General features: G+C 42.6%; 1 protein-coding gene across 1 annotated transcript; it reads left to right on the top strand.

Moving 5' to 3' along the window:
* The first annotated feature begins 20,706 nt into the window (after positions 1-20,706).
* Positions 20,707-64,259, top strand: DUSP22 (dual specificity phosphatase 22). Its single transcript, XM_054815737.1, has 7 exons — positions 20,707-21,014; positions 27,082-27,115; positions 35,130-35,212; positions 50,451-50,500; positions 55,857-55,931; positions 57,426-57,597; positions 60,458-64,259. The coding sequence occupies exons 1-7, from the start codon at positions 20,994-20,996 to the stop codon at positions 60,641-60,643; spliced, it is 621 nt and encodes a 206-aa protein (XP_054671712.1). The 5' UTR covers positions 20,707-20,993; the 3' UTR covers positions 60,644-64,259.
* The last annotated feature ends 7,605 nt before the right edge of the window (positions 64,260-71,864 follow it).

Raw genomic sequence — 71,864 nt, 5'->3', positions numbered from 1 at the left:
GAGTGAAGCTCATTTGCAGTGGGCTTTGTGCAACACTTTGCCATTGTAGTAGAGTCTTTACGGTATACTCATTTTACTTGACTCTGGTGGCATAAGGGAGCCACTGATGCATCTAATCTAGTAAATGAGTATGATTAAACAGTATAATTCGGTATAGATTCGTCTGAGTTATGCAAGCATTTAAAAGCCTTAGCCAGGATATTTTAGAAGCAAATTTTATTTGGAAATTGTGTAATTTACAGAAGTGTTACAGTGGTTAGGAATACTGTAGAGTACCATAGCGTTAATACAAGGACAACATTATTATTTATTAATTTGTTTATTAATTTGCATATATTTCTATTAAAATTAGAATTTTTACTCAGGTACTGTAAAACCCATTGCTATCAAGGTCATTCTCTCCTCTTAGAGCTTATAATCTAAGAGTAACTCAAAAAGGTAACAGAGGAACACAGCCTGGTAAGGAGGAAGGAACTGGAATTGATCTCACTATAGCATAATTTTTTAGGACTTGCAACAAAGGAGCATTTTAAAGGGAAATGTGAAGGTGTGCATCAGTAGGTGTGGTGGGTTGACCCTGGCTGGAGGCCAGGTGCCCACCAGAGCCGCTCTCTCACTCCCCTCATTCACTAAACAGGGGAGAAAAGGTATAACGAAATGCTTGTGGGTCGAGATAAGGACAGGGAGAGATCACTCACTGATTATCGTCACGAGCAAAACAGACCGAACTTAGAGAGGGAATTCATCTAATTTATTACTAGGCAAAACAGAGTAGAGGAATGAGAAAATAAAATCAACTCTTAAAACACTTCCCCCCACCCCTCCCATCTTCCCGGGCTCAACTTCACTCCCGGCTTCAACCTTCCCCCCGCTCAGTGGCACAGGGGGACGGGGAGTGGGGGTTACAGTCAGTTCATCTCACGGTGTTTCTGCCGCTTCTTCATCCTCAGGGGGAGGACTCCTCTCATCGTTCCCCTGCTCCAGCATGGAGTCCCTCTCACGGGGTGCAGACCTTCAGGAGCCAACTGCTCCAGCGTGGGGTCCCCCACGGGGTCACAAGTCCTGCCAGCAAACCTGCCCTGGCGTGGGCTCCCCTCTTCATGGGTCCACCGGTCCGGCCTGGAACTTGCTCCAGCGTGGGCTTCCCACGGGCCACAGCCTCCTTCAGGTGCCTCCACCTGCTCCGGCGTGGGGTCCTCCACGGGCTGCAGGTGGAATCTCTACACCCCCTCATCCTTCCTCCATGGGCTGCAGGGGGACAGCCTGCTTCACCATGGCCTTCACCACGGGCTGCAGGGGGATCTCTGCTCCGGCGCCTGGAGCTCCTCCTCCCCCTCCATCTGCACTGACCTTGGTGTCTGCAGAGTTTCTTACATCTTCTCACTCCTCTCTCCGGCTGCAAAAGCTCTCTCTCTCTAAGTGTTTTTCTTCTTCTTAAATATGTTATCACAGAGGCGCTGATTGGCTTGGCCTTGGCCAGCGGCGGGCCCGTCTTGGAGCCGGCTGGCATTGGCTCTATCAGACACAGGGGGAGCTTCTAGCAGCTTCTCACAGAAGCCACCCCTGTAGCCCCTCGCTACCAAAACCTTGCCACACAAACCCAACACAGTAGGATAGAAGAAAATACAAGGGTGTAGATCTCAAAATTTGATAGATGGCTGTATCACAAGTTATTTGGAAGGACCCTCTCATACTCCGCTTTTCAACAGCAAACAACACAGTAAGTAGATTCAACTTAATCTAGACTATGACAGGTCCTACAAACAGAAGGCTAATGGGGTAACAATATGATAGAAAAGCAAGAATAAGAGGAGAGACATCTCAAGAAAGGAGAATAAATCAAAATATCAAGGTAGAAAATTCATCTTTGCTGAAATGTTTGCATGGTGCAAGACTGTGTTGCCCAAGCTAGGAAAAGAAACTACTGGGGGAGAATGATTAACCGCATTAAGCTTACACTGATAATTACACATCCACAGTGAGTTGTCAGAAAGACAGGCTGAGTTGTTAGCTTGGCTAAAATGATTCATGCCTAGAGTGGAAATGTGGATTTGTAAGCGCTGAGCATGAAGTTGTTAAGCGCAATGGGGGAGTGATTATTCAGTGATAAGGGGCAGAAGAAGAGAAGGGAAACCAAAACCAGAGGTTGACAGAACACCCCGTCCCCCTTGGAGTGCCGGAGAGGAATGAAGATGCCTCCAAACGGCTTTGTGAGCTGTTATAGAGAGTGGAGGAGAATTAGGAGAGAATGGAGACCCTGAAACCAATGAGTGTCAAATTTTCAGAAATTACATTGCAGTTGTGTCAAGAACAACTAGCAAACCAACAACAGGAAGCCTGCGGTGCTAGAATTGTAAGCTGCAGTTAAGAAGTCACTAGAGTCCATGGTGAAAATAGTTTAATTGAATTCAATTGCCAGGAACTGAACTGGAGGAGGCCTAAGATGTAATTAAAAAACCAACTCTAGACAGCGCTTATAGGTGTCATGTTCAACAAACTTGGAGTATCTGAAATCATTAGTTTGGTTTACTTGCTAAGTGAGACCACATAGCTATATAATTCTAAAGGAAAGAGCTCTTCCATGTTGGAAATATAAAGCCCCTCAGGAAACAGCTGTATCTAGTTAAGGGAGAAGACTGGTAGTATAGGATGAATTAGTTAAAAGACATAAAAATGAATGTACAGAATAAAAACTGAGTAGCTGGTTTGGTAAAAAAAAAACCCAACCCAAACAAAAAACCTCACCAATGCAATACAAACTAGTCAACAAAAACTCAAACCAATACAGGTAAATGATTAAAAGGGAAATAACACAGATATTGGAAATTAACAACTAGAAATAATTGATAGAGTTCAGAAAAATATGTTTTAAAATCAACAGGAAGAGCTATGTCAACATTGCACTGATTTTGAAGAGACGAATTTGCTGCTCATATTTATTGTATGTAAACATTGCCCATCACTTTAGGCATTTTGCCTCATTAAGAAAAAGTATATTTACCTGCTCCCTAATGAATCTTACTTCAACAGAGATGAGAGAGAAAAAAAGCTGTAGAAGTATCAGACTTCTGAATAAAATCTAATCAAGGTTATTTGTGTTGGGAGGAGAAACAGACAGACAGGAAAAAAGGTTAAGAAAAAGGGATAGGGAGTGATGCAAGGAAGTGCAAAATAGACCAGAAGTTGGAATAGGGAAGAATCACGATGGCAAGAGAAGATGTTAAATGAGGAGAGCAGATAAAAACTTCTACTTGTGAGGTGGGAAGGAGGAAAAAGCTAAAGAAAAGGCATGAGCAACTGAAAGCAAGCTAAAATGAGGAGGAAAATCACAGCATATTTAATCAGTTAGCACTTGAAAGAAATTGATGGCTTCTGGTATGATTTAGCACATATTCCGTAACTTCCTCAAAGTTCTCAACCAGAAAGGAGTCCCATTCTGTTAGACACTAGATAGCTGTAAGGTCTCATCTGAACTCTTTTGCCCCACTGGGCTTTTTTGAGTGAAATTAACCTCTTCCACAAGTATCTTCTTTCTGATCATAAATTCTAGCTCTAAGTTTACATTTTCCTTTTATGAAGATTATTTCTTTTCATCTGAGGAAGATGGTTAAAAGAGTTTACTTTGTTCTGGATTATTTGTTCACTCTCCAACTCTCGCTTTATGGACCCACCCTCTTATATTAGAAAGAAGTTCTGCTGATCATTACTGGCATGAGTGATCTTTCTGCACAGAAACATAGTGAAGCTATCTTTTATCTTTTCTTTCTAAAATGGTATCAAGAAACTGCTGTCAGTATGGGTTCAGTCTGCTTCAGTCCTGTAAAATTCATCTCCATTGCCTATGGTGGAAGATCAATTTTTTCTTCCTCATTTAGACTAAAAGTCTTTTGGAAATCACCAGAAGATTTGTTTGAATGTGGTCTGTCTCACATACAGAGGTAACATTTTAGAGCTAACTTCACGACAGCAGAGTAAAGGAATAGATCTGAATGATGAAATGAAACTTGGAAGTACTTGGAACACTGCAAGACAACAAACCAAAATCAAATATTGTCAGTTCTAATTGGAATGCACCCAAAACTAGCAAAATGTTTCAGTCAGGAGCAAAGGGTGAGAAAGGCTTTGGGAAGTTCCAGCAAAAGCTGAGATTTGATTAAGGCTAATCTTGAAGTTCCCCCACCCACATATGTCACCTGACATTCAAAAATACGCACAGAAAACAGAAACTGTATGGAAGATTTTAGTTTCAGCTGCATTTCCAGGCCTTACTTGCAGGACCAAGATGAAACGACAAAAGTTAATGTCACTGGTTCTCTTAGAAAGTAGGAATCTCTTCTGAAAGGCTGCAGCATAAAGATGCATTTCTTAAAAGACTGCCCTTTAAAAGGTGAAACAGTAAAACCTGTTAGTGTTTTTCTTAATTTCTGCTTAAAACCCTACAATCATTCAAAAGAGTGGATGTGTGGTTGTGCTTTGCAAACATCTAATAAAATATGTTCTTGGCTGCAAAGATCTTAAGATCAGCATAAGCAGATGAAGAAGGTAAGAGGGAGAAAAGAGCATCATGCCCATTTTCCTGATGTGCAATTTTTAGCATAGCCTTTGGATATGTTTACCCTTTCGACTTCAATACATAAAGAGACACCAAGCATAGCTTTAAATAAAGAATCCTACTTTTCACAATGTAAATTAGACATTTCAAAGTCTTCATGTACTCCAGCTGAACTACTGTTGTCTCTGAACAAATTCATACAAAGCTCTGCACTGTAGACGCACTGAAATGCAGGAAATAACCCCAAGTTTTCTGAATCTCAAATCCAGTCCCTTTGCTACCACCTTTCCTGTCATCCCATTATAAAGATGGGACATGAGAACTGGGAGGAGAGCTAGGATCATGGAATTAATCTTCATTTTTAGCTTACAGAAATTATTTTTTTTAATTAACTGAGGAGATGAAGTCTTTTAACAAAAGAAAAAATAATGGAAAAAAAAAAATCTGTGATACTCTAGAATACCTTAAGCAAGTCATCGAAGACTGCAGAAAAATACACAAAATTATGTATATAAGTATATATAATACCAGGTATAAAACTCAGATCTCTGGATCCCTATCTTAGATCCCTGATGACTGAAAGGAAGGGATGAATTTAAGAGATCTGATGTACAAAGAAATTGCAATGTTTAGATACAGCTTGAGTACGTAGGTTTACAGAGCCGGATAAGTAAAAGATGGCGCAAAACAGTGAGACTGAGCTGCAGATGTTTGTGTTGTCATGATGACTGAGATTATGGAGAAGGTTTTTGGGAGAAGGGCTTAAAGTTCTGTCTGTGTTGTCTTTAACGCTGATGTCTAGGCACCATGAGAAAATACCGAAACAGGGTATTCATTAGGATGACAGAGGAAAGGTCCAGGGAAAAAACTGTGAAAGGCTAAGGCTAGCAGGGGAGAGCTACAACAGCTGCATTTTGATGTGAGATCCCTCCGCAGTAAGTGATATAAGGAAAAACGAAGCAGAACCATTGAGTCCGAGACTAACTGAGGTTGGAAGAGATCTCTCGAGGTCACTTAGTCCAAGCTCCTGCTCAAAACAGGGAGCATGTCACAGCCGGATCAGGTTGCTCAGGCCTTGCCCAGTTGGGTTTTGTTACACACGGTCTCTCTGGGCACCTGTTCGAGTGCTTAACCACCCTCCCTGTGACCAGGCGTGAAACTCTAGAGGACTGTGTTGGATGTTGGAGAATGGTACAATCATTTAATTTTAAAAGGATGATTTCAGCACTAGGATAAAGTGCCAGAAGTTGTCAGTGAGTGAGGTTTCAGGACTGGCAGGTCAAAAGCAATTTTGTATAAGCCCTTGAAGCATGGCACAGAAAGAGTCGAGACTTTTATAAAAAACTCCTACAAGCTCTAGCGATAAGAAAACTTAAATTTTATTCACATTGGTTAATTGACAGTTAATTCTTATGTGATTCTGCAGACGTTATCTCTTTCAATGGCTGGCCTGCCCGTATTTCTAACCCAGGTTTATGTCCCCATCTGTCTGAAATGTTCATGATCAGATACCTTTCCTAACGTTTAAAGTATTCTGGGGAATGAGAGCCAGAATTAAAAAGGATTTAATTTAGCCAGAATGCCTTCAACAGTGGGTCTTCTGTTGAGAGGTTCTTTTTGGCTTTCAAAATACAAGATGAAATCCCTCATAGTGTGCAACCATCACCTAAACCAAAGTCAATAAAAATGCTGTTGATTTTGGTGGAAGCAGAGTTAGGCTGACACTTTGCGGTTTTGAAAATTCTACCCATAGATGACAATTGAAACTACTCAGAATATTAACTGTGATGGAAAAAATGCATAAGTAATAATATTTGAGACCGGGAGTTACATCTCACAATCTAGTAATGTCGTGTACTTGTGTAGGTGCCAGACCAGCTCAGTTTTCTCACCTCTATGCCACACACGCCCGGCCCGAGGCAAGGCAGAACTACTTTATTATCAAAGGTGGTCTCAGAGGACCACAAAATAATGAAACTATAGCTTGACTGTCACAAGCACACAACAAGCACGCAAAGCACGTAGCAGACTTCCAGCTAAACAGCAAGCTGGTCGTTTATTCAGCCGGGAAGTAAAATTCATAGTAGATATAGTACACTTCAGGTTCTAGGGAGAAACTTGCACCTTGTGGAAGTTCTGGATTACCTGCTGGAGTGTGCTGCAGTTCCTTGCAGGTTTGTGCATCTAGGCTTCACCGCTGAGGTGAAATAAGAGTAGTTGTGAGGTCAAACTCCAGCCAAGCTGGTGTTAGGATGTAGCTAAGGTGGGTACCTGGTCTCAGGAACTGGATAGTTTTCTTCTGTTTCTTAATCTAGAGGTAACTTCAAGGCCTGTCTTTCTTTTCCAAGAAGTGTCGTGCTTCTGACTTTGCTGCTGTCCACATAACTGTCACCATTTCTCCTGCTTTTTTGCCACCGAACTAACATCACAATAGGGTCACTGAAGGTTCACTAAAAAGAGATCTGTGTCTTAAAGCCAAGAAGACCCAAAGGCCTGTTTAAACATGGCTCTATTCTGAAGTCACCATGGAAGAATTCCACTTTCTGTAGGAACAGCTGACATCATCACTTGCATTGGTGACCAGAAAAGGGGTTTTCCCTCTATCCATCTTGTAGTCGTGACCAGCTAAAGGAGGTGATACTTGATTCAGCGTGAAAAAGTTCAGTCTTTTGCAGCAAGGATTTCCACAGCTTGACTCAATGTATACAAGAGCACTTCCTTTGTTTCACATTATATTTTAGTCACCCTGAAAGCAGTGACTGTGCACAGAAAATATTGAGGGACATAATATGGTATTCTGGAGAAAAATTTCAAGAAGGAAAGAAGCCATTGTGAGCTCTAGAGATCAGGCTGGATTTACACTATCGTGTTATACATGAAAATAAGGACATTTATGATGGGAAATACTGAAGAAAACAAACGTGAAGCCCCGTAACTGGAAGCACTTTATAGAGTAGAACTGCCCTTGAGATGTTAAGTCTGGCTGAATTCATAAAGATGAACAATACCTTTGGTGAGCTCAAGGAGCAGTAGCTACTGCTGTGTATAAAAGATCCTTATTTTTAGTTAAAGTTGAAGAATAAAAGAACAGTTGTGCCCAGTCAGACCGAATGTCCTTTTAGTCCTTTTCCAATGGTGGCTGACAGCAGATGCCTAGGAGGGAATTAAAAGGTCAGGTAAGGATATAATGAAACTTTTCTAGAATATTCTTCTGGCCTTCTGTAACGTGTAGCTGATGGACTTCCATTGCCAAAGGCTTTCCTATTCAGTGATCCTTTACAGGTTTTTCCAGTTGCTTACTGAGCCCATACAGCACCTTTGTACACACAGGCTTTTGCAGCAAGGATTTCCACAGTTTACCTCAACGCATAAAGGACCACTTCCTTTGTTCCAGCCTGCTCTGTGCAAGTTTTATCTGATGCCCCTTAGCTCTTGTATTGGAGAAGAGCCCAGGGACAGCCATCACCTATTCACTTTCCCTATGGCACCTACTATAATAGATGTCTAAACACATCCTTTGTCAGCCACCTCTTTTCCAGGATGGAGTCTTCTGAGTCTGTATCTTACACAAAAGCATGTTCCACACTCATGTAGGTAATATATGTACCTGTGAATATTCTCAAGCTCCAAAGCTTCCAGATGAACAGGTAGTTTGGAGGGAAGGCTTACTGACTTAAGATGTGTTTTCCCCATAAAATTTCAATTAATTTTAAATAATTTATTATTTTCATGGAAAATTATTAATTTGGTGGTAAAAGCATTAAAGTTTTAACAATACTTATTCTCATCTCTCTTCATCCCATTTCTTCCCATAAGCTGGTTTAGAAAGTAGATATTTTGGTTTACTTGAAAGTCCAACTTTACTTCTATAATAGAAATCATTTTAGCCAAAAAAATTCAGCCACTCCTCTGGAAAAAAAGTCCCAAATCAAATTCCTCTCCATGGTTGCTTCCATTTTCAGTGGCTGAAGCCCAGATTCTTGGAGGGCAGAAATGAAGGTAAAAGGCAGACTTTCATAAGAAGGGAAGCAAGCAGTCATTTGTAACTAGTTTGACCCATTTACCCTTCATGTTTTATTCTTCTGCAGTTTGGTCTGTAGAGAATGAAAGCTAGTAAGGCTTGAAGCTGTGATTTGGGAGCAAGAAGGGGACTGGGAGGAATGGTGAGATGAGTGAGGGACAAAGAGCAAGGGGAAGAATAAAAGGGGAGTTGGATAAACGTACTGCAGAAACAGGGTAATGTTGCTTCCACATTCGCAGAAAACCTGTGTTTTGGCTGTTGGATTGAGTAATGATTCACCACTACAACAGAATAAAGAAAAAAATTATATTTTCTTCCTCATTCTGGCTTTGCCACATGGGCAGAGGAAAACAGCTTCTTGATTTTAAGATTTCGCATCAAAGTTTTCAGCAGAGAAACAAGTATGCATTGAAGGTGCCACATTAATAGCACAGAGACCGAAATCTTCTGTGTAACCACAGAAAGGCTCGCAGAGGCAGCAGCAATGTAGAGTTCCCAAACATCAACATATAGCAATCTTATTCTGAGGGAATCACTCCTTCCTTCCTTCCTTCCTTCCTTCCTTCCTTCCTTCAATCCATCCATCCATCCATCCATCCATGCGCAGTACTAGAAATGGTTGAGTGACCTCTTCTGTGTCAACAACCTGTCAGAAAACTTTCAGCCTTAGGGGCAAGGGATACAGCTCTATTGATTTCAGTGAATGTTGCACTTGGTGGGCTGGAGCTGGCTGGCTGTCACCTTTTAGTTTCCAATAGAACATAAACTACGTTGGGAGTTTTTGAAGACACAGACATACAGTAGTTTGATTTGACTCAGCAAAATCAACCCCTTTTACGAAAGCTCTATTTCAAATGTTTTTAGGGGCAGAGAGGCACCGAATGTGCAGCACGGACAGGGTGTCATAGCTCCTGTTCTTCGAGAGTCGGTGCTTTGCCTTGTTCTGTTTCCTGATGAACTGCAGAAAACATTATTTCCTGTCACTTGTGTTCTAAAATAATCTCCACTGTCAGAGTGAATAAACCAGAAGAAGTCTGCGTGTTTCAGACAGCATTCTGCTGCTACATAGATTGTTCACTAAAACATCAAATGGAAATACTTTTCTTCTGTGTGATCACTCCTATGGGTGTCAGTTATGTATAAGTGGAGGAGGCTGCAGCACGGAGAGGACAGAAGAGCCAGTGGAACAGCTGCGATCTCTTTGTTTCCTGTATGAACTTTCTTCCCCTTGAGCTTCTTGGGATTGGTATTTCAACCGGCATAAGCTATTGCCACCTGGACTAGCACCAGCTCTGCTGCTCAGCTGTGAGTCGTAGCGACACACAGAGCAGAAATATGCCTTGGGAAAGTCACAGCAGCAACTAGCCACCCCAGGGGACGTGTATCCCAATACCTGCAACTTCCACTAGCCCTCCTCCCTCCTACATCATTCCTACTGAAGACTCTTCTTTCTGAAAAGACAATACACAAATGTTAATTTGCTCATCTCTTTATGTTGCTTCTCTGTTTCCTGTACTGAAGGAGCCAACATATTTGATTAATATAGATGTTAGCCTTTTGGAAATACATCTGTCATCCTGCTGACCCCAAGATGTGGAATGAAGGTGAATCTGGTGAAGGTGTTTATATTCATGCATTGGGTTCATGCAGTTCTTCAGGTCTAGCAAATCTGAAGTTGTTTTTTAGCTCTGGCTTTTCAGGCATGTTTTCGGGGCACTGAATCTCTGGAACCACCTCCAGGAAAAAGGATCTTGTGGTCCAGCTGCCCCAGCTCATTTTTGAAAGCAGTTTTGTTCTAGTAGCTTTTGTCTTTGTTATCTCTTTCCTACTGTGATATTTTATGTCAGCCCTGCAGACAACCTTGTGCCATTAAGCCACAGCCATCCTATTGTTCTGTGGTGCTTCCAATTTGCATGGAAAATTATTCATGTTAATAACTCTCCATTGTTCATGTCTTATCTTCCTAAGTCATGTCAGAGAGCTACGCAATACAAGCCCTGCTGTCAAAAGGCTTCTGTACACTTTAAGGCATGAAGTGATTTGCGTTCAGTGAATTCAAATGAATTCAAGGCTTTTAGAGACTCATGTAAAATCAGCCAGAATTCTTCAGATTTTCTTAATTTCCCCTTAGGTCACGTTGTCCACCTTTGCCTCTGACAGCAGTCTTTGACCCAAATACTTCTGCTACTGCTGAGCCTTGTGTTTCAGAGGGAGACTGCTTGTCGTCCTGCGTGGTGATGGAAGGAGTTCAGCTCGCAGTGCAAGGGAAGGGTACTTTCTCAGCTGGGTCGAGTTAAGATATTGAGTACAGGTATCACCTGAATTCAGCAAACAATATTTGGCCTACCCTTGCATTCGCTGCAAAGGGGTTGCCTGTTCCTACAAACTGACAGGATAATTACTGGTCATGTGAAGATACCGAGGCTTTTAGGTTCATTGCCATTTTTCCCCATTTGTATACATAAGACAATGCTCTGGAAAAAAAAGAATGGTTTTTAACAGTTAGGATCATGAACGTGTTTTCCTAATCTTCAAAAACTGCTGACATGCTCATGTTACAAGAAAAAAGGTAATGTTTGATGGGTATAATCCAAACTCCAGAAGTAACACTAATATAAGATGCAATGTCTTGTACATAACTGCAGAAAACTGTAATGTGTTTTTAGAGTATAAGGGAGTGCTTTAAAAAACATCAAAGCATCTTTTCAGTTGCTGTTTAAAACCACTCTTGTTTCTCAGTTTTTAGGCACTATCACTCAGCACTGGTTTTGCTTCCTAATGTTGATTTGCTTTCAGATGAGCTTTTGTTTCACAAACTTTGTGAAACACACCTGCTTAAACACTTTGGCAATATGGAGCAAATCTGAAAATGGCTCAGTATCTATTATTTCATAACTGAAACCCAGTCAGGTTTCTTTTGTATTTTAGTATTATATTGTAAGCCACACAGGAAACCTACCTTCATTTCTATAGTGACTTATTCTAGAATATTTGGTCAGATATTATCAACTATATAATATATTAAAATTACTCAGTGTTGGCACCACTCCTAAATACAAGCCTGTCTACATGCATTATAGCTCTGTTCGGATATTAAAAGAGTATAAAATGAGTTTCATTTTCTGCCAGACGACAAATAAAGTAACCATCAAAGGAGGTGAAATAATAATCGAATGAAAAAAAGACACTGTGAAATTTCCTGAAATGTCTTCTTTCTTTATTTACAAAAAGATTAGGTCAAGTGAATCTTTTATGACAAATGGTGTTCCTGTTCCTGCTGAAATCAATGACAAAGCTGCATTGGCTTCACTGGCAGCATAAGCTGTTCCTGTTAGGCAGTAAAAATACAAACCCTGACTCTGTCTTCGTTGACTTCGGTGTAAATCTGCATTAACCCTACTAAAGTCTAACTAGAGTTTGACTACTGCATTCCCTCCAGGTGGGTTTGACTCTTTCTGAACAAAGTGCAGTTGTTCACAATGCAGAGATCCAGTATTCTCGCGTACAGAACCAGGTTCAAAGACATCAGTTAATGAAACAAAACTTAGTAAGTCTGCTGATGAGCAGAACAGTCAGCCTGTGTCATCAGCATTGCCAGATGGATTTCAGTGGAAATACACTGCTTTTTCACAAGTAGCGCTCTGGCAGACTACACAATTTTCTCAGGTTAAGGGGAAGCTTAGACATAAGGAAGACTAAAAACTTTCTGGTCTCAGAGACAAATACATCTCCCTGCTCCCCACCCTCCTCCCCATTCCAATTTCCCCCAGCATTTGTATAATGGTATTTTTCAGAGATCTTTTCACAGGATTCGCAAACCCCAAAAGGCTCATTAAAAAGCCTTAGTTTGAAGGACGGTCCTTTTGTGGGTTAGTAGCTGGTTAGAGGATGAAAAGCAAAGGTGGGAGCTACTGATCTTTTTTCACAATTAAAGGAAGTTGCAAGAGGAAGGCAGTGGAAGGAGACCGTGCCAGGCCCTGCATTGTCCAACACATTCACAAATGGGCTGGAAGAGATGGTGGACAGCCAAGGTGGCTGATGATACACAGTTGTTTCCAACAGTCAAAACCAAAAGCTGCCTGAGAACATAGTACAGGGATCTCATATTATCAACTGACTGGGTAGTAAAATGGCAGAGAAAATACAATGCTGATAAATACAAAACAGTGCATATGGGAAAAATACAGCCCTAATAAATGCAAACAGTTCTGAATGAGCAGTTGTCACTCAAGAAAGAGATCTTGGAGTCACTGTAATCGTTAACATAAAAACACCAGCTTAACATTCAGATCAGGGACTGGGTGTGCCCTTGGCTCAAAAAACTGACCCGCTGGTTGCCAGAAACTGGAAGATAAAAAAGGGGAAGGAACCCTCTGTACTCACCCTGTTTCTCATAGGTGTCCGCTCCTTGCCACTGTTGAGAGAAGATGTGGAGCTATATGGATCTTTGCTATGACCTGGAACAGCTGCTCTTATATCTTTATGTAAAATGAACTGTTCGAGAGAGTAGATCTAACCTGGAGTCACAAGGGAAAGTGAAACTACAGAGAAGTATACAACCTGAGAACCAATGTCTCAAGTTGTGCATGTAATCACGTCCCAGACAAAAGACCAAAGGACCAGAACAAACAAAACAGCCTCAGAAGAGACCACGAGGAGACCCTGAATTAACCCTCCACAGGTTAGAAGCTTGCTGGGCGTTGCTGTTGCTTTAGCACAGGGGATGACCGAGACTCCAAAATACCACAATAAAACATCACAGAGGCACTTGAAGAGCTGAGAAACAGATGTGAGCAATACATCCTGGAACTGCAAGGTGCAGAAAGAGACAGGCATCAGCTTGTATACTGAACAGAGCATATACAGGGAAAACAGCATAAGCAGTTCCAGCAGTTCTTCCCTTGGACAGAGACACTGGTTGGAAAGAAGATCAGTGAGCCATCAACCTGAAAGCAAAAGGGACCCATCCCAGACTAGCAGTTATCTTCTGTGACATAACTTTACTGATGACTGTGCCTGTTGTGCTGGACAAGGCATAGGGGATATTTTAATGTCCGAAAATGTCTTTAGTTTAATGACCCTGAATTTACACCATGTGTAGTGGAGTACAGGTTTACATATCAACATCAGATATTAATCTGTATTTAACTGGGCCATATCAGAGGAACACAGCTTGTCAGCAGTTGATACTTTGCTCAGCAGACACCACAGTGCTCAGCAGGAGGTGATGTTAGAAGAACATAGGATTTGCAGAAGTACAGGGAGACCAATATAGAGGCAGACCAATATAGAGGCAAACGATAGAATTTGAAGTCCTGGCATTGTTACTGCTTCCTGAGCTTGACATAATTCACATCCCCAAAGGTACTAAACAGTTGCTGAGAGTAATTGCAATCATATTGATCCAGAGTGTTAGCAAGTTGTGTCTCAGGTGGCTATATACTTAGGGAGAAAACATATTTTTTAATAATTTGCAGAAGGTGGGCAGCCAAGGGGTGCTGAGTCTGCTGCTTAACCTGAGAACATCTTTGTAGTTTACACTTATACACCCGGAGAGTTTCTTGGCTGTAAGCATGCTCTGTGCTCTACTTCCCACTCATCTCCTGTTCTCAGCTGCCCCGCAGACCACTCACAGACCGGCCAGTGAAGTGCTCTGGACACACAGAATCCCACATGCACTGCAGACATACTGCCAGACTTTCTAGGTAACCAGGTAGCTTGGAGGCAGCTTTGGAGGGAGTCTCTTGTCACAGTCAGATAGGTAACTACAGCAGGCCAAAATAAGCAAACCAAGGGACAACTCTGCATGGAAAATCAAATAACTAACTCCGGGTGATGACAGCATTGTATCAAGAGCAAGCCACCACTACAAGCAACAGTGCAAGGACCTCAAGAGTAACTGAATGTTCTTGGAAAATGTACTGAATATATTGGAAATGTAAATACTTGGATTTGTTTTTTTTTAAAAAGTGGTATTTAAGGGCTACTTAGATTTTGGCTGAGAAAACAAAATATGGAATAGAGAACTGTATCTTTCACTGGTTTCCATTTTCCAAACACAGGAAATCTTAAGACATATCCCATTAAGCAGAACCTATTGAGAAAATATCAAAATAAAGATCGCTGCCCAGTGTTTTGGCGGGAGGCAGGCCGCGATTACTGAATACCACAGTCTACGCTGAGTATCACGTGATGGTGGAGGGATGGGGGACGACCTCCTGGCACCGACCTCAGCTGCTTCTGCGGCCGATTCAAAGATTTCTGATGACTTTGGCGGGTCACACCCTAATGGCTCTCAACTGATGGCTGAACATCTCAGTGATGTTCACTGACTTTCAACGGGAACTTCAAAACTGACCTCTTTCTACTCTGAAGAGTTTTCATGGACTCTATAAACAAGTCCAATGGATATTATGGCCTACTGGCTTCCTACAGAGAGGTGTTGTGAAGGCTGTGTTCTCCTAGGACTACATGCATACTAACAGGAAGCAGAGGTTAGGTTATTATAACATTATTTTTCCATTTGAGGACACTTTTGACGTGTGCTTAGAGAAACAAATACATACCTATCTTATCAAGGGAACGCGTTTGGATATTTTCATTCACACTCAGCAATAGACTATTCTTAGTAACTAATAATATACATGTGCCTCGCAGTATGCTTTTTGATAGCTTTGTTTCTATTCTTTAGGGATCTAATATTTTACTATATTTCCAAAGAATCCTGGATTAAAAGAAAATATTTTACTCTTTTTATAACATGGCAGTTTCTCACAGTAAAAAATAAGTAGAGCTGCCACTAGGACTGATTTCTTTCTTATATATGCATTGGAGGTAAAGGTGTCAGATTGACCTGGTAAATATGCGCAAGTCAAAGCAGCATAAATTAAGGGTTAGAACTGACTGCCGTAAATGTTAAAGAAATTATGCGTTTTTAGCCATTTAGTAAAACCAGAATTTTTAAGGCCTATTATATTTTCTGTCTCTATTATCTAAATGTTTAAACCAAGCACTCCACAGCAATTGTAGTATCTGCACTTCATTTGCAATCCGTCATGAGTTTGAAGGTGAATTTATTTTTTTTTAAAGCCTGAAGTACATACAAACAAAAGTATCTGCTGGCAGGTTTAGAGACATGGAAGTGCAGTAATTTGGTACATGGTTGCCATGGCAGCTAACCTACATCTAAATTATCCTGTATGCTTTTCTCAGCTATTCCCTAGCATTGTTCCTCCTGGCTGACCTGTCATTTCCTTGGGTTTTTTTTTTTTTTTTTTTTGGGACCTGCCTTTTGCAAAGCCTTCCTTGTGCCACTTTGGCCTCATCTGCTGGCTCAGCCCTTTCTTCCTGGCATAGTCCATACTCCGTTGTTGTTATCCGTTAATGGAAGGGGAAGCGAGAGGAGTACGAGGCAGAAGGAGACGGTCTTCCAGCTACTCTGCCTGTTGAGAGCAGCTTCTCGAAAGCTCATTTTTGCTGAAGTAAACCACAGTGGTAACTCCCTTCAGTTTCAGGACTTAAAGCCTGCTGCAACATCATCGTTTTTGATGAAGTTACTGCAGATTCACAGTGACATAATAAAAGTCAAATTTGGCCTTGAGACAGTGACTTTATCAAATGATGAATGAATTCTGCTCTGTGGATACATGGCAGTAAATCAGGGTGGTCTCTCTTCTACCCAGAAAACAGGCCTTGAAATTCTTTAGAAATGTTTATTACCAAGTAGAAATATTAAAAGAAAAGGCAATGAGTCCTCCAAGCTCTTTCATTTCCATGGACCTCCCTCTCACTACAGTTAGAAAACAAGCCTAGTGCTATTTATGAATTTTAAAGTTTCATTATTTATTTCTAGTGAAGCAGTTCCTTTCTATCAAATTGCTCTATTTCAGAGGAAAACCATTCCACTGGCTATTTCTGACCAATCATCCTTTTTATCTCCCTTCTTGCCACCTCTGAGAACTAAGTTGTGACGCTGCTTCAGGGGAACCCAGCCCGGGTCTTATCAGTTCCTGACAGATCATGGATAGCTGACATGCTTTCTGCCTATGGCTGAATGTGAGCTCAGGGTTTACAGAAAGTGAGATCAGCAGATAAGAAGTAGAGAGTATTTACTTACTTATTTTTAACATGGTAAGCTTAACGTACTGTCAAAGCAGAAGTTTTGCCTAATTTTTTTAAGAAGGTTCAGTTTCGGTATCAGTTTGGCTGTTTGTTAGTTTTCAGGCAATTGCCTAGAAGACGATCGCTGCTGCTCAAGACCTGGCATCGCCAGATACATTTGCGTGTAAAGTCAAGAAGCAAGGATTACTCAATTTATCATCCTCGTATCACAAAGAAGTAGAAAAATCCCTGGATTTGTAGGATTACAGGCCATGCTAAAGTGATATCTCTTTTCAGGGACACTGAAAGCTATGAGATTCAGCAAGAGTTTTTTGCTCTTATTTTCTGAGTTCATTTATTCAGTCCAGTCATCTCAGGATAGCTTGCTTTTTAAAATGGACTTTCAAAATATATAAAACAGTGTGGATACCAAGCACAAGGAGCAAGATCCTGAGAGGTGACAATGAATAAACACTTTATAGCGATTTAGGCTTGCTGAAGACCTGCCCCCCATAAATGCATTATGTGGTAGTTTATTAAACAACAGCTGAAGAACTAAAATAATCAGGCTTTGGAATAACTGTCAAGAGAGACAGGTCTGGCAACAGTATCAGGATTCCCCTTCCAGACCTGTGGAGAGGAAAAGGAGATACTATACATCATGGTAAATGTTTAAGAGAGAAATGGATTTCCTCCCACTGCTTTTTAATCTTGGCATGTTACAACCTCCCACTCTAATTTTTACTCTTTCGCTGTAGAAAGCTGCATGCATGCAATAAAATTCTAATAAGGGAAAGCACTGCAGGCTGAAGTAGGCATCCTGAAGGGAGTCACGAAACTTGAAAATAAAACAGAGAATCACACTTCCCATTCAGAAAAATGGGAATGCGTGACACGTCCCATTCAGAAAAATGTCAGATACTAAGTTAGATATATTGTATTCCACCTGTATTGCTTAATAGAACAATTTCACATGAATTGTCCATGCACAGTACTTTTCAGGGCTCTTTTCAAAGGTCAGAAATATTGATATTTGCATTTTACAGGTGGAGAAACTGAGTTCTGGGGAAGTGACTTTGAGCATATTGACCGCAAGGCCTTCCAGTTATCATGGACCTCTAGCACAACACAGATCCCTGCAGTTATCAGGGATATTATTTATTGTTTATCCTTTTGTCTCACAAAAAGAAACTACTTGCCAGAGTTGCTGACAAGGAATTCTTTCATTTTGAGGGCACAATGTGTTTAGTAGTTATTATGGCAAGCTGTGATTCGTACCATTTGGACCTCAGTTGTATTTTGCATGGCATGAGAATAAAGTAAATTACATTCTGGAGAGCTTTGCCAATGAAATATTAAAGCCAGTATCTGTGATAAAGCTCACTGCTATGCTTTTCAGCAGTATTGAGGGGGAAGGGAGAAGTGCAGTACATTAAGTTGGGTGGCTATCCTTTGTGGCCTTACAGAGAGACCGCTCTGATGGTTTTGAGGCCGATGATGACATGATACAGGCCCCAAACTCTGTGGAGCCTCAGGGAGGGAGATGATCAGGAAGGGTTCGAAAGCTGAATCAGTGTCTCCCTGGTGTTCCCCTGTTCTGCTGTGAGCTGAGGCAGGGCCAGGGCTGGGGCAGTCATGAGGTAAAGCCAAGGTCCTGATCCCAAGTGATCCAGGTTGAAGCATGCGTGGGTTCCTGCTGCCCTGCTGGCACAGTTCCATGAGGGAGATCCAGGGATGCAGAAAGCAGCGGGGGCTGGCTCACTCCGAGCACCCCCTAACCTAGGTTGAGGTGTAGCTCGGCATGGCTCCCAGGGCCACCCAATTCAGAGCAGAAGTGGCCTAGTTTCAGCAGCCCCTGCTGCTTGCTTTCTTCTTACAGCCCCAGGATAAGATTATGCAGCAAAGCTCTTGCTAGCACCCTGCCTCCTCGCCAGTCACTCCATGCACCACTGCCACGGAAGCTGGTGCTACGCTGCCCACCAGCTGCAGACCCCTCCAGAGCCAGTCCTGCCTCAGCTGCCCTGGGCTGTGCTCCTTCCCCTGCAATTTAAGCATCTGTGGTGACGATGTGGCTGTTTCAAGGCAAGTTTTCCAGCTTCTTAGGCAGTTAAACTGATGGCTTAACTTCTGTTGGCATTCAAGCGTGTCATCGGCTTCTGTGGGAGCAGCACTAGTTTTTGAAGACACGGCAATCCAATGACAAGCCGCTGCAGGGGCAGGTGGTCCTGCTCCCTGTCTCTGTGTGCACTGGTCTGACCCCACAGGGAGCTGGCTGTCACCCCCCAGCTTTTTGTGGGGTTAGTTCTCTGAATGAGTCTGGTGTTGGGTCAGGCAAGTGTCAGGGTTGCTTAGGAAAGGGTCACAGCTGTACTGTTGAGTGTAGCGTGGAGGATGTGCAATTGCCTCTCTGGCAACAGCTGGCATTTGATTGCAACTGGAGGCTGTGAAATCATCCTTGTAGAGTATGCTCATACTGGCAACCCAAAACTCATCTACCCATCATTTCAGAGTTCATCCATCAGTTATTTGATTCCTGGCCTTGCTGCCTGTCAGCTTTACCCTGTTCTCCACCTTTCACCTTTCCACTGCCTACCTCAGGCTACAGATGCCCCTGGCCTGCTCAGTCCTACCGCAGCGTGCCCAACAGATGACATCTAGACATGACAGAGCTTCGAGTCACAGGTGACACATGAATACCCATGTAGTTATGTTTTGTTGACTTTTGTGGGTTTTTTCAGTATAGTATTTGTTTATGTAACAACAACTGCTGAGAATAAAGATACAATTGTCTACAGTAGGGTATTTCAAGTATTTCAGTGTTTCACACTGATGCATGTATAAATGCATAGGGAACCTGAAGGTGGCTACAGAGCAGCATCCGTCTTGCCTTTGTTTTGCATTTGAGCCACTAAGGATTTAACAGTTTTGGGGGTGTTATTGGGCTGGTTAATAGGAGAGATCTTAGATAGTAATGTCCTATCCCCATGTATTTAAACTGTGTGCGTCCCTTAAGTCCTTGCCTGCACTCCCTATTATATTAACTCTTTGGAGTAAATTTCCTTCACTAATGACTAAATCCCCAATCACTACACTTCCCAAAACACATCCCTGTGGCTAGCAGGATATGGCTGTATCATGTCATGTTTACCCACGCATTAGGGAGCAAAAGCATGAATCTGGAAGGACCAAGCATGGCCTTGCAGCCACGCTTGCCAAGACTGCGACGAGCATCTTTCCCTGCCCGAGGGCAGCCGGGCCAGGTGGCCTCCAGCAGTCCCTTCCCACCTCAGCCAGTCTGATTCGGCAATGTTTGCTTCAAACTATTTGCTTTCTGCTCTCTGTTCGTCTCAGTTAAGGACACGCACGTTCTTCGTGTACTTGCCAGCCTACCGTGCCTGCAACGTGGCCGGGATCAAAGACCAGGAGCCCAGGGCACAGGTCGCTTTGGGAGGCCCTGCTCTCCGTGCAGCCCGGGCCTCACGCCTGTGCCACGCGCCTCTCCTCGGCCCAACACCTGGCCGCCGGCACGGTGGAGAGCTACGGGCTGGCAGGTGGGAGGCTGCTGCGGCGGCAGCCCCGGCGCCCAAGGCCTGGTGCCCACTGCGCCTGCCATGACCCGTTTGAGGTCGAAACAAACCCGGTTTCAGTACCGCAGAGGCAGGCAGGCAGGCAGCACCTGCCCGTCCCAGTGCCGCAGCCCTGCCTTCCCCGGGCGCACCGGCAGCGGGCCGTTCGTGCCGGGGGAGCCGCGGCGCGGGTCTGCGGGGCTGCGCCCACGGGAGACGATCCTGACCCCGCCACCGGCGCTTACTCATCCCCTCAGGAATGGGGCGAGGCCGGGCCGCTCTGAGCGCCCGCTGGGTGCCGCCGGCCGCTACAGGTGGGGCAGGTCGGCGGCGCGGGGGACGCTGGGAGTTGTAGTTACGGCGGGCGGGTGGCGGCAGGGCGGCGCGGCGGCGGGGACTACAAGCCCCAGGGCGGCCTGCGGCCGGCGCGCCGGGGCTTTAACCGCACGTGGGGGCGGTGGCGGGAGGCAGTTCCTGGTGGTACGGCCCTACGGCTCGCCGCTCCCGGGGGTGGCCGAGCGGAAACCCGCCTCCAGCCGCCCGGCAGCTAGGAGAAAGCCCCGGCCAGGGCGGGGGGAGATGCGCCTCACCCTTGCCAACAACGGCAAGCCGCGGCCATCCTTAATTACCAATTAGCTCGTCCCCAGTCATCCCCGGCAAGCACTGTCCCATGCACGCTGACCCGCCGCCGGCAGCTCGCTAGCCGGCAGCCGACGGCTCTTCCCGCGGTGCTGGCGTGCGGGTCGCTTAAGCCATGGGGAATGGGATGAACAAGGTAACGCCGCTCGTCGTTGTTCCTGTGCGTGAGTGCATGTGCGCGGGCGAGGCGAGGCGAGGCGCAGCGGTGGCCGGGGGTGGCGGTCCCTCGCCGCGGCGCCCCCTCCTTTGTCTCGCCCCGGGCGGCGGGCGCCGCCGGGGCAGTCTGCGGGCGCCCGCTTAAAAAGACGAAAGCCAGCGCAGGAGAGGCTTTTCCCTTCAACTTTGGGGGTCCCCCACCCCGGGGCGAGGGGGGGAGGGAAAAAGACCGTGGCTGCGCCGCTCCCTCGGGGCGCGCCTCCTTCCCAGCCGCAGCGCGGGCAGGGAGGAGGCGGGCAGGCAGGAGGGGGGCCCTGGTTTCGGTGATGTTCGCCCGGGCTTCCCCTCCCCGGGCGAAGCGAGCCCCCGGGGCTGGGGGCGGTCCCGCGCCCCCAACGGTCGCTAACCGCCGCCGTGCCCCCCGGCGCTGGCTTCAGTCAGCCGCAGCGCCGGGCCCTTCCCCGCCGCGGGTCGGGGCCGGCTCCCGCCTCGCCCGTGCCCCCCGCTGGGGTGGGCTGACTTGCGGCAGGACCTGGAGTCCCGGGCTGTCAGTCCGGCGAGGGCAGCGAGTGCGGGATCAAACCATTTGATTTCTCCATCCCTTGCTCCCCTCCTCCCTCAAACAGGATTTTGGGCGCTGGCCCGCGCCCCCTCGGGGGTCTGCCCGCGCTCTGAGGGCGCAGAGCGGCCGGCGGATATAGGCTGTGGCTGGAGGGCTGGCCCCGGTGCTGGTGGGACAGGAAAGCGCTTGGCCCCAGTGGAGATCGCAGCGAGGAAGGAAGATGGATCTGTTTTGCAAAGGGTGTTGGCTTTTTGGCAGTGGGGGCTTATTGTAAGTGCCGATTCCCCTGGCATGTCCTGGTGGTTATCAAGGGACAACTGTGATTTTTCTCAGTATCTCCACCTCTCTTTTAAACCCAGGTTTGAAAGTGTGGTAGTACCTAGCCTTTTATATATAGCTTACTATGAGGAACACAGTTGAGTCATCTCTTCTGTCTTAACATCCTGCTTTGAGTACTTTGGGAGTAGCTTTGCTGTGAGCGTGGCCTCTTACAAAGCAGAGGAGAAGAGCTAGGGATAGCCGCTCACAAGTTACTCAAGTCTGACATCCTCGCCTCTGGAAGTCAGACTGGTGAACATCCAGAGTGCTTAGCGTGCTGCCTGGGATATCCTATGGATAGAGATGTCGCAATAGAAACTTTAGGCAGGGGGAGGATCTGGCTGGTAGCCCAACCGAGTTAGTGGGTAGGAGGTAGAGCCTCCCTTGGTCCTTCCTTCCATTTTTGGTTTCAGAGTCTGGGGATAATGTTATGATATGTAGCTACTCCTTGGAGGTAACTTCCAGGAGTGGCCAGTTAGGAAGAAACACAGCTGGAGATACTTCTTTTAGACTTCTGGTATGTTTGTAGTATTTTTTCTGGGAATGTTTTAAATTATCCAAACATTTAGAGTGACAGGATATGGGATGCTAAAGTTGCAATCTAGGGCAGGGGGGAAAGGACAATTCTCAACCCTTTGAAGCTTAGCATTCTCTGCGTTACATCTTGCGATGGTACAGCATGGGCAGGAATTGGCAATCTGTGACCCCAGGCAATTCGGTCATTTTAATTCTGTAAAGTGTTGCCCTAACATGTACCAACTGGAGCTTTTGGGCCAAGCATATCACTAATTTAATTTTTTTTTCCTCCCTTCCTATGGCTGTATCCAAGAGGATGAAAAGTTCAGCAGTCCAGGAGGAGCCGGCTCCTTTAAGGAGGCTACAACCGTGCTGGGTACTGGCCATCAGGGTTTATTTTTGTAGGGGTCCCACGTGTAGGTCTGGTACTTGCCACCTTCAGAATGTGCCCCTGGATCATCTGTTCCTTTTGATCTTGTGAGTCAGCGAACACTGGAGGGGCAAGAGGAGGCGTGGAGTCATTGGCGACAATGTTGGGGGGAATTTGCTTGACTCAGTGTAGTCTACCAATACAAATTGCCTTAGTTTCCAACTGAAGTGTGGTTTTTTTTGTGGTAGACAGTAGGAGAAGATAAGCAGCTTATCCGATGGTGGATTATTTCATTTAGGGAATCTCTTTGTACTGATGCCAGGGGAAGAGGATTAGTGGTGACCTGTAATGGGTATAGTAAGGAAAAGCTCAAGAGATTGCTACAGCTGCTGTTGCTGCTCTTGTATGCTGAGCCTTTCTCAGTGGCATGGTCTCCTCCTGTTTTTCTGTCACATGATATTGATGTATTTTGCGGCAAACAGCAATGGCACCTGACTTTGTGGCCATTAGTGCTGATCAAGGGCTGGAGGCCTGGTATTCTTTTTAGGTGGGGTTTGTCTTTTGTTTCTAGTTTTCTCTGTAAAATTAACTGTGCTTAGTTTTTTTCCTTAAGCCCACTCAAACCTCCTGACTTTTCCCAAATGAAACTGAAAGCATCGGTTCATAAATACCCTTCTTATCTTGCTCTGAGAAGGAGAATTGGCTAGTGAGTGTGCATTGACTTGGCTACTATTAATTCTTTTAAGTACAGGATGAGTAATGGGGTCTGACTTAGGAAATTGTCTGGGTGGCCTGATTTGTCTTCATGCTTAATGTCTGACTTGTATTCAAAGTTCAAGTTGAAGTCTGCGGTTGAAAATTACAACGATGTTTTCCAGGAGCTCAAGTCTAGCAGCTGAGATGGTGACAAGAGATTGTAGTACTTAGATTTGATTATCTGTGAACAGGATATGCTTAGTGAAGAGGTTTTTCCTGGGTTTTAGTTCTTGTTAGTCCTGTTACAGTTAACTGTCCGTTATTCATGCAGACTCTTCTGAAGTGGCGAGTTGAGTGTTATCTCTACAAAGAGAGTTGCTTTGTAAGAAATGTAAATCAGTGTGGATAGTTACAGCCGATGCAACCAGTTCTATGGAAGCCAGCGAAGCTGTGCCAGTTCACGTCAGCGGTGAATCCCTCTCCCTGACCCGTGCCACTCTCCGGTACTGCTGGACAAGGTGGGCTTGTCGGCTACTTCTGCAGCGCCTGGTCGTCTCACAGAAAGCCCCACGAGCATCTCCAGAGTGCCCATTGATACTAGTCCATCTAGAGGCAGTGTCAGGCAAGGAGTTAGATGCTTTATTGTAAGCGTTTGTCTATGTAGGAAACAGCAGCAAAGTAGCCCTTTAAGCCATTTTCCAGAGCGGTGTATTTTCAGAGAGGACTGATGAGAAGCATTAGCAACTGGAGCAACTATAGTCCGTTGCAGGGCTCTGCCTCTGTGCAAGGTAAAGAACGTGAGCTGTTTTCATGCGAGGTATGAACGAAGACAGATGTTGGTATCCTTGTTGCTTGGTTGTGCAGTCCTCTACATCTGTTATTTAGTCCGTGGTCATTATCTCAATGTTTCGGATGATATAAAGAGGCTACTGTTTTTATTCATAAAGCAGTGGTTGAAAAGTTCACAAAAACAACCACTTATTTTTCATCTCTTCTGCCTCCCACCCCTTCTCTCTCACACACCCCTAGCAGCCATCGGCCTTCATTTTGCGCGGCCTGGAGTTGCAGTTACTGAAGGCAGTGTGAGATGACACAGCTGAAAGTTCCCAGCCATAGTCTAGTGCCGAAGTATTAGTCAGCACGGCATGAAGATTCACTTCTTTCCAGGTAGCTTTCACCCATAGTAATGTTTCTTGCTTCTAGAATGACTAGGACAACAGGGGTAACATCTGTCCTTGGTTGCGCTGTGTCCTAATTTCCTATCTAGCATACAACGTTGCTTCATGATGCACAAATGCAAACTTCTGGATTTTTCCTCCTTTGCCAGCACCACTTTAGGAAGCCTCATTTTTGCAACCCTCCAGTGTTTCTTGGTATCTTTAATTTATAATGTCTAGCCTTAATGATTGTGACTGGAATTTAAGCTTTTATCCTCTCTTGAGAGCACGTATTTGATGCAGGAATAATGTCCTGGAGTCTAAAAATGCCATAGTCTACAGTAGTGGTGGTATGATTTGAGATTTGTGTTGCAGATAGGAAGTACCAGACAGCTATTTAGAAAGATCAGAAAGGCTTTTTTCATTTTTTTTAACTTTTTTAAGCTTGAGGGAGCTGACTGGAGTGATATGGTTGGTGAAATTCATTCATAACTTGACACTCTTTTGCATTAGAGCATGTTTTTTGTTTGCAGAATTTGGCCCTTAGCAATGACCCTTGGGTACTCTGCTCTCTGGAGCAGCTACTGCCTTCTGATTCCTAGCCTGGTACAGCGGCCTTTGAGCTGCACTTTTAGCAGAATCATCAAGCGTGCTTAAAATCATGAATCAGTCTGAAACCATGAGTCTTGTGCATGTGGAAGGGACAGCAGAAAGTTGCGACAGTGCTTTTCCCTACCTAATAACCTGGCATTGGAAACTGTCCTGCTGTTTTTTGGGGTTTTTGTTGCCCTTATATGAATGTTGAATTTGTACGAATGAAAAATGAAGAGGCAATGAAAGGGGAGAAACCTGTCTGAGCTTATCTGTGCAAAGCTTACAGGTGTCTGTTTGTACCAGACCGAAGAAACATTTTCTTGTCTGACTGGTGTTGTCATGCAGCCCTTAATTTGTAAGCAGTTCAGGTTACAGCAAGGGTCCCAGAGAAGTGGGCTTGCCATATTGGTGGCAGAGTTGAGCCCAGTGGGTAGAGCTGGTATGACACAGCCGAGAGAGAGAGAGCACCCGGCAAAGCTGAGAGGGAGGAATGTTTGCACGAACCAAAGCTGCAGGGAGTGTGAAAAGTGCTGCAGCCCTTCTGTTTTCTGCAAGGCTAGATAAATAAGACTGGACCTGACATTTTTATCAGATGAAAGCCCTGGAGTTAAGGCAGATCAGAAGCTATTTTGCAGGCCCTTCTGCCAGCCCGCTAACCTTTGCGTGGAAAGCTGGGTCACCTTTCAGCAGGAAGGTTGCAGTGAAGTGGAGGCTGGGGTGATAATCCCTGATGAAAAGTCCTTCATGACTTTTGGAACTTCGCGGCTGCTGGACCGAGCAAAATGGGTGGAGTTTTCCCTTTAAATAGCTGTGCCCGAGTGACTGTTGCCGCTGTTGTGGTGACACCTGGGTGTTGCTAAGGCTTTAGGAAGTCAGCGCTGACATATCTGTATTGGTGGTATGCTCTGCATGCACTGAGGAAAAATGGATCGTATGGTCTCACCACCACAGTTCTGGTTTCTTCAAAGGATGTGGGTCAGAGACTTCAGGTGGCAGAGAATGAAATTCTTGGCCAGAAAGTGTGTGTTTGGTGTGCTTAGGGGTTTTTCATGTCCTTATTGCCGTTCCCAAGTTGGGAGGGTTATGAGAGGGTGAGAGGGGTAGCACTGCAGTGTCACCCGCCTCTCTGTATGTGTGCATGCACGTGTCCTCAGGCTGAACAGGCTAGTCCTCAAGCTGACCTTGAAAGTCCCCAGTAAAGGAAGTCCTGTAACTGAGACCTGTGCAGGCTTCTGGGAGTGTTGGGGTGAGTGGGCAGATCTGGGAGAGAAATGTGCAACTCAAGGACTTTCATCAATTCTCTTTCTATGTGAATACACAACTCGCTGTTTGCAGTGATTTCCTCTATCAAAGAGCCCCGACTTCCATGGCATTGCACTTCAAAAGACTTGAAGGATGTTGTTCTGCAGTGCTTTGTCCAGTTTGCTTAGCAACTTTAGGCAAATCACCTTTTCTGTATGAAGTTTCATCATTAGTTAAATGAGGGTGACTCTTATCCTGCTGGGGGTGGGGGGGGGGAAGGAGAAGGGGGGTGTTGTGAGGCCCACTCTGTATTTGTAAACCGCTTTTGCTATCCTCAGAGAGCCTCCATTATGTGAGAGTCTGCATGATTAACAACCTCCGGCTGTCAATGAACACTCTCAAAGCATGGCGTACCTAAAGCTATGTAGTTCGAGAAGGTTGCAATAAGGCACAAAATGTTGTCAGCGCTTTTTAGACTGCATTTCACAATAGTCTGCTAAAGTAGTATGTTCCATCCTGTATGCAAATTGAACTTTGTCAAATTGTCTTACCACAAGATATCTATATTTGATACTATATTTCTTTCTCACAGATTCTGCCTGGCTTGTTCATTGGCAACTTTAAAGGTAAGATTAGTTTTATCATTATCTCTAGGATTACTTAGCAGGGGTCTTAAGGTGTTGTTTCGGAGGCCTACAGAATTCTCTGACATCTCTGCAGTTTCTTTAACCCCATCTTGCTTCATTTCTGGATTCACCTGGTAGCACTTAAAGAAGAACTTGTTTGCTCTCTCATCCGTGCGCTGTGCTGCAAGTACTTTAAGAAAAGAAAAATGAACACCATCTCCTCGGAGCATGCTTCAGCTGGAATTCCTAAACATTGGCTTGCCTTAAATGATTCCTGTGCTTGGCAGGCAAGCCTGCGAGCCGGGCAGATTCTTTGTAAGGCTTATTTCAAGTCCTCCTTATAAGTAAAGGCTTAGTATGTCTCCTGCTCGTTGCTTTCATTATTTTGGTTATATATAACAACTGCTAAAGAGCTCTGTTATCACTGCTTGCGAGACCAATAGGTCTGCAGATTTCTGTCTGACCACTGATACTCATGCCGTCAGTGTTGCGGATGTAATATTCACTGGATTTTTTTCCTTTTTGCATGAGGTTCATTTTTTGTGTACAGAAAGACAGAACCATATTTAGAAGACACAGGAAATTCTATGTAGACATCCAAATAAATGACCTATTCTCAAAGCACTCTGTTAGCAGCAGTTCCAGCTGACCGTTTCTACTCAGAAGTAAACCAGTTGTGCCCGTACAGTCGTTTTAATACATGTAGACCCTGTATTTCCTATGCTCGGGTACAACAGCAAAGCAGGACTCACGGGGGCAACTGAGATACCTTGCCCTTCCTGCTCTGTCTGATATCACAGCTGGTCTGTTAAGACTGGACAATGTCTGAATTGGATTTAGATGGTGTCATACCTCTGCTCTGCCTTATGCCCACCCTTCCTCCCCATCCCAAAATCTGTGAGTTCAGTGGGTTTTGCCCGATCATCTTGAGAGGCAGCCCAGAGGTACGTGTGAAGTTAAAAGCTGCCTTTTGCCACACTGGGATACAAACACAACAGCTAGTGTGTGAGAGGGACTTAATCATGCTGTGGTAAGGAAAATGAGAGGATAGAGGCAAGTTTATACTGATGGAAGTAGGTAATGAAAGGAGAAAGAAAAAAGGAAAATAAGGGCAAGAAGATCGTTTTGAAAACACTTTGGACAGAACACTGCATGGGCCAGTGACAAAACTAGCTACCTTGGTCACAGCCATGTTGCTTCCTCTTTTTGTTTTCTTTTTTGTCTTTTTCTTTCCTGTCAAGTACTTTGGGAGAGGGGTGGGATGGGAGGATGTTTGATAGTAGAGTCCTTTAGGTTTCAAACTGTCTGGCAGGATGGGCCCCAGGGAACATGGCTCTCGGTCAGTCCCTCTGTGCTGGTAACCCCTTGCCAGCCTGCCCAGGGGAGCAAAACTCAGCTGGAGCATCTGCTTCTTGGTGCAGTTCTGTTTTCAGCTGATGAACAGTTTGACCAGCCGAGGGGAGTTGGCCAAGGTTATGGAGTGAGTCAGCATCTCTGCTGATGTCAGGACCTGCAACCCTCTTGCTCATGCTGCTCTGGCCACTCAGCTGTGCGCCTTGCAGATGGTCCTTAAATGGCATGTCGGGTCACTTCAATGCCTAGAGTAGAGGCGTGCATATGAAGGTGGCGTGAGTGGGCAGTGTTTCTGGGAGTCTGGCTGAAAAAAGCAGAGGCTGAAATGCTTCAGCTACCTCCGTAAAAGAGAATAAGGGTGGGTTGGCTTTAATCTCAGTGATTGTATTATGGAGTCTGTTTTTTAAATTGCTTAACACAAACAAAATGTTGGTTTATTGCTATGACCTTTGCTCATACTGCATTTAATCATTATGTTCTACTGTTATGAGTATCTGTTGTTACAATATCAAATTAGCTACTGTACCTGCAGAGGAAGAGAGAAGATTGGTGTTACAGTACTTCACTAATAAAAAACCAAACTTTTATAATTTCACCTCTTCTGCATCCCGTGCCCTTCAACACCCCGTTTGCCTCGCTGCTTAAGAGCAATTGCAATGAGCTGTCTGTGCAGTGAAGTCATCCCATTTAGGAACAGGCTGTTGGTTAATCACCAGTGTATTTTTCTGGAGGAGTTAGATTACCATGTTCTTTGGGCATGTTCTGATTTGTGGCACTTTTTCAAAAAGTGACTAATGAATTTTGAGATTGCCATAAAGGGGATCATTGACTGAGAAATACTCAGCAGCATATACAGTTGGGATTGGTTTGAGTATCCTGAGTTGGGCAGCTGAAATGACTAGATACTTTGAAAGACATGGGTTTACAAAATTATTTCCTGTAACATACTTTTGAGCAGTCTCCTACTTCTTCAGCTTGAGGCTGATAGCTTGAATTGAATAAGTCTGGTCAGTACGAGTAACACTGAACCCCTGGTGTTGTGCATCTCGCCCCGACACAGGGCTGAAGCATCATGGCACCCTCCAGGTCTCTGTGGAGGGAGCTTCTCCAGGAGGTGAGTCAGGGGACTCTCTCTGAATCGCTCTGATCTGCCCTCTGGAGGATAGTCTCCCCTCCTTTCTCTAGTGACTCTTCAGGGAGCCCGAGCAGGCAGGGTTTCCATGGCTAGGAGGCAGAAATACCCTTCTATGCATGCTCCTCTCCCTGCTGTATGGGAGACCTCGCGACACCAACGGACTGGGAAGAGGCGCAGTTGTTGCAGCTGGATGCCTTCCTGCTGAGTGAGAGCAAGGTGTTAAAGGATGTTAAACACTGTCACTGTGGAGGACTGTTGTCTGGAGAAGGCATTCAGCAATTGTTCCAGTTGGGGGAATTATTATTCAATGTTCAGAGAATATCTCTATGTATAGGGTTTCTTACTGTCTTTTTAGGTCTAATCAACTTAATCCATGACAGAGGAAGTGCAAATGCCTCCGCATTTGACTGGGAGATAAACTGAGGCCCAAGAAAAAACTTGTGAAATGAATCCATGGCAGAAATGAGAGCTGAGCTTGCTACTACTGGTTTGTGTGCTGCTGCACAGACCTTCAGGCACATAGAATAAGAGGGAGTTTTTGTAACCACCTCAGGGCCTTTAGGATAAAAAGTTATTTGTAGTCCTGATTAAGGAAGACCCTGAAGTACTGGTTGAAATCCCACTAAGCCCATGTAACTTGAGTATGTCTCTGGAAAACTTTCCTGAAAAAGCATAGATCTAGGCATGTACTTAAGTGTTTGTTATCTTATAAGATCTATAAGCATGATTCTACTCATTAGTAGCACATTAAAGTTGTGGTATGTTCCCGAGTGTATTTGAGATTGCACAGCTAGAGGGCAGAAAAATTCAAGAAGAACCACAGATGTCCATACAAAATACCAAGACTGAGTTTGGTCTGAAAGCCCAGAAGGAAACAGAGCTCTTGGGCTTCTTCAGTGAAAGTTAATGAGGAGTTATTTCTTTGCAAGCTGAAGGGTGGGAGGCTGGGAGAGTAAAATGAGGGAAGGGAAAGAGGAAGTTAACTCTTCTTCCCACCTCTAGTTTGGGGGGAATTTTGGTTTGTTCCAGTTGTACCTTACAGATGAAATTCAGACATCTCAAAAGACAAAGAATTTATTGTGGGATTGTGTGCCCATGTGTCTTCTGCACTGGAAACCTGATGTCCTTTGAAAGGCACCTGTGCTCATGATGCAAATAGGTGCTTTGTTCCTTAAGAGACTGATACGACAGGGTTTTTTAGCCTTTGCACAAGTAGAAAAAATACCATTTCTTCTGATATAAGGTTCTAAATGAATTCTTGTTCGGTTCCAAACCGAAAGGTGTAGCAGTAGCAAGCACCAGAAACTCAAGAGTGTTTTTACTTCGAATATTAAAGAGCTTGTGTCCTTCGTTGCTTTTTATCGTATTTGGAAGATTCAAGTTTTTCCAGGGGAATATTTGGGAGCTTTTAGATTTGAAAGGGAAAGCTACCATATGAGATCTAATTCCCCCCAAAGAGTCCAGTCGTGCTGTGGATGAGCTGGAGAGTCCTGGGAAAGTTTCTGCCCTTCCCATTACTAAGTGTATAGCAAGGCAGTGCCCACCAAGTGGTTCTGCTGTTTGTAGATCCAATTAATTCCTGTTATCAGCTGCTTAATTTCTTTTGGGGAAGAGTTCCCTTTTCTAAGGCTTTATTCCAGGTACTGAGAACAGGAGAGGGTGAAGATACCACTTGCTTTTTTTAGGTTCGTCTTTTGAAGGAAGACATCTTATAGGTACTCTCATTAAACAGAGTGCTTTTCCCTGCCTTTCTCACTTCCCAGAAAGGTCTTTTTGAGAGGCTGGGACAAAGCATGTATCAGAACATAGTGTGAAGTGGGGACAGGAGATGAGGTTTTGTCCATGCGCTTAGTTTCTGTGTGTGTGTGTCTGTAAGTGTGGATCACTTGAACTCTGGAACAAAACTCTCCTGATGGGAAACTATTCTCAGTAATAGCTCTTAGTGCTCTGAACCACTGGAGAGGAGGTTCTCCCTTAGATATCTATTTCTAATTCTCTCCAAAGCACAGAATAAAGTGTAGAGAAAAAGTGGCTTTATTTAAAAAATAAATAAATCTGGTGATGATGAAATTGTTGTTACATCTGCAGATTGAGACTTAATACTGTTGTACATATTGGGCTAACTTGCTTCCTCTAAGCACTTGTTTTTGTATGCATAACCTAAAATAATACACTGAAAACTTAATACTTACTAGCTTACTGTGTTATAGGAGCATGTCTGTCTTTTCAGATTAACAACCAAGTCAGAAATGTGGGCTTTGGAGGAGGAAGAGGGGGAGATGTCTTTAGTTTGGGATAGCTGGCTAATGGGAGAAAAGGTGGCAAAATGAAAATAAACTCATCTCACTTATTTTGTGGAGACATTTAATCTTCTAAATTCATAGGTGAGTTGCAGTTAGATGTTGTAGATCCAGGCTCATACCACTGTTATGCTTTTTTTTTCCTCCTGTTCCTGGCAGATGCTTTTGTATTTTCTTGTTAGCAGCAGAGATGGAAAAGTATCTACAGCTGTTTCTTCCCATCGAACCCCACAAAGAAAGAAATCTTTATTCCTCACCTTGCATCTCTGTGGAGGTTCTAAAATACTAAAGTAAGAGAGAATGGTTGTACCTACATTTGAGACTTCATCACCCTGGTGTTGGAGTCCTTCAGTTATTGATGTGTCTTAATCGGAGTGGTTGGACCAGTATTATCTCCCTTTTGCATATGGGGGGGTGGAAGTACAGTATGCTAGGGGATTTGCTCCCCAGCCACACAGTAAGGCTTCCCAGAGCTGCAGGGAAATAAATTGACACACATATACACTGGTCCCATTTTGATGACTCTGCCATTGCTTTTGCAATTAAGTGTTTGCAGCTGTCTGCGTATGAGTAGAGGTTAAGCTACAAGTCGCAGGATGACATTGAGGAAAGAGAAGCTAAATATGGATGTGAGAGGGAGAGAGGAAGACTTCCCCATTGTCAATTGTCTCCTTTTGTGTGAGGAGAAGAGATTCCCGAAGACTTTACTCAAAAGTCCACATCAGCTGAGAAGCGTTTTGCTGTATAAAACAGAGTATTAGGTAACCTAGTGTGAAGAATAATACCATATTTGAGGGACCCTTTAGGGATACACAAGATGGACTCTGATAGGCTTCTTTCATCTTTAAATTTGGAAATAGGGTGTTTCACGCTGTGATTTCAAAATGTGAGCCTGCATGTGGATGTACAGCTCTGTGGTACAGGAAAGAACTTAGAATTGCTGTGGTAACGGTGATTCTTCTGGCTTTTGGTGGTCCTTTACATAACCCATTAATTTTTTTTTAATTTATGGTATGAGACCATAAGTGAGGATATCTCATTTGTACTGCTGTTTAAAGAGCTTTGTAGTATCTGTAGAGACTTAATGTGAGGTACCAGGGGAATTTCCCCTTTGTAAGCTGTTTAAAGTTTAGATCCAGATAATAGTAATTGGCTGGGAAGCTTTTTCTCCTCTGCTTTTGTGATTTGAATGATTGTTTCCTAAAGATATTGAGGACCTACTGGCTACCCTGGGATGTAGGGCTGGGAGAGCCATTTCCAGCTTGTTCCTAGGAATATCTGAAATCTCACTGTCTTACTGTATAGTTTTGATTTGTTGAAATTCCTTTAGCCTAAGTCCTCAGTTAACTGAAGAGCTAAAATCTTTCAGTCCTTTTGAGTTGTACTGTGTCCATTAGGTCTTTTGGCCTGGTTCAAAGCAGTCCACATTTAATTTGGATCGTATTTCCTTTTAAAGCTGTTTGCCTTGTGGGGCAAGCCATTTTATTACCCTGTGGGTCATACTGATAGAGATTGGGGTCTCGTTGTGCTAGGTATGCATTAACACTGTGAGTTCCAGTCAGCAGGGTCTGAAATCTGCCCTTAGCCTTTGAAGAACAGAAAGCAGTGATTTTTAGGGACACTTAGGCTGGCTTCTGGGCTTCCAAACCCTTGCCTGTTTAGGTGTTCCCTGAGGAATCAAGACTGTCATATAAACTGTTAATAAATCTGAAGGTCAGGTGGATTAGAAGACCTCTCGGGGCAAATATTAGCATTTCTTCTTTGAAATGCTCACTCTGAGATTTTTAGAAAATTTTACTTGTTCTGTGAAGCTAGACCTTAATTCTGTTTCAGGCAGAATTTGTGTTAATTCTCTCCTGAAGGATTAGGCATCTATTGATTGTGCAGGCTCGACCAGTAGCAAGTGAAATCCATGCAGCTTTGACTCTTTTCTCCATTTTATTAGCCTTAAAGAAGCTTTCATAATTGGATTAGGTTTAAATTTTATTGCCTGTTACTGTGCTCACATGGATCTTGTCTATGGGGCAGTATAATTAAGTGTCCAATTCCTCTTCGTGATGTAGAAAAGGCATTGAAACTTTATAGTAGAGTGGAATAAGATGAAGCAAGAGATGCTAATTGAACGTTTGCACGTACATAAAGAATGTACAGGTGATGCTATTGTTATTTTTGTACCTAGAGAGAGCCGGTTTGAAACCTTTGTGGTCAGTGCTCTTTTTTTGTGTGCAACCAGGCTAATGTGAACAGATTGTATGGGCAGATTTGGAAGGCAGGTGTTCACATCACAAAACCACTGCTGTAATTGCCATGGCATACTGTGCCATTCTCAAGTGAAAAGGTCAAAAGTAAATGGACACAAACTAACTTTTACCTGTATTAGTGGTTCTTTGAGGTCATTTTCTGGCATGCTAATGGTTTAGTAGGGGGAAAGTTGCTCACTGATGACAGAGAATCTATTTTACCTTCTTTCTCACAGAAACAAACCTATGCTTTTGCAGTATCTAGCATCACATTTTCAGTCTCCCAAGTTTGCTTTCCAGTTTTGAATGTTTGAAACCCCTTGGTTACAGGTCTAGGAACCACCTTTTCACAACTACACTTCCTTGCTGTAGCGTTTTTCTTTTTCATATGCTCGATATCTTTACCATCTCTGTTTCTCTTCAGACTTAAAATTATGGTATATATTGGATAAATGCACATTTTTCCCTACTAGTCCACAGGAAGTAAGAATCTAGTTCTCATTTCGGCTTGCTCTTTAATACCTCAATTCAAGTGATAAGTTGGCTTCACTTCTGAGATCTGGATCTCACAAGGTCTACCTCCCAAGTGAAAATATATCTCCTGAAGGGGGATTTGTGGGTAGAGGAGGTAAGCTATTTCTTGTACAGCTCTGACTGCTTGATCAGATGGCCATCACCTGCACACAGGCATATGCAGGCTTACATTTCAGATGCAAAATACATGAAACTTCTGACTTAAGAACACATTCCTGAGTCACTTAAGCTTGTTCTTTATATAGTATATAATTTGTTTTGGAGTTAAAGTGTGTCTTCCCGTTACCCACACTGATGTTCTAGAACAGCTGCATTTGGGGTTTTGCTTTACTTTATGAAGCTTCAAAAAGAGATGTACCAATGATAAGTGGTTTTCAACATGCACTATGGAAAGGGGAGTGGGCTATTTCAAGAGATTAAAGAAATTATCTTCATTTTTCCCTTTATCGCAGATGCCCGAGATGTAGAGCAACTGAGTAAGAATAACATTACGCACATTCTTTCAATCCACGACAGTGCCCGTCCTATGCTTGAGGTAAGAGGTGCGGGAGACTTCATGGTAAATTCTTTGCAGTTGACTGTTACAGTCATCTTGGGGTTAATTTCTTGTTCTGCACAATTGGTGTTTTGAGACTGATTTTCTTGTGGAAATGTTTGACAGCTGTAGTTTTGGGATCCAGTCACAGATTTTATTGTTGCTGCTGTTACAACAACAAGAAATCGAACTGATAAAGGAGGAGAGACAATTACAGTGTCAGTCAATATAACACAATAATGGGATTGTGTTAATAATTTTATAACAAAGGTAAGTTTCCTTCTGTGTGGAGTTCAAGTATCACATAAACAACAACATTCCTTCTCCCCCTTCCCCACTACCAACCCTCCTTTGTACTTGGGCCCCTTTCTTGAGTCTTTATAGCAGATGGTTGTGTAAGAGGTTTGCAGACCTTTTCTGTGTAATGTAGCCATATTTAGGCTTGGGGTGTGAGAGGAGCCCAGTGCGCGCTCATATAATACATCTAATATAGTAGAGCATCTGTAGGTCTCCCACACTTTAACGTGAAGTATTATTCCCCATTTTACTGAAGGGAAGCTGATCTGAAGAGCTGAAATTACTTGCTGTGTCATCTTGAGCAGTGAAAGAGTTGGGACCAGGTTGCAGGTCTCTCGTGTTGGACTGTTGGGCTTTCTTTACACCAGCTTACCTGGGAAGGAGAGGAGTTTGGCTGGGCTTTGCTACACCTTAAAATCCTGCTATTTGATTTATGTTGGGAACTGTTGTCCCCTTAAATTTGTTTTATCCTTCCCTGCATTCCACTTTTCTTGAATAGTGGGTAAGGCAGTTGCCCCTCTGCTGCTTCTGGGAATCTCTGCTTTTCATTCTGTTCATGTAAAAAGTCTCTAGTGAATTCAGACCTTAAACTACAGAATTTCCACCTCTCCCAGGCAAGTCACCTTCTGTTCAGCTTACATATTATCCCTAGCATGTGACGATTAAAACCAAAGTCGAGTTAATGGTGAATTCATGGTTGACCTTGAACTGTGAAGTGTGCTAAAGCAGAGCTTTAGTTGTCGACTTTATCATACTGTCCATTTGACTTCTGTTGTGCTTGATGCTTGTTAAGTCTGAAACGTACTGAATTTCAAGCCTCCCCTTAGTTGAAGAGAGAAACATTTGTACTGAGTAAGGGAGATGTAATGTTTCCTCTAGGGTGCTAGTCTCTAAAATGAATAGAAGTTTGCTTTGTTTTATTACCATGATTAGACAAGTAGGAAGACTAATTATGGCACACATCAGCTGCAGCCTCAGGCCAGTGTTTCTTGTGGTGGTGGTAGATTTGGCCACCCACCTGCCGCCACCTCGTTTGTGGCAGCGCATCTGTTTGTGGGGCTGCGTGGTGAATAGATCTGGGAGCTTTTGTGGGTTACATGTAACCAAGTCACCATTTCTTCCTCTAGCTACCCCCACAAAAGACATGAAGGATTATATTTACCCAGATCTGTTGCCTGTCTGGTTTGCAGTAGTGTCTCAAAAGTTACAGTGGCATAGGAACGAGTAGTGGCTGATTGAGGATGGACTTGCTTTATTTACCCCTGCACCTAAAGGAAATGTTTCTCCAACTGTGCCTTCTATTTTCTCATCATGCAATATACGCCTTTATATGCTGGTGATCTGGAAAAAACTGTTAAAACTTTTTTCCAGTTCTTAACATAGTGGAAGGATTGCAAGTTCCATTTGTTTGGGAGCTGAGCTGATTATTAATTACTTTGTCATTCATGGTCTTACTGCATTGCTTGTTTGGAAATAAATGCTTCTGTTTAGGAACATGGGCCTAGCAAACATCTGTTAAGTTGTGTTACTTCCGTTGTTATTTACTATTTTGCCAGGTTGTAGGTAGATTTGTTTACAGCCGGTGTATCCACACTGTGCTTGGGGCTTGTTCTCAAGTCCACTGAAGTAAAATGGGAATGCTTTCCCTGTGTATCTCCCTCTTCCCTATTGGAAAGTGAGGGCTTACGTTTGTGTTCAGAAATCTGCCTGATGTTATTCAGACCTTTAAACATGGAAACATGGAATTGCAGTGGTATGCAAATCTCCCCCCCCCCCCCGCCCCGCAGATTCCCTGTTTTGTGTGTGTATTTATGTGAATATTGATCAATGGTAAAAAGCTGCCTTTTCTTGGACTGTGGTAGTTGCATTTGTCTCTTACTAACAATATTTTGTCTCAAGTATTTCCCAGTCAACCTATAGGAAATGCTACAAATATTTAATTAAACAAAGCTTTCTGTGCAAGGCATGGAAGGTAAGTGTTTTTAGATATTGAAAACCCAATAGTGTTGTAGTAACACGCTGTCAAAGAGAATTTGGCCTTTTTTTGGCTGTCTGTGGACCAAACAAATACGGATGCATGCCTTACCTCTCAGAGGTGACAAATGACCCACATCTTTCTTGTCAGATTTTGAAGTTTGTCATGACTGTTTTGATGCAATAATACTTCTGATACAGTACTTAAAGCTGATAGTGGTGGGTAGAGAATGAAAACTATTAATTTGGTTTCATTGTCCATACTCAAGAATGCAATACTCAAGAAATAAAAGCAAACGTCAGTGTATGTGGTGAACATCAACTTGCTACAGATTGTAAAATTGTCTTCCGCTTTAGTAACTTACAGCATTGCCCCTCTCTGTGATGTTACAGACCATTTTTTCTTGGTTGTGTTTAAAATATTCACAGTAACTTTTAAAAAGCATGCTTTCCTCTGTGCTTTATAGACAGCAGTGTTTGGATATATGTTGCTTTAGTTCCTCATAGCTTACCAACTAGAAAATGATTGCAGAGTTTCACAAAAACATATTTGTTGTATTGGTTTAGGTTTCATAGTGTGTGCCTGTTGAGAAGTACCTTAAAATAAAGAATGTTTTCTTACTGAAATTTGGTTTCAGACATTATCTCAATGATCACTTACAAACCATCATGGATGTCTCATTTACTGGTGGCTCAATCAAAGTTTGACCTTAGGAAGTTACTGCATACTTTCATGCTGCAATAACTGGAAAAAGTAGGTTTAAAAGTTGATTTGATTCTAAGCCTTTTTATACCTTTAGACTTTGGCAGCCTGCATTAAGTACAAGACAGAGAATTGTTTTGTAAGACTTTGTAAGTGGTTTAGACTGGAAGGAATTTGCCAAAATCTGGCCTGAACTATATTGCAATGTTGCTCCTTAGTTGTTTTTGTATAAACTGTTTCAAGGAAATTTGTCCTCTAATAAAACCAAATCTGAAATTAATTTATATTTAGAGAGCATCCTAAGGCTGTTATTCCAATGAAGTACACCATTGTTATACAAGATCTCAACCACTTAGGTAAGCATTTTGTAGTTTAAAGATGAATGTTTATAACTCCATCAGAAAAAACTGCAGGTAACTGGTGTTGTGTCCAAGAGAAAGGACTGCATGCCACGTGGAACAAGGTTTGTTATTTCGGATGCACAGAAGTCAGCCCCTGAGTAAGAGCGGTGTCCAGCAGCATCATGTGTGTTCCTGCAGTGGCACAGACACGATGGCCCTGGTGAATCAAGTTGACTCCTTCAGAGCATTTTGGATGGCTGCCCATGGAACACTCACAGATGTTTTATAAATCCACATAAGAGTCAAATATAGAGGAGAATAATTAGGTTTCTTGCCACCTGCTTTCTAATCTGTTTCTCAGTTCAGGTTTTAACATCACTGTTCAGAATCTGAGGGACACTGAAAGGCGGATGAGGAAACAGGTATCTCAGTGTGTGCTTTAAATAATAGTATACCTGGCAGTCACTTTGTTGGATCTCGTGGTAGAACTCTCTTTTTAAAGCTAGGACAAGTAGCTGTTGGGGTTGGAGACCAGAAGGTCTGACTGTTGTGATATCTATATATCCTAACCAAGCTGGAGCAGTTAGAGAATGTGGAAGCACTTTTAACTAATCGTGAGCAATTCTTCCCGTTGCTTCAGAGGATGCCAGCCAGGTATCACTCTGCTGCATTCGATCTGGAGTCTAACAAATTTTGTGCTAGTTGATTTAAGTGAAGCAGGTAAAGGCAAATCTTGTTAATCTTGCCAAAAAGAATCTGGTTTCTGGTCCATTGAAGCTAAGAGTGTTTTTGTGTGGATTTTCTGGGTGTTTGACCCTGTTCTGGGGGATGTTATATGGAGATGAATGTGGGCCCAGACCAAATAGTATGCTGGTGTGGATTGTGCAGCTGCTTGAAAACAGCTGCATCCCATTCTAGGAAGTGTGTGCTGTGGTGGATAGTTATGTCCAAGCAGCTGAAGGTCCAGCATCCTTAATCCTTACTCTTAGCCTTCCCTCCCCACCTCCCCAACCACACACACACACTTAAATACTGGTAAAGGCAAGCATGCTTCCTCCAGTGCATTGGGCAGCGATTGCAGTGTGTAATGCAGGAAGGAGTACAGCATGAGTCCTGGGGGAGGAAGAGGTGCCAGAAGATCTTCTGGTCAGACAGTCATTCAAGCCCTGTCTCAGGGAGGTATTATCCACAGAGAGGCAGGGGTGGTCTGATGACAGTTCATGGGTCCCCATGCAGAGAACCCACCTTAGAGAACAGAGTGATACATGTGGCTGACAAACGATGTGTCACACAGATTCAGACTGGAAGCAAGCAAGGCCTTAACCATGAAGGTAAATAATTGGTGAAATATGTTGCCAGAAGCAACAGTGGATTTTCTTATGTGCTCCATTTTTGCGTGGCAGTTGATTCAAGTAAGGCTGGGTTACAAAGGTCTGAGCTTCACACTTTAGAGTCGGAGCATTTCACAGTCCTTGGTTTGTCTGAGATGCTTTGAGGTGCCAGTTGTGGCTGTTGTGTGCATGTAGACACCTGTCCATCAGTCAGGAAATGGACTCAAACTACCAACTTCTTTCACATGGTCCACCACACATTTGTCAGTTACTAGTAATTTTACTGTTGCTCTTGACTTGCACCAGAGGTTTGATCTAGTAAATGTATGCATCCTGTTACCAGTCACCTGTGGTCATAGAGTCCTTTGGCATTAATTTATTTATAGCATTATCATTGTCAGACTGACCACTGCTGCATCATAGGAAGCTCTGTATGCTGCACTCATCTTGGAGACATCGTAATGATCACAGTAATGTAGGTCTTAAATCAACAAGAGTTTACCTGGGCATTCCTTTACTGTCCTCTGCCACAAAAGCTTTCCATTGTTCGCTCTGTTGATGACAAATAGCATTGAGTAGGCTTTTGCATATGTGCTGCTTCTATATGCATGTCAATTTTCTTTCTTTGTTTTCTGTTGCTACAGAATATTTGTTTTGTTCTTAGTGTGGTGTTTTTTCACATGAGGAAAGAATATATCATATATGTGATGGTTTCAATTGAAGTCATTTGAATGAAGCATAAGTAAATGAAATCCCAGCAAAACATGCACAATTTTTTGGGTTGGGGGGTATTGTTATCTCTCTGCTCAGTACCAAAGCTGTCATAAGTTTTAGGCATCTCTATCTCCTGTGAATAGCTGATCTGTGTCCCTGTGACACTCACGTACCAGATGGTTCTGCTTCAAGTCTTAACCTTTGTGGGATTTCCTCTCCAAACAAGAAGAGTGATCTTAAAGCATTGTATGGAATTTTTTTAATGTTGCAATAATGTCTTCTGGTTGCTGACAAAATACTCTGTGATGTCTATGAAACATTCAGTCGTCTTTTGCTCTAAATTTCTTAGAATATTAGCTTCATAGGTTATGTTTTTTCCCCCCTCATTCTGCATAGTTAACCAGAGCACCTGCAGAGGACAGTTAATGATTCCTTTTTCTTTGTATTCTGATGCCATTAATAATACCATCTTAATCTGGTACACGCTGTCTCCAGAGCAGTGGTTTTCCTCCTGTTTTTTCCTGAATTGATGACTACCTAAATGTAGTGTTGATATAGTAGGTGGGTGGAGTGGGGGAGGAGGTAGAGAAAAGCTGATTTCTGACTGAACTAAGCATCTTTTTTTGTCTAGTCTGTTAGCTTGTGCAGCCAGCATAACTTAAATGAACTGCATCTTTGAAAATAAAAAACTTCACAGACCAGGTCGTCTTATATAGAATATTAGATTTTTTTCCTTGCAAATATTAAAGTTTTAATCAGAGTAGAAATAGGGTTTCAAATACTCAGTACCTAAGAAGCTGAACTGAAAGGGAAGAGCACAGTTAAAAACTGTGCTGATCTTTTAGGACAATCTTTCATACTCCATAATTAAAGAGTCAAATGCATTAATACAATACAGGTAACAAAAAGATGCTGTAACTGGAACAGAACCAGTAATTGTGAGGAATAGAAGCTGTAGAAAAATAAGGATGCTATGGAGAAGCTGTATAACTTCTCTGCACCAGTATTATCTCTGCTGAATGCCATGATATGCCTGTTTTATAAGGTGTTAAGGATGAGAAGGTTGCAGCTGGGGAAATGACAAGAGGCAGTGCTGGATCAAGTTTATGAATTTAAAAAAAAAAAAGAAATTATGACTGGCTGGTGAATCCAGACCTTTGTAGAAAAGTGAAGAGCTAAATGACTGAATACCTATCAAAAACTGAGAAATGTTTCTAAGATCAAATAGTCATAGCCTGCAGACCTAGTATAGATAATGCATTCATATCAGCTTCCATTAAGATCTGGAATATTGTTTCATCTTTTTTAAGCCTGTCTGGATATTGTAAAACTTAATGCAGTTTTAGCTGGGTATGATAGTCCTGCCTGTTTACAGATGATCTTTAGACTGCAGATGTGCAGGCTTTTTAGAAAAGGAAAACAAACTAAGCTATAGAGGAACTGAACTGGTAACTCTGGCACAGTGCAAGCAATCTGCTTAGCATAGCTTGTGGATAATATTTTTGCAGCTATTTCGGTTTTTGCTATCGAAACCTATCATATCTGCTGTTAGCACTGAATGTGATGAGGTTTACTATGGGGCAGCTTTTACTGACGCTTTGAAGGAGAATAGCCTCATCTCCTTTTAGTTTTCCAGTTCTTTCTTTCCATCACCAGTTTGCGGAAACTTCTTTCTCTCATGGTTGCACATTCTGGACTGACTTCATTTTTTGTGTATGTGTATAAGAGGGATTACCCTGTGCTAAAACAAAAGAAAAAATTCTTGTGTCATCCCCCTGGCTCCCCCAGCTGATAACTCTGGAAGTGCTGAAAGCTGCCTCAGCCCTTTCTTCTTTGGTTCTGTAATCCGAAGGAGTATCCTCACATAGACACCAGTCCAGAAAACATTTGTCTGGACTCAAAAGCATACCACTGCTCAACATGAAATAACTAAATAGGGAAATATTGGGAAACCAATCAGCCCTACTTTTTTTTTTTTTTTAAATCATATGCTAATTCTGGACAGATGCTGCTCAGCAAGTGAGAACCACCAGTCTATTAAAACCATGTTACGATGTTGGATAGCATACAGAAGTCTCAAGCTGTAGGAGGCCATTCATATATGAAAATTGCATCTTGATGACATGATGAGACAAGTCCCTGCTGGGTATGGCTGGGCAACATGTTCTCTGCACAGACTTTGTTGTCTTTGGTATCTGGCCCAAAGACTTATGGGAACTATTAAAGAGGGAAATGGCAAGACAGCCTTCAAAATTAGAGTCGCTAATATCATATCACGTGGTCATTGATGTTGTATAAAGATCAGCTCTGCAAATTAAAAATTTAGTCAAGTCAGACTGTTGCGTTTCCATCCATGACACTAAGTTCTTGTATCGCCAGTGTTGGAAGCTGTCAATTTTCAGCCTTTATGCTACTATCAAGAGGAAGCATACAAATGCTTCTTCTAATAAAACTTAACTTTCTTCTATGATGTTTCACTGCCTTTTCACGGTAAGGGTTTCCCCTCATGAGATGTTTCAGAAGACCATGCTGAGCAAAATAGCTACCATTTTTCTTTCAGGTGTAGCGACACCAGAAGATTCTCTCTAGTTTGAAGTAATGCCCTCCCTGTCTGGCATTGGCTCTGCTTGTGAAGTTGGGATCTGTGACTAATTTTTCAAAAATGACTTTGATAGCCCACTAAGAAGCTTCCAAGAAACTTCCACAAAGTACCTTTTAAAGTGTGTCGGGCTGGGCCCTCATCATGAGGTACCCTTGGCAGAGGCTGCTGTGATGATGCACTAAATTAGTTCATTGTTTGAATTGCCTGGCACACACGAGCTGTGTCAGGGGAAGCACATTCCTGTAGTGGCAGATTGTAAGGGAGGACAGGATGAGGGCTGTTGGAAGTTTTCAATGGCAAGCTGTTTGCACAAGAGATGTTCAGACCAGTAAATGCCTGGTGTTTCTCATTGCTTGGATATGGTGTTGACCAGAACAGAGCAAATTCTCTGACCCATTCTGTGCAGAGGAGACAATGTGGAGAGTGCGTAAATCCATGTTTGTATTGTGAGCGTATTCCAGAGGTGTAGCAATCATGTTCCAGCATTCCCTGAAAGAAAGAGGAAGGTGGGATATCTTGTTTTATTGCAGTACTCAGGGATCCCTGAGGCTTCAGGAACCAAGTGTGATGGGTAGTGCTCAGATGTTAGATATGCCCTGACATGCCTGGGGGCTTGAATACATCATCTAGTCAAGGCAGACTAAAAAGGTCCTCCCTCTCAGCTGAAGTATGTAGTCCTGTAAATATTCTTGGTGTGTCCTAAAAGAAATGAACCACAATTTAGTATAAACTCAGTGTTTTCTCCCACTCAGCATTCCTTTAGGTGAGCCAGATTAGAATTGGAATTCAGGGTTAGAATTAGAAATATGTGCAGCTCTTTGTGCAAGTAAAGTAAAATCCTTAACTCTTCAACATTTCCCTTTTATAATTTTAGAAAGGGTGATAGAGGGGAGAGGTAGGGAAGGAGGGCTTTGACAGTACACTTTACATTGTGATTGGCATTCCAGCCTTAATGATACGGATTTTTCAGAAGTGTCACTGAGACTACCTCCTAAGAAAACCATGAACAAATGTTGCAAAAGAACCCATGACTTGTAAGAACTATTGTATTATTCAAGATAATACAAAACAAATGTTTAAGTTCTGTTGCAGGAGCATCCTGCTTTCTGTTGTTCATATTCTTCATGTAATTTCAATTTCATTTATATTTTTCAAAGGCAAACCTGAGTGTGTTGTTCACTAAAGTCAATTAGTGGTTGTTTTTTGCTGAAACACAAATGTATTTTCTATGAGTCATTAATAAAATCAGCACCAATGGTGATTGCTACAGAAAGTAACTGAAAGGACAAACAAACGGTTGAACGGTTTTCAGTTTAGCAGGTTCAGTTTGGTGCATTACTGGACAAAACCCTTGATAAACTCTTGTTGGTTTGGCTTGAGGAAACTTTGTGCCGGCTGTTTCCCACTTTAGCTTTTTTGCTGAAATGCCCCTAAACAAAAATAAGTCGTCCTGCCCTCATCTGTTGATGTGACGACTCAAATTAACACATGGTTTTTGACTAACCTGAAAGAACTTGCCAGGTGCTGGAGGTTTTCTATTTGCATCTGGGTTCACAAATTTAAGTTTAGGGGTTTAGGTTTAAAAAAAATTTCTTGGAAGTCATTGATGGTATCTTTACATAAATTTAAATAGAGGTTTAATGCCAAAAATACAATCCTGCTCTTTTTAAATTTTTTTTTTTTACAACCCCTTCCCCCCACCTCCTGCCATTGGAGAACAGAAATTTTGTAATTTGAGGTTCTTTCCCCCTCTCCTTGCCTCTTAACATCTGAAGTTCTAGATCCAGGTTTCCAGTGCTAACTAGAACCTCAGAAATGTTTTATATGCAGCAGTGGTGGGGGCAACATTCTTCAGAACATTTGGCAAACACACTAAACATGAAATAATAAGTAGCATTTTTATCCCTTCCTCTTATTCTCATGCATACTGTTTTGCTAGAATACTTGGTTTTACATAAAAATCGCTGGACAGTTTTTTTTCATGGATAAACTGTATGTTAGAGTGTAATCAAACTGAGCATCATTCTTAATGACTTCAGAACATCTTTGATCATTACAAAGGAGCAAACATCCATATAGGTGCTGCATCTCACTGTGCTACTGTTCTTTGCACCTTATCCTGTTCGGAGTCAAGATTATTCTTGGTATTGTGCGATTAAATTTGTGTGTGCTCTTTAGAGATCCTGTTCTCAGTCACTGACCCATTATCTGACATGTAGTGCTTGTAGATGTGTCATTTTGCTACTGCAAAATTCTACATGTTGTACTGAAAAAACCCAAGTGCCAGTTTTTACAAGTTTAGTTAAAAAGAGGCTGGAGTCTTTTTAAATGGATTATAAGTAAGTAGAATAGAAACAGTGTGTTCCTTAAACTGGACTGTTATGTTTCCTGAGCCTCCACGAAATACTGCATTTAATAACAAAGATATAATTACCTTTTTTAGAAGCTAGTGGTATTAGGGAGGTGGTGTTCTATAGTCATACTGACTTTTCCAAATGTGAGATAACTGTTCAGTTTCCAATCTTATTATATTGACCTCTAAAATAATTAGAAATTTGAAAATGACTGCAATTCCATGAATACCTTATTAACTGTAGCGTAAAACCTCTGCATGTATATCCGTGCACCTAAACCTTTTTGGTTTTAATACCTTGATATTCACTGCAGCAGAACTGACTTAGTTCTAGAATCTGTGATGAAATTCTGCAAGTAGTGTCGTTGTTTCTCAAATAACAGTGAATTTTAGAAATTTTACTTAACTCTCGCTTGTTTCAACTTTGACAATCTTGAAATCGGAATACTTGCTCTAGTTTTGTTAGCTCTCACTGTATCGGTTTAACTGTAGCATTTAGTTTCAGGGCCTAAGAGAGACAGAAGTCTAGTTTTGGTGGTTACTCTGCTGAAACAGAAAACACAAAAGTAAATTATATTATATTTTATTTTACTGTTTGGGTTTGTTTAGGTAATCTTAACGAGTTAAAGACATCGAGAGAAATGGGACTGCTGCTCTTGTTTGAGGGCATCAGTTAGGATCATCATGTGAATAATAAGGAAACAGTTGAGGTGTGTGTGTGTTGGAGGGTAGAAGTGCTTGGTGGTAAAGGTGATTGGAGAAAGGAAAGTGAGCAATGACTTAAAAGTAACAAGTGGAAAGTAGTAGTGAATCGAGATGAGCAGAAGAAAAATGTGTTCAGCATCTCACTGACCTAGGAGCTTGGGGTTGAACATATTCCATATGTATGGAATGGTTTATTACCTAAGAACATACATAACTGCTGTTTAATTACAAAGGTTAGATTTATTTATTTTAAATGGATAATCTGGGAAAAAGCTTGTTTGGAGGGATAAGACATGACTGACACAGCTGTCAGCTGAAGAAATGTTTGGATAACAATATATTAGCAGCAGTATTCAATAAATAAAGTGGATGTATTACTTCATGCAGGATCTAAAGGAATATTTCTCTTTTCATCAGTTTTTATAATGGCAAGCTTTTCTCTTTGCTTTGAAGAAATGCCATGTTTTGGGATGACTTAGCTATTCTGTGGCACCTAATGTAGCGTGTTTAGGAGAAGTGGTACAATACCTGGTTTGAGTTGTTCTGTCCTTCCTCCGCTGAATAATTTTTAGAGAACTGTCATTCCTAGGGAACAAAACAGTTAATTTAAAAATAAATTAATAAATAAAGACTTCCATATGCTTGACATCAAATTTGTATGTTGTCTTCCCATCTTTATTAATATGCAGTTTTGGGGTTCAACTTTGGCTATTGCATTTGCAACCAGATTCAAGTTTAGTTAATGAAACTGCAGACCAGGTACTGATTTGGAGCATGTTGAAATTTTCACTAAGAGCTGGTCTGCTTGACTCTTCAACAATCTTTTGATTTAGCTCACTCTGTTTTAGTCACTGTTTCAGTGATTGTTGCCTTCTTACATCTTATGCTTTGCAGTTTCAGAATGGCAAACAAACTGCTAGGTAATAAAACAGTGATGTCTCTTGCATGCTAGTACACCATCTAAAATGTAGGTATTTACTTGTGCAGTTGGCATAAACTGTTCTGCTTTGAAAGGTCCCTTTGGGACAGTTCTTAGATGTTATCTGCAGGTTATGTACACAGGAAGGACAGCAGTGTCTTGGGGCACAAATATACAAATAATATTATGGGTTTTTTTAAAAAACAGTCTCAGACAGCAGTGTTCAGTAAGTATCTTCCTATTGCCAGTATGTTTAAAAAAAGAAAGTCTATCCAGCATGTGTGAGGAAAAGCTAATTTCAGCAATCAACATATGAATATCTACACAGAAGAATGCCTTGAAGTCTCATTTATGAATACCTGCCCCATACAGTCTTGTGGTGGTGTTGTATTTTGTGTGTCCACTTACGATGAATGATATTTGATCCTATTTATTTTCACTGTTATTTCAACCAAGAGAAGCAAAACTTGATAGTAGGGTGGGATCCTCCGGAGTTACTGACTCTGGCCAAACTGCATTTGGGTCAAAGGCACTGAGAGTTTCACTGTTGATTTTTGTGGGAGTCAGGTCACTGCACAGTACTTTTGAAATCCCACCTCTTACTATTTCTGAGTTGAGTGTGTGATTATTTGCTCACAGGGAGGAGTCCATCACCACAGCCTTCCAAAAACACCATACGAGCGACACGCATCGGTCAAAATACCAAATTCCAGTAACTTTAACCATCTCCCATCTGAAAATCTGTATTGATAAGGCTAATAGGCTGATGGCGAGCATTTGCAAGTACAGTAGAGAGAAGAGTGCTGTGGGCTTCACTAGAAGTTGTAAGTGCTGAAGGCCTCGGGATCAGGCTCTGGATGAGCCATTCAGTACCATGTGCGGTCTCTCATAGGCTAGTTTCATGCTTGCTTGCGGTAGTGGGAACTAGCCAGCCATGACAAAAAAAGAACATTGTGGGTCTTAATCTTGTGCTGGTGCTACTTCTGCTTTTAAAGTGAACATGATCTGAAAGCCCCTCTGCACTCAGCCTGTGCCGTAGCTTCTGAAATCTGTGGCACAGCTTGCGTCAGTGGATGCTGGAGGAGCAAACCTTCTGGCACGTAGTGCGCTCCAGAGTTAACCCATTTCCTGCCTTTGCTTTTCTTCCAGTTTTTTTTTCCCTTGGTGGTGCAGAGTTAGTGGCATGGAGTTGTCTAGAGGTGTGGGGAAAAGAATAGCGTGTAAATTTGCTTTCAGGTCACAGGCCCTTGTTCTACTGGAGTGACTCACTTGAAGTGATACTAGTGTCTGAGATAAATCTCTCAGATGCATCATACAAGATGCTTATTATCGTAATTAATCTGTCACAATATAATTATCATCCTTGGCTCAGCAGCCTATCAATTACTGCTCCATCATCTTTCTAAATGATCGTATCCATGCGAGCCATTGTGGATCAGCTTATGGCTGTGGAGCCACCCTGGTCTCCCACTGCAGACATCCCTTCTCCTGACAGAAGGCAGGAGGGACTGTTACTTGTGGAAGCCGCTGCCTCCGGCCGCAAGCTGCTTTGGTTTGCAAACTGCCTTCGTTCTCTCTCCCCTCGGCCGTGTTTTGCCATGCAGCTCTCACGCAAAATGCCACGTGCTGTCACTGGCTTGGTGTTGGCCTGATGGTGCCTTCTCCCTCGTCAGGCACTGCCACGTCTCCATCTCCACACTTAGGAGCCTTCACTCTGGCTCTGCCTTCCCCAAACCAGAAGGCCATAGACAGTAGGAACTCTGCTCCAGCTGTGGCATGCTGGGGGTGGCTTGTCAGAACAATGAAGTCTGGGAAGGCACGGAGGGGACAGGGCAGGCTCTCAAATCTGTGTGGCTGTGAAGATACTGGCTGAAGGGGTTCTTGTGGGTTGAGAAAATGGCTGGTGCCATGTGTAAGTGGTGGTGAAGAGATGGGGATGAGGTATCACCACATCCTTTCTGACATAGTGGTGAAGTTCATGCATCTTGCAGAGGATTATCATGATGGTGTATCATAGTGCCAGAGGTCAGGACCTCTTATAAAAGGGATTGCTCTTTGGTGTAAGATGGCAAGTGAAGTAACAAAGTGGATGTAGGGGAAATTAAAGAGGAGTTCCTGAGCCAGCAAAGCAAAGGTGGTGGTGGAGAAGATGCTGTCTCAGGTAGCCACCAGAGTTGAGCAATGAAAATTCCCCCAAATTCCCCTGCCCTTCCCCCCGCAGCTGGCAATTGAAATGCCTGGTAGGTTCATGTTGTGTTCTATCTTGTTGGCAAAGGATCTCTTATAGATAAATGTGTGACTTCCCGTGTGCTGTTGACTGTGCAGGATTATTACAGGGGTCTGCATTGTTACAGAAACATAAACTGAGGTGCATTTTATGGTGTACCTTTTGCTGTGAATCCTTGTCTTTACAAGTGCATCTAACAAATTCATAACTCTGCATCTGAGATAAGTCGAAAGACTTCCAGTGAATGATACAGTTTTTGTCTGAGTTGCAATCTATATTCTTGGAAGTCCTGTTTGAGAAGTTAGCTAAATATGCTTTCAGAAGTTGTCATTTTCTTCACAGTCATAGGAGCAAAATAAGCTTTGAAAATAAAATGACAGTTAAAATGAGCGTTGACAATGCAAAACAGCAGTGTATGATTATAGTGGTGTTTTAAATATACCCAGTAACATTTTTAATGCATCAGAAATGGTTATCTAACTTCCCTAATTGATCTTGTAACTTATTATGATAGCTAACTAAGAATGTGAGGCTGACTTTGTGGAAGAAAACTGAGTTTTACGGTTGTCCTTGAAGTTTCCAAAAAATAAAACCCAAACCCCATGTCACAAACATGTTTCTTCTCTGAAATGCATTTTGTTTGGTTTATCAACCAGGTAAATAAAAACACTTGCAGGATCCAAAGAAATTGCTTATCACAATTTTAGGTTGTGGCATCTGTTCAGAGAAAGGGAAGGGCAGGAGAAGATGCAATTTACTAGAAATGTAAGAAGAATGAGATTTTGAAAGAGGTTTAGACCTTTTTAGTAAAGATACTTCTGTTTTAAAAAAGCTTGCTATTGGGCCTGGGGATAAGCATGACTAAGCTTTGTGCTGGTGTCTTAGCAACAAAGCAGATGTGAAAACAGTGTTTTAAAACCTTTCTGCATAGAGATGATCTCTGTCTGAATAATGGTGTGCCTTCCTCAAAGTCAATAAAACTGCACCAATCTATAGCAGGACTTGCACGGTGGTAGATAAATGTATTTAACTTGGATATTTTCTTCTCATTCCTTTTTGCTTCTTTACACAGGGAGTGAAGTATCTGTGCATTCCTGCTGCTGACTCACCCTCGCAGAACTTGTAAGTTTTCTTTAAAAATAAATCGCAAAACCCCAGAAATCCCTCAGTACCGTGATGCCTGTTTTACAATGAACTGAAAGATGTGATTCTGATCTCTCACAAGTATTATACAAATGTGGTTTTTAATCCGTTAAGAAAACACAGTAATGCTTTATTCCAGCCACTTTGATTCAGACCCTCGTTTTTGTGTCTAAGGGTTTGTTGGAGGGGTCAGTATGTAAGCACTCTTCTTCATTTGTGGCCTTAAACTTCAGGAATTCTTTAGTGAGTCTGCTCCTAATTTAGTCCCAGTTGATTATAGCCATTGTTTTTGTAAGTCTTTTTACTTGGCTGTTCTTCTTTTTTTTTTTTTTTTTGTTAGCACTATCTCCAGCTATTAACAAGAAGAAAATATATGAAAGAGGTATGAAGCCTGGTGCTTTAAGGGTCGAAATAAATTCCTGAGAGTGGGCCTTCAAGATAAAGTTCCAGTGTGCAAACTGCCCCTGCCACTATCTGCTCTGGACTTCTTGAACCTGCCTTAGAAGGCCCTGCTGCTCTTAGTAGTAGACTGGCACAGCAGGGAGTTTCTGCCCTGTAGTGACTCTTGCCTTGGGGATATATGTACTGAAACTAGAGTGTCCCATCCGCACTCTTTCTCATCTCTGCTAACATTCATGAAACGCTAATTGACTTGCCCTTGGTTTTAGTGTTTTGAACCATTGAGCATAGCAAGTCTTGATTCCAAAGAGAAATCAAAACAGGTTTTGTAAGGGAACTTGGATGGTGACCAACTCTTTCTTCTAGAGCTCACTGTTTATGTTGGGGAGAGGTGAGGGGGGTTTCAGCCACATCCTGCTACCAAGTTGTGTAGAGAAACAAGTAGTTGAAAGAGGCCTGGTAGGTACGGAAGGAAATGCAGCACTGCTTTTCTCTCACATCACAGCAATATTCCGGCTCATGCTTTCGGGGGATATTTTTAGAATATGTGTTTCTCGTACCCTAGAAAGATTCCCACGTGGCATTTGATGTGTGGTGATTTGTCTTTTCATTCTGCATTTCTTTTGTGATTTTAGAGGAAGGGGAAAAAAACCTCAAGAAAATCCACCACACACACAACCCCCCCCCAACCTACAACAAACAACACCCCAAACACCTAAATTTCAAGACAGGTCTGTAATGAGAAAGGAGACAGCTAACCGCCTTTGCCGTGGACAACTTTTGTGGCCTTAATGCTTAAATAAAAATAAATAATTTTTTTAGAAAATCCATTTTGAGAAAGAAAAAAAAAAAGGAGATTAGAGGGAAACATTCACATGTTGTCATATTAATTGTTTGTTGGTATACTGAGATCTATGTAGTATTTCTGAAAATGTTTTGCAAATCTGCTTCCTTTGTTAATAGAGATCTGGATCAGTTGGGAATGGAAATAGAAAGGACAGCATTTGTGATGAACGTTAATCAATGTAAAATTCAGCCCCTCCCTCACTGTTAAATATCAAGGAGTTATATTGAAAAACCACCTCCAGCGCTTGAACTGTCTGGCGCAGTACCAAAGCTCTCAGAGCTTCAGTAAGAAGATACAGTATTTGCATGAGTATTGTTTCTGTTATGCTGCAGGCATCTAAAATACTTGCTTTGGTATCAGGTGGTTGCAAGCAAACGTCATTACTTCTAATACTGATACACTTTATCACTTAAAATAAAACTTGATGAGTAACTGATTTGTCTTTTTTGCTTTACACAGTCCAGATCTTCAAGTAAAATCAAATCATGATGCTCGCAAATAGCAATGTTGCTTGCTTTGCACATACAATCTTCTGAAAGCGAGAAGCAGCTGTCTTTGTTCAGTCTGTGAGGATTTGACACAAGCTTATCTAGGAGCAGTTAACCAAACTGCCTGTGTCCTCTGCAGAGGGGGGGATAGCTGGGGAACAGGAAAGGGAATTGGTCCCTCTGTGTATCTACCCTCTTCTTTCAAAAGAGGGATTCTGATGGTGCGGGGGGGAAAGCAGCTTCCTGTATTGTAGGTCCTTGTGTTTTGGCAGATTGATAAGGTCCAACTGAATTTTGGGACTGTGAGCTCTTAATTCACTTCAGCTCAGTTTATGTGAGGGAGACTTCTGGTTTCTTACGTGTGTAATGCACATTTACTCCTAGTAAGCTTGTTTAGCAGAGGTCCCTTCCTCAGAGGAATGAATTGCCAGGGAAATACAGCAGGGATTCCCCTGTTAACATGTGCGTGTTTGCTGAAATGCTCAAAAGCTTGCCTCCACTTCCATGTTCTGCACCTACCAAGCACAGGAATCGAGCAGTTGCTCTTGAGACTCAAGGCGCTTCCTTGGCGTTAAATGGACCGTGAGAATTTTACATTGGGCTATTGACTTCTCCAGAAATGTCATCTCCTATAGAACCTGTTACTAAAAAAGTGAGTTCTATAGAAATCAAATCTTCCCTTCCTGTCCCGTTCCAGCTAATTGTCTTAGGCTACTTGTTTCTCAGGAACTAACCTCCAACAGTTAGGTTGTTAGTGGTGATAATACAGAAGCCAGATAACCTATTAAGAAAATAAATTTAGGTGGACCTTTGTTGCATTTACATTGCCAAAGGGAAGAAACATCAAGATGCTTCTTCCTATCTGATTTGGATGCTTTCTTTTTAACCTTTATAATATTTGTAGAAGTCTGACTAGCAACAAATGAATATGTAGATCTGGTATCATAACTCTGCCCTGAGCCTAGTTTTGGATTATCCAGTTTGCTAATGCATAAGTTTAGAGAACATTTACAACATGCTGGTAGGGGCACTGTACTGGTTCTTCCTGTGGTGTTTTCCCACTGTGAAGATGATGCAGTTCAGGACCCAGCTTTAAGCTGGGAGATGTAAAGGCCAGATACCATGTAATAAATTGTCTTGAAGTAACTGTTTAGTCCAACAAATAGGCTGCAAATCAACGCATTTGTCAAGTGCTTTCCTGTTACAGATGATAATCAACTGTTCTGTGGTTAATGTAAGACTTGCCATTCTTCTTTGTGTCTGTGGCACTTGCCAGACAGCTAACTGGTCCTCAGTCTTAGTTTTCATGTAAATATGGTTTGTACCATAACTTTGAAAATTAGTTTAGACAACTGTGTTGTCTAGAGCCAGCAGAGACCCTGATACCATAGGGTTGCAGAGGAATACATTTCTCCTTTTCTCTGATTTGAGGTGAGGAGAGCCATAGTTCTACAGAGCAGTGCTAATTCTAAGCTTGGCTATTTGTCTTCTCATTTTCATGAATGCCTGTAAACACTTATACTTGACAGTTTTTCAGCAGACCAAGTGTCAGCAATAAGGAAGGGTGAATAAAACTGAGTGAATGGAGTTTACTGCTAGCTATATTTAGTAATTTGCAAAGGTGCTATGCTCATTCGCAGATATTTTTCAGACTGAAGCGTTGAAGTGTTTAACCAAACCTCGTGCTAGACCATTGAAGTGAATTCACTGGTGCTTGGAGCAGTGCTGTTAGCCAGATTTTCTAGAGAAAAAGAGAAAAGATGAGTGTATGAGATTGGGATGTTGTCAATCGAGCCCTAACCAAATTTCATCTGACTGAATCCGTTCAATCTCAGATAAGTGCTCCTTCATTGTGCAATAGCAATGCCTCTTGCACACACAGCCCAACATCTCATTTGTCTTCTGACTTCATTTATGTGAAGCTGCTCGTGCTCCCCAGGCAGATCTGAGTGCCATGACTCGTTAGAACTCAGCCAGTGAAAATGTTTTGGAGTGGCAGTCTGAGTAGAAATGCATTTGTAAGGCTTTGTCCCTCTTCTTCACTCATCCCACATACTTGATCAGTTTCTTGAGAAACATACAATCCTGAGTTGACATGCCATCCTAAAGCTTGGGATTGCATTGTGCCTGGAGATTTTCCAAATAAGTCACTCAAGTTTTCTCCAGCTGTGTTCTCCATGTTGTACCTAGTGATGCAAGAACTGCCTCGGAGAGGGAGTCCTGTGCTTTGGGATCCCTCTTTTTGAATATTTCAGCTTAGACATCATTGCCTTTGCAAGTTCCACAGGCACTGTCACTCTGTTGCATCACTGTCCTCCTCCAGGCTTTGAGTGTTTATAGTATCAGCAGCTGCACTGTTGTGCAGGAAAGGAAGCTTCCTTTTATGTGGGTATTCCTGATTTTTGTGTGGCTGCTGGTGCTGGGCTGAGGTTTTTTTTTCTTTTAACCTTGTGGTATAATATTCACCCTGAGAGAGGAAACATCTTGAATACAGGACGTTGTGTTTCATGGGTGTTGAGCGCAGTGTGCTTTCAGGTTTGTCTTTGCCAATAAACGTGGTACTGACTGCCCCTTAAGAAGCTCTTTCCTCTGTGCTGCATGCATTGCTACTGCTTGTAAGCCTAAATTGCAAGAGCACTCAAAGGCCACAGTGAACTCTAGCTCTGTTGAACTAAGGGGCACTGCTTGCACCTGTGATAAATTGCAGGCAGCCCCAAAGGCTTTGCAATCTGAAAGGCAGAAGCAGGGTGAGCAACTCAGGACTGGGATGCAAAGAGGTGATGCTGCTGATTTGCTGAGATGATGACAGCTGCCCAGTTACTTTCCTTCAGACTTGCCCCACTTAAAATGAAGAGGCATGTGTAAAGGATAATGAGAGCACAAACCTTATGGCTTGTAAATTGAGTCTTTATCTTCTCCATGTTTTCTCCTCCACTGTTTTAAAAAAGGTGGGCTGCAGGCGGGGGTTGGCTGACACCCTGAATAAGGGCAGGCAGAAGGGGTACTGCAGTCTGAGGGGAGGAGACTGGAAGGAGCTGAAGCCAGGACTTGAATTGAGATTTTTTTTCATAGCAGGGACAAAAGGGAGAGTTTTCCTATTGTAAAGAAGAAAGTCATAACATTAGGTGTGTCGTAATACGTGGTTTGAAGGAGGAGGTGAAATCAAAGTTAAGTGTAAGTTTGGGTGTCAGGTAGTGGATATCTCTTTGTGAGAGACAATGTACCTTGAGAACTGTTTGTGTAGCCCTGCTGAGTTTTGTCTGACATCTGAGCATATGCAAGGTCAAGTTACTAGTTTAAAGAGGAATAAACCAAACTGAAATACAGACTTAACAGTCATCAGAATAAAGTGTTTGTTAATGTTTATCACACTGTAGTGCCTAAGATACCAATTTCTTCTTCAGGTACGAGTGGAGAATAACTATGCCAGTGAGTTTTGCATTTTGTGGCAGACACTAACTTTTACCTTGTATACACCTGTATTCAGTTCTAAATTCTAGAAACAGTATTAAGTGAGCTTTCGGATACATTTCTCTCTTTCTAAGTAGTGATTTTACTAAATAGAGCACTTTCTTTATTCCCCTTCTGCTTCTGTTTTCAGGGCAAGGCATTTCAGAGAGAGCATCAAATTTATCCATGAGTGCCGGCTTACAGGTGAAGGCTGCCTAGTTCATTGGTATGTATACCACTTGCTAAAAAAACTTCCTCAAGGTTTCTCTACCTTGATTTGGATGGTCATCATTTTACTGATGAGTTAGTGTCCATCTCCATTTTATAGCAAAATCCTCTGGGGCTGAAATGCCCCCTTTATTTGAAGAGCCCCAAAAGATTTGCAGATGCCATTAAAGCCTCATGCTAGGACTTTTGACCCACTGGAGTGGGCAACTGTCTGGAGATAAAAGGAGCCCAAGAAATTCTTCTTAACAAACCTTTTTGTAGTATTGATTTGACTAGAGATGTATTATTTTTTTCCCATTACTTTAATCACTGTATTTCTAAAGATTATTTCCATAATCCTAATAATTTGATTAGTTTGTATAACGGTTATTTTGGTGATTTCAGAGTTGTTAAAAAAAAAAAATTTCCTCTAAGCAGAAATCAATTTCCCCCCCCCCCTTTTTTTTTTCTTTAACCTGCTGAAGCATTCAAATGTTCGTTTGTTAATAGCGAGTCTCTAATTGGAGAGATGCTCCTGGGACTGTAGAGAGTAGAAAAGGAAATCCCACCCTGGGTTTTTTCTTGCTCTCTGCTATTGGTTGTATGTCCAAGTGATAGATCTGAGTCTATATCTGGAATCAGAGTCATCTCATGATTTGAACACTGGACTTATACACAGGCCCTGAGCATAAATCCTCAGTTTGCTGCTGACTCGTGATAGGGCTGTGCATGAGTCATTTGGTCAGTCTTCATGTATGTAAAAGAGGGATAATTAGTCTGAATCCTGATAAGAGTTTTAAAATACATATATTTAAATTTGTGAAACATTTCAAAAGCATAAAATGTTCATGAAATGCCAAGTGAAAGAGTCTGACACAAATGTAACTCAAACACATTCTTTATACACGCAATAGTAATAGCTGGGAGTTTTTTGTCCGGTGCTGTACAACCAGTAATAGCGAATGATTCTTACTTTATCCCAGCACTTCATGTGGGGCAACCGGAGTCCCGAGAGTTGAAGTTGCGCGGTGCATGGATACCAGAAATAGGAAAAGAACTCAAGCAACCAGACATCTGTACTTCAGCAGTTCGGTTAAAGTACATTTCGGCCCCATGAAATTGAAGCCTTTATTCATGGTGGAGAGGGAACAGTCTTATTTCACTGCTCTGATCTATATAAGCAAAAGAAAGTGGATGACTTATTTCTAGCTTATTAAAAATCAAATCTAACTTTGAACGTGTGCGCTATCACCTGCTTTTGTGAGGACTTATACTTGTTTCTTCCTTTCTAGTCTCATATGAATTACCATTCAGAACCCACTTTCTTGATCTTGTCATACATTTGTTCTGATATGTTTGAAAAAGCAGCACTAAAACCCTTTGACTCAAACATTGTAGTATCTCGTGGTAAGCAACACAGCAGTCTGCTGTGACATTGGGAACCAATGCTTTTAGCTGTGATAGATGAAGTACAGCACTACTTCAATCTTATTGCGCTTCCTTTTTCATGCAGCCTTGCAGGTGTCTCCAGGAGCGTAACACTGGTGGTCGCCTACATCATGACCATCACAGACTTTGGTTGGGAAGATGCACTGTCTGTTGTCCGTGCAGCGAGATCCTGTGCCAATCCTAACATGGGCTTCCAGAGGCAGCTACAGGACTTCGAAAAACATGATGTTGATCAGGTGAATGAACTACAAACAAATGGGCTGCAAAATGCGACCCCAAGTCAGATCGTGGGCTACTTCTCATCATGTTGTGGCCTGGGTGGTTTATCTGACTCCATTTTTGCTTTGAGGGAGCAGCTTCTTGGCCAAGCCTGCTCTGCTCTGGAGGTGTGGATAGAACCAAAAGTATCAGGGAATGCTGGATGGGAGAAGAGATGAAGCATAACATCTAAACACCTTCTGCCCAGCTGTGCTCTCAATCCAGTGATTGCTTCATGTGTGCTAAGGCACTATACAAGACTGACACCTTTAGAGGAGGTAAAAACTAAAGAGTGAGTTTCTTAGAACGCAGCAGAAAGACCAACCTCTAAGTACCTGTTGCATAAAAATAGTGGGTTTTCCCCCCAGCACATTCATTTGGAATAGTAAGCAAAGATTTCTGATTATGATTTCTTTCCTGCTATCCAGGAGTTAAACCAGGTTCTCATTATGACTTACATGTTGTGTTCCCCCCACCTTCTGTGGCTGAGACTTAATAAATTTTCTGATGTGTAGAACAGTCTCAAATCTGACCCTTTGAAGGCTTTGTAGGACTAGGAGAACGGAGGGAACACTGAGACTGCAAAGTGGTTTTCATAAAACAAAAATTAGTTTCTTAACCCTAAAAAGAACCATCCCACACAAAATACCTTCTCCCCGTGGGTGATTGGTGACTTCCACTTATGTTAACAGCCTACTCTGGCCGTCCCCTCCATTTTCCATTGCTCAGCATGTTGCTGTTCTCTGGGCTCTTGTGCCTGTCGTGCTTATTAAATCAACAACAACAGAGGCAAACCAAAATCGGAAAGCAAAATACACGGGGCAAAGGATGTTGGGTTTTTTATATTCCATCGCTGTCATTCTGCTGCAGAAAGCTCAGAGTTTAGAAATTACCATTTGTTTTGCATGATGCAGTTTGCAACTGTAAATATTTGCGTTTTTTTAATATTTAACTGAATGTTTCCTGGATCGTTTGGAACGGGTGTAAATGGTAGAGTAACCGATTTTTAAGAGACAAAAGTCAGGGGGGGACTTTCCAGACTTGTCTCCTTCCTCCCTTACAGTCATTTCTACTCTAATTGGTCTGGGCTAACAGTGATGACAATTAAGGCTATATGCAAATAGCCTGATAAAGACAGTAACGTCTCTCTTTTTTCATCCACCATGGACGGCACATTCTGCCTTTTTTTTTTCACTGAGGGGGAGGCAGTAGGTTGCAAAAAGAAATATCCACCTGTAGTCACGGGCTGGGCTGTAGTTTCCTACTGTCTTTTAACAGCAACCACATCCTTAGCAGGTGTCTGTTTACACACCTGATTTCAGTGGAATAATGCCATCTGCCAAGGGCGTGAACTTTTTTCTGATTTCAGCAGCACGGGTGTTTCGCTGTGCTGCTATAGGGTGGTATCCTGTGGGGTTTCTGGAATGGGGTCCTTTAGATCTTGGCCTTCCAGGAAGGGGTTTAGTCACTAAGGTCACAACATGGTTTGCACAGATTCCAAACTTCATATGGTAGCCTGAGGCTTCAGATTTGACTCAGGACCTTACGAGCTTTTAGGAATGGGAGGGGGCTAACTATGTTGAGATCTTGTCTCCCAATGTCCTAGTAAATGGTCTTATGGATAAAGCTGTCCATGAGCCCCAAGCAGGACCAAACTATGAAAGTTAAGGTTTGAAAAATGATCACAGGAATATTATTCCCACTGGGACGGAACAGCTGGGGTCTGCGTCTGCTTGCTGCTTCTGCAGGGAAGAGCATCAAGATTGCCAGGAATGACTAAGTGGACTCAAATTCTTCAATTGGCAAAGAAATGACAGAGAAGGATGTGATAAAGGTCTATAAGGTTGAGTGGACTAGAGAAAGTGAAAAGGTGTGATTTCTGCTCTTCCCTGTAACGTGAGGGGGAGCTATCAATTGGCAGGTCCCAGTCAAGGAAAAGGAGGGGGTTTTTATACAATATGTACTTATGGAGCTGTTGACATCCATGTATCTTATGGTAAAAATTTGTGCATTCAGAAAGTGATCTCATGGCAGAAAAATTTGTTTGTTGCTATCAAACACAAAGATGCTGCCTCACCCCTGAAAGTACCTGAGCTGACAATGGCTGGAAGCTATGGAAATGAGCAGGGAAAAGGTCCTAGCATTATTGCCATGCCACTACCTGGGTCTTTCTTTGGCATTTATATCTGGCTAATCTCATACCGGGATACAGAGCTGGGCTGATCTTCAGCTGGACCTAGTACATCTGTTACCATGTACCAGATTCAGTTATTCATGTCAGTAACATACAGGGTCCTATTCTATAGCTTTTAAAGCTCCTGGTCTTTTCTTCCTAGAAGATACCTTTCCTGATACCTGCAGTACAGTTTTTACTACTGATGTTTGTGGGCTCAGGATGAAAAACCCATATGAGTGGTTCACTTTCTGATCTTTAACCTTCTTGCGGCCTGTTGTGACTTGGGCAAGTTGGCTGATCATATTAGCTTACATAATTATTCATCCTGTTGTATATGCAACAGGAGGAGGGTGCTTTTAAGACCAGGATGTCCTTGCCTGGTGGGTGCTCCTTACCCTCTGTTACTCTAGTCAGCCAAGCTGTTATGCAAGTGTGTCATTTTAGGGGATGCAAGGGATCTCAGTGATTTCAAATGTGTGTTCTTGTGCCTGTGTATTCTGTGCTGCTCTTGAAGGACAATGCAATATTTGGTGTGCTTTTCTTTAAACTACTCGTGTTCTTAAAGGCTCTTGAAATTTTGTAGGACAGGAGGGAGTATTACTTTTGCATCAGTATCATGTTATTGTTTCATCATATTGTATATGTATGTTCAATTTCTGCAGTTCAGGCAGTGGCTGAAAGAAGAATATGGGGAAAACTCTTCTCAGGATCTGCAAGAAGCCAAAAATCTTCTGAGCAAATATAAAGAGCAGGCAGAGTTGCAGCAGAATACTGGTGGAAGACAGTGGAATAACAACTTCTCATCTGTGCCATCTCTCTCATACAGCAACTATACAACAGAGACCTAATCGTAGGAGGTTGATTTTTGTTTTTCTTTCTACCTTTGAAAAACATCTTGCCATAATTTCCATCCCATCTTCAAGACTCTCAGCAGTAATCATGCAAACAGTTGATTTGTGGAAAGCTTCTGGATGAAAATACTACATTGTGTGTGTGTATGAGTGTGTTTGACACAGTTTTATAATTTTGGCAGGATCAAGCTCTGTGTATGCCCAGAGACACGATCCAATTACTGTGGCCAAGCCAGTGTGTCAGCCAGCCACAGCTATTATTCCCTTATGCCCACATTGCCTGGCATTTGCTGTGAGGTCAGCTCAACTCCTTTCGTTGTAGGCTAGCAAAGGGCTCCGAGAGATGAAGTCTGGTGATTCAGGCTGTGGCAGTTTGACATCTCTGTGCTATTAATGTGGCAAAGATGTTATTGCAGCTGAAGAAGGGAACTCAAGTCTGCATCTCTGCTGCTCCTGTTCACAGTTCATTGGCAAGTCATACCGTGGAGGTGGGCTTGAACTTGAATGCTAGGCTGTAAACTGGAGCAGGTGAGATTTGGGCACATGTACCTTTCTACCAACAGTAGCATCTAGGAGAGAAGTGGGACAGACAGCTCTGAGTAATAACATCTTCAACTGCCACAGTTGCACTTGCTTCAGTGCACGTGAGACAGAGCTGTCGGTAGAACTGCCACAGACCAAAAGCACTGAGACTGTTACCACAGCTCAACTGATGTGCAGTGATTTAAGCTGTGGTCCCTTGATTGTGCATCTGGTCTCCCAACATAAGCTTCTTTGGAGAATCATTTATCAGGTCTCCAGCGCCGCTGAACTTCATTCCCCGTGGAACACGTGCCTCTTCAACACATGCCCCTGCGCACATGCTAACGTGTCTCCAAAGAGTGGGCTCGGTGTGAGTGCGAGCACCTGTTTCTTTGCTTGTGCTGTGGTTTGCTCTTTGACTTCAGCTACCTCAAAAATGCTGTTCTTGTCATTGTGGTTGTAAATGCAACCTTGAAAATTGCCTTGTGTAATCTTAATCTGACACTGAGTGAAGTAAGTGGAGGGGGGGGTGTGTGTGTGAGAGAGTGTGCGCATGTATATTTCACAATGTCTGTATTTGAGAAGTTTATTGTTTTCTTGCCCCTATTTCTCACTGGTTTAAAAATTGAGTTGTTTGAATTTAACTTTCTGCCATTTTACAACCACTATATATTTTGCTGTGGTCAGATTTGTAGGAATGCATTTGTAAAATACATTTTAAACTAGGTTAAAACTAGGGGCCATACTCTGCTCTTGATAACTGTGTGTGTTTCTGGAATGGAGCCGTTGCCTGACTCAAGTGTATTCGAAGAGTGTGACTTCAAATATGTCACCAGGGATGTTGGGCAGTGTATTGATTTCTGATAGTGTAACGGGGGGTGGCACTGATGCCAAGATCATGGTTTCTTGTCTTTGACTCAGAGGGTGAAAGGCCTATTTTTCTTGAAGATCCAGAAAATAAAAAATACCTCCCAAACAGCCAGGATATTTCATAAAGAGAAACAAAACCAAACCCCTCATTTGTTTAAATGTGGTCTATATCATAGAAAAAGCTGAGCACTGAGTGAGAGGCAGTCAACATACTAAATAGACTGTTGTCTCTCTCAATTTCTTTGGTATTCTGACCTCCCATTCCTTTAAAAAATCCCTCTTCATGTGATTTCCTGCTTGCTTTGGTGGCAGTGAATTCTTTGGATGGGAGCAAGGCTTTTGGGGTCAAGTGACCTCTGGCTGTTAAATTATCTGTTGTTAGATACCTTCCAAAAATATCTGTCATGGTTCGGGAAATAAAAAAGGGAATGGCGTGGAACTGGCCTGACCATTTCATCTGAGTCCAAGCCTTCATCAGGGTTCTCATTGCACCAAGTGCTTTAGGTGTACTGAACACAGCGAGAGCAGGATAATCATGTCCGTGTTGCAGTAAGAGATGCTGTTGGATTTGGGAAAGGTGCTGGAATTTACTTTGTTTTCAAGCTTGTAGCTAAATGAACCACTACCTATTTGGGATATCTGGCAACTGTTCTGTGTTTGCCTGGTAACAGAAGTATTTGGCTTTTCTGAAAGATGTTGATCTGCCAATAATTGGCTGTTTAGGAATTCCAGCACAGCAGTGGCCACGTTGGCAGTTGCCTCTGAGAGTGGATGTGGTAACTGGAAAACACTTCCCTTGGTGACGGGGTCTGAACACGTGTTCAGGATGCTGGTCCATTTGTTCAGCCCTCTACTCACAGTAGGATATGTAGTGCAACTTCAGCCCGTCCACAAAGGGCGGGTTTGTCAAAAGCATTCTGCCTACGCTCTTGCAGGTATCCAGTCAGTCCATCCTGTAGCTGACTGCCAACTATATGTAGGCCATAACATTCCTGGCATTCCCGTCCTTGCGGCAGTAACCATGTGAGTGCTGGTAAGTTGGCAATTACTTTTTTCTATTCTGACAAATACAAGGCAGAATGGGATACACCTGTTAATGTTCATGTGTTCAAGATCATTTTGTACTGATTTTTTTAATAGTTTGGTTGTCCCCAAAGTGTCAGTCACAGAAATTTTTTTTTTTGAGAACTGAGCTTGGCTTTAGTGCCATATAGCCGCATCCATGTGCATTATGCTGCAACTGGAAAGCAGATACAGGGTAAAGCAGGAAGACGGGGGGAGTGCCATATTGTTAGCAAGTGCTTCTCTCCTTTTTTTAAGACAGAAGAGGTATTTTCTGTAGCATCTTCATTCTACATCTTGCTTAGTGGGCTGTGCGTACTGCATACTACATCTAAGAGTGGTAAAAGAGCAGCAGCAAACTAAGAAAACTTGAATTTGGTTTGCCCATGTAGGAAGCAGAATGATAGCATTTACTCCTTTATTACCACAAGGTGCATAAGAGAGAGTAGTTACAGTTCTCACCTTTGGCTTTCTAGAAAGGGAGAGGAGCTAACACAGACTGAGAAAGTGACGTGATTTGTCTTCCAACCAGCCTTCCAGTGGCAGTTTGTAGGACTTTCCAGCTATCTGGAACATGACCAGACCCCAGTCCACCTCTCAGTAGCTGGCCTTTATAGTGTAGATGATGCATTCAGTTATTCTGTTTCTGTATTTCAAAACATTGTCCTCAGTTTGATGTTCACTGGAAAATGTATAAAGTTTATAACACCCTATTGGATATCCAGATTTGAAATGTATAATCGACTTTTTTGGGGGGGTAAACTTGATATCCATGTGCGATTATAAGCAAATGTTTAGTGTTATACAATGTAGGTAATGGGTAAATGCATTAGTATTTATTACCCTGGTTTTTAACCTGGAAAGAGTTGCTTCCTTACGTTTTGTGGTTGAGTGGGAAGATATGGCAAATCATATCTCTGTTTTTTTTAAAAGGACAGTAATAACATTGGTTGCTATAATGGTCACTGCCTATAAAGAAGTCAGTGAAAAATTATAGTAATTACTTCAGCTAGTTTAAAAACTCTAAACCTGGTAAGCTTCTTGATTCTCTGTCTTCCTCTTCCTGGGCATCTTAGCGAAGCCTTGATTGCTTTTTCCAAATGTTTGTATTTAATACGTTCTACAATTTTTTTATAAATAAAAGTAAATGTTAACACCTGATCTGCTTGTGTATTTCTTGAAATCAGTAATAGTGTCTGAAGGCTTCTGCTTACTGTTTGTATCCCTCTAGGTACAGTAAGAGTAGAGGATGAACTCATTTTGGTATTTAGATTACTTGTTTCTCCTGCACACAGGCTTCTTGAGACTTCTTCTCTCCACCAGGTTCTCCAGGTGAGTTCAAGAATCTGCAGCACAAGTGTCTCTTGATAGTAGTGGCACAAGAGGATGTTGCACACTCTATTTATTGTTGCTGGCCCATCATTGCCACAGGGTATATGGTGAATCCACATTTTTTAATCTTTTGAAATACCTTTTCCATAGGACACTGGTTTAGGCTTAATTAGCTGTAAAACTCAGCTGTTTTACAGACTGCCAAAACTCGAGGCTCTCAGTGGTTTGTCAGAGGAAGCTGATGTAAGTGGTAGATGATGATTCTCGGAGTGGGGGGGGAAATTAAATACTTCAAGTGTAAGGAGGGGAAAAGCCCCATTTAAATTCCCAAAGATAACACACTGAATTTCTGCTTTGACACTGCCTCTGCTAAGAGGGTAATTCTGGCATTCGAACAATCAAAAAAAAAAAAAAAACCTAACCAAAAAAACCCCAAAAACCCACCAACTTGAAAGTATAATCAGTCATGCCTAAGTAGCCAGATCTCATGGCCGCTTTAGTCATTGCTGAAGGCTGAACTGTGTTCTTGCAGTGGGACTCCCTCATCACGAAGGCAAAGTTGGATGCTCAGGCACAATGGGGTTTGGGTTTTTTTGCCCTCCTCTCCTCCCTCTCCCAGCACTCATTAGTTTATAGACTGCTGGGAATGTGTGAGTTTCCTAAGGGATCTCAAGGATTCAACTAATTAATAGTATCCTCCACTAGAATAAAGTTACTGTGTCCATAGGTAGCTTTGAATGTGCAAGATGCACCTTGTTCATAATATATTTCAGTTCATCTCCAGTGTAAGTGGGATGGGTCTGGTTTTATTAATGTGTGTTGCAGCTATGAATTGCAGCTTGAATTAGTTATGCAATTACCTCCTTTCTCCCATCTATTATCCATAGTAATGTCTTAGATATATGTGCTATAGCACTGATGAGACAGAAAACATGTTTAAAATAGAATCTCTTCTGAATTAGGAAAATGTCTTATGTTTTAGAGGAGGCCTCCCCCTACCCCCAAAGGAGAACAGCAGTTTCCAAATGAAAAATGCACTGCTGCTTTGTCTTCCTTTTGACAGCTCAGTGCTTCTCAAGGGCAATTTTTATCCAAATCACATGTAAAAATTGTGCTGCAGCCATGGTGCCATACAACTCTTCCCAACTCTCTCATATGATTCAATGTTATATGTAGCTGTCCTGAGTTGTAGAAAATGGCAGTTCTGATTTGATTCATGTAGTCCAGTCCCTCCATGCAGCAAATGGAGGGAACGAGAGGACAAACCCACGTGTCCTTAGATGTGCTCGTAACCTGACAAGGAGTTTGGGCTTTGCCAGCAAATTATGAGCGTCCTTCCATCTCCTCAAGAAGATTTTACTGGCGAAGGGAAAATGATGAAGATTCTCTAGAAAATACTAGATAGCATGAGGAAGATGATCTTGCATTCTACAGTGTTTCTGTAGAAACCCCTGGAGACACAAAGCATGCAACAGAAACAGCTATTTTCACACATTGTTCTCAGCAGAGCTTTAAATGTGGCTCTCGTTTTCCATGTGCCCCAGCTCCGTGTATTTAACTATTTCATTGCTACGGTTAGTTGCTGTCCAGAATTATTCACTCGTCTGTATACGTGTTTGAATGCGCATAAGCTTAGGTTTGCCTTTGCTCTAGTGAATTATGCAAACTGTACTTTACCAAAAGTGAGTAGCTTGTGAGTAGCAAGATGACTTCCTGTAGTTTCCATGTAGTTTCTAGTGTAATTATTAGGAGTAGACATGTAATGAAGTGTGAGCAGGAGGTGCCTTTTTGCCATTGAACTACCGCATAGCTCAGTCCTTGTGGGAGACTCGATTCTGCTCGTGTGAGCTGAACGCATCTGCAGTAAACTAGGAGTAAAATGCATTTGCAAGCAGTCTCAAAAAACGGGATTTTCAGCCAGACCTGCACCCAGTTTCCATTTCAGTTGAGGCAGTGATGCATGTGCAGGTTTGTACACTTCATTATTCATCGAACTATGAATAGAGAGAATCAGAAGCAAGACATCCAAGCTACTCAAAGTGCAAAGTGTTTGTAAGTTGTTTGCTCACTTGGTCACACAGGCATTAGCAAAGCACAGTTCTAGGTCTGGGCAGATGCATTTACGAATGGACCCTTTGAAAGTCTGAGTTCTGATTCCTCCTCTTCCCTTCTTTCTCTGAAAGCAAGTGAAGTTTTATTTAATTTGTCAGATACAGGGGGGTGGGATTTTTGTTACAATTTCTTGAATCTCTTCGTTTCCCCTATTTTTCTTTTTTGTTGTTGTTTTGTGATTATCCTGGTATTTATCCCGAGAACTCTTGAGTCAGGGTAAGTGAGTGCTAACGTGTGGCTTGCAAACAATTTATTTCCTGTAAATGTGTAGTAATAAAAATCCTTATGTTACGCAGTTGCTGATTTGATTGATTATGTTAACAAATATGATTCTGTTTGTGCATCAGTCCTGTTATGATGGTGGCTGTCTGCCAAGCCTGCCATGACTTCTGTGGATGTCATCATTTTCTGTGGCAGTCGGGCTACTGTGCAGCACTGGATGTTTTGGAAAAGTAACACTGCTCCATGACAGCGGTGAACCTCACATTTGAAAAAATTAAGGAGGGATATTTAACTTCTATTTGTATGCCAAAAAGCAATGTTCGTTGGTGGACCAGCATCAGATACAGGTTTACGGGATTACAAGCAGCCTTTTGCTTGATTCTCTGCAGTCCTTGCTTTTTAAAGGAAGGTGGGACTTTGTTGAAAGCTGGTAAGCGGGGGAAAACTCTGCCCTGTGTTTAGCGAAAGTGTGTGTTGAAGATGTCAGAATTACAGCTGTGTTTCTGCATGCTCACTGCATGTTTTCACAAAGGTTGCATTTTGGAAGTCTTTGCAAGTAAGTCTGCAGTGTGTAACTTCCCAGCAAAACTACTTAAGTAATCCTGGAGTGTCTCAAAAGAAGAAAAGAAAAACAAAAAACCCCAAACCCAACTTAAACCTGAGTGCTATGCAAGCTTTGGTCAAATCCTCAGATTTTAAACGTGAGATTCTTGTGTTCTTAGGTAACTTATTTACTTGATAATGTCTGGTTTGCAGTGAGGTTCTTATCAGACCTGATAAAGATCTCCATTCCACTGGAAGATTGGGTATGTCATACAACAGCTTGTGTCCTCTAAAGCATCCCTCTTGCAGAAGGCTGCAGCCTGGGCCCGTTTGCAAGATGCAGAAGGTGCCTCCATTGCACACAAGTGAACTGGTTGGGCTTTTACTGGCTAGTGCTACCATTTACCCCGGGGAAAAAAAATGACTCTGCTGCTTGAGAACACTGAAAACCATTTGCATTTCTGCAGATCTTGGAGGCTGTGCAAGTATAACTCTATCATTTCTCAGCTGGGTAAGGCTGCATGACTGTTAACCATTCGTTTGGGGGAGGAACGGGGAAAGATTTGTCACGATACAAAACCCACCAGAGCATGGTATAGTAATGTACTAATTCACTGCAAGAGCACTCTGGACTTTGCTGTCACTGGAAGGATCTTAAATACTCCTTCTCTTCCTTAACCGCATTTTCCTTTCAAGGGACTGAGGCGAGGCCTCTGACACGGTTAGAGTTGACCTTCATTGCCCCGGGGTGGTCACCTTACATCAGATTGATTGCGCTGGAGGAAATGTTTGTCTTGCGAGATCTCACGTATTTCTAGCCGGGCTTTTCTCCCTTAGAATTATACATCCCTGATACGCCCATAAATTTCCAAAGTGGCATAGAAAGGGTTACAAGAGCACCTGCGATGCAGTAAGACAGGCTAGGAAGTTCAATAGTCCTTTTTGACTCGGAAGTCTTGGGGTTTTGGCTTATCAAAAGGCATATTGAGAGGCAGCCACCTTTGTCCCATCCATAAAATATTGGACTGACAAGCAGTTGGGATTCTGCTCCCAAATCTGCAATCTGCTGTGTGACTAGGCAAGTTGCTTCGGTTCTGGTTTGCTTAATTTTCCCAGTAAAATGGGGAAGAAAGAAGTGCTACGATTTTCCCTGGTATGGCTCTGTGAAGCCTCCGATGAAAAGCACTGCATCACTGTTGGTTGTGTATTGTTAAATGGGGTATCTGCTCCCCATCTGAGGGGTGTTCAAATACTTTTGTAACAGAGATTCCGAAGCAGGGCAAGGAGCTCTGGTGGCTTCTTGCTTATTCCTAACACCTCAGTCCACACCTGCTTGGGAAGAAGTGCTGCGCTGCGCAGGGCGGTGGTTGGGTGCTGATGGGAATCAGGAAAAATCAAGGTCTGATTCTCCAGGTACTGGCTGCTGTATTTCAACATGAATTACATGAAATGCAGATGTCATCACTTCTACATGATAAAAAGGTGCAGTGAAGCTGAAGATGTCCACAGCAATTCTGGTTATGACTGCCCTAGACAAAATTCATCCCACAGGTGCATCTGTTGAACATAAAATCTCAGGTGAAAATTAAATGGTAGGAATATGTAACACGCCTGTGATGTCAAGAATGATGAGGGGAGGGGAGGCAAGTGGAGGCGGAATGGAGGAATAGCATGTGGAAAAAATTAGAGCATTGGAATACCTAAACGTAGCGTGGTAAGGACCTGTGATACGTGTGCTGAGAGATGCTCTGTGCACTCCAGGAAAAAGTATGCAGGCGAGAAGAAAAAAAAAAAGGGCGGGGGGGGAATCTCCACTATTTTCTATACTTTGGATGTGTGATTATGACACCAGAAAAACGCGATGTCCTGACTTTCCCCTAGGCTTGTTCTGGAAAGAAAGTGCATATGGAGAATATATCTAATAAAAGCTGCTCTGTCAGATGAGAACTGGAGGAGGAAAAAAATTAGTGCCTCTTTGGCCAAGCTGCTGCTGCTACTTTTGGACTGTTTCATGGAAGACATGAATTTGATTCATTTCCAAAGACAGCTTGGAAACTCCAGGCAGCAGAGGAAGGGGACTCCCCCTTGACTTAGCTGTTTTTCTCTGAATGCATTGCACTTGCGTGAAATGCAGTCAGCGCTGCTTCTCAGGTCATTTCTGGGGGAAGGTCAGCGCATGGTGACCAACCCTCCCTTCATCAGTTTGAGTGATTTGGGAGCCTCAGTGCCTCGAAACACATTGAACTTCAGGCAGGGCTGGGGAACTTGCAGCGCCTGGTGTGGGCACCTCTGTTAAAAAGGAAAATTCCCTTTAACTTTGAACCAGAGTAAATCCAGACTGTGTATCAGAGAAGCCTCTGTCTTTCTACTGATGGCCAAGGTCTCCTGGATCTCCCTCTGGTTGCTTCCAGGACTAAGCTGGGTGATTAGGACTGGTTTAGTCCCGCCGGGCTGGCCTGCCTCCCTCCCTCCCTTCGAGACCGAATGACGATGGTTGCTGAACTCTGTGGTGTTCATTTGTTCAATGAAGTCAAACAGTTTTACCCACTTTTAATTTGAAGTGTGTATATTAGGGTGGTTAGAAACGAACAGATGATTTACCTAGCTGAAAATAGCCCACGTGAGGGCTGGGCTGCGGAAATAGCTGAGGTAAGAGTAGGGAGAGCATGGTTTGGTAAGTGCTCTGAGAATAATTTGCCAGCTCTGATGGGAAACAATAATGGGGAGGAAGAGACAGTAATCAGTGAATCAATCCGCACGGCTTGTTTAAAAATACCTCCTTTTTTGTGGCTTTGGTTACAAGAACACTTTGTGGGCCACAGAAGAAAGGCATTAGTAGTTGTTTTAAACAAGCCTTATTCTCATTTCATGTTTCATGAAGTCCTGTGAACCTCTGAGCAAGAGAATTTCCACCTGTGTGCATGTTGGGGGGAGAGGGAGGGCAAATGAGCAGTGGGTATTTTAAGCAAGCAATTGCAATTAAAGCAAGCAGGAGCTTCTGTAAGTAGTGCTAGATTGCAGTTACGGAGTACTTTTGTTTGAGAAGGGACAGGGTGAGACACTAGAAATCCCATTTCAATAGAAACTACCAAGATGATGCCTTAAGGAAGTATCTGACCATGAAATTGCATGTAATGGTCATCTTCTCCTGGGAAATGGTAATAGATATGATTGTGTATCTACCACCCAGAGTAAAACCTGCACAGCGAGAAGGATTGACTGCGTGAGCATCCCAGCTGGCTCCGTGCATCAGCACAGGACATGCCTTGGCTTCCCAGAGGGCTCGTGAGCTCGGGTGCAGCTGGGTCCAAATGCCAGAGCCAGGTCAGGGCTAAGCTGATGACCCTGCCCAGCTCTGGCTGAGCTGAGCACAGACCCGTGCCGTGGTTTACTGGTGAACTGGATAAACCGTACCCCAGGCAACCGGGAGCTGATTGTGCATTGGTAATATTGAATATGTTCTGTTTGGGAGAGGATTAGCCTCAAGATCTGGAGGGGAAGCTTTAAACATCAAGTGCAATCCTAAGATAAGCCTTCAATGCACATTTTCAGAAGTCAACGTTGCCTTGGGCGGTTTTGCTTTTTAGCCACCCTTCAAAGGGAAATGATCAATATTCCTGGTCTGTCCCATGTTGTTGCAGCTTTAGGAAACAGGAGCATTGCATTTCAGGATGATTTTTATCAGGCCCTGCAGATGCAAAGCCATTCCCAGAGGGAAGTCGTAGCAGTCAGAAAAAGGAAGACCTTTGTTATGATACACCTTCCCTTCCACCTGTCAATAATAATTAGGTGTGGGAAGATTTTATGAAGATTACATTCTAGAGAGGGGTAATTTATTTAAACAAGACTACTGATGGAGTATAGCCTAATCTTAAGGTTTCAAAAGAACTTCCAGCAAGGTGGTGTGTTAAAAATCCTCCAGGCATCTGGTAGCTTGAACAATAAACATGACAGTTGTTTGACTTACGCAGATGTCCACTGTGATAGTCTTTGAAACTAACACATAAAATGTGATGTAAAAGAAAAGCTCGCAGTCATATGACTTTGGATTGCCATAAAATTTCTCTTCCTACAATCTTCTAGAGCTTTGCACCAATGGTTTTCAGTTTCTGTCACTGTTGGTGTGTTGGACAGTCATGAAGCATGCTTGCTAAGACCCTGAAGGTGAACAGTCATAACATGACCTCATCTGAACGAGGCTTGTAGTGGCTTGGCTCAGTGAAGGCAAGAGAAAAGCACAATGATGTTCTTAGAGGAAAGCCAAGCAAGGCTTTGATTTTGGTCTGTTGGTTTCCTGATGCTTTATCACAAGGGGAAAGCTCTACAAGCAAATAGCGGCACCTGTGGGACTTGGAAGGAAAACTTGGAGGAACTTTCAGGAACTGCCTACGTTTTCTGAGAAAGATACAGTGAGGTAGAGTTAAGTTTTTGTTCTGGATTTTCTGAGAGGCCAGAAAAGATGGTTAATATCATGTGTAAACAGAAAGATTAAAGGAAAAGAACTCTTCTTCAAAAATTACGTTGACTATTGTATCTCAGTGCACCAAAAAAACCC

This window comes from Grus americana, chromosome 2 (genome assembly GCF_028858705.1).
Source record: "Grus americana isolate bGruAme1 chromosome 2, bGruAme1.mat, whole genome shotgun sequence".
NCBI classification, from domain to species: domain Eukaryota; kingdom Metazoa; phylum Chordata; class Aves; order Gruiformes; family Gruidae; genus Grus; species Grus americana.
The sequence above is the reverse complement of the archived record's forward strand: the minus strand, read 5'-3'. Positions and strand labels throughout refer to the sequence as shown.

What these genes read in the sequence shown, in the direction of transcription:
- DUSP22 (XM_054815737.1), top strand. Translation starts at nt 20,994, where the DNA reads ATGGGGAATGGGATGAACAAG. An exon ending in GACTCACCCTCGCAGAACTT is followed by an intron (nt 50,501 to 55,856) that starts GTAAGTTTTCTT and finishes TTCTGTTTTCAG; the next exon opens with GGCAAGGCATTTCAGAGAGA. An exon ending in GAAGGCTGCCTAGTTCATTG is followed by an intron (nt 55,932 to 57,425) that starts GTATGTATACCA and finishes TTTTTCATGCAG; the next exon opens with CCTTGCAGGTGTCTCCAGGA.